General features: G+C 38.9%; 3 protein-coding genes across 8 annotated transcripts; 2 read left to right on the forward strand and 1 right to left on the reverse strand.

The window, feature by feature from the left end:
• Positions 1-18248: 18248 nt before the first annotated feature.
• LOC111264117 (uncharacterized) lies at positions 18249-23772 on the reverse strand. The gene is made up of 4 exons (XM_022839724.2): positions 22174-23772; positions 21694-21821; positions 21086-21248; positions 18249-18959 (listed from the first exon to the last, which is right to left on the reverse strand). The coding sequence occupies exons 1-4, from the start codon at positions 23606-23608 to the stop codon at positions 18697-18699; spliced, it is 1989 nt and encodes a 662-aa protein (XP_022695459.1). The 5' UTR covers positions 23609-23772; the 3' UTR covers positions 18249-18696.
• Positions 21233-40089, forward strand: LOC111264118 (uncharacterized). Of its 6 annotated transcripts, none has more exons than XM_086969953.1 (3): positions 21233-21313; positions 33872-34016; positions 39706-40089. In XM_086969953.1, the coding sequence occupies exons 1-3, from the start codon at positions 21273-21275 to the stop codon at positions 39937-39939; spliced, it is 420 nt and encodes a 139-aa protein (XP_086826079.1). In that variant the 5' UTR covers positions 21233-21272; the 3' UTR covers positions 39940-40089. The 6 variants fall into 6 exon arrangements, with proteins under 6 accessions (XP_086826079.1, XP_086826083.1, XP_086826082.1 ...); XM_086969957.1 differs by lacking the exon at positions 21233-21313 and adding an exon at positions 27665-27806 and having other exon boundaries at positions 33861-34016; XM_086969956.1 differs by lacking the exon at positions 21233-21313 and adding an exon at positions 27666-27887 and having other exon boundaries at positions 33861-34016.
• Positions 40090-46097: 6008 nt separating this feature from the next.
• On the forward strand, positions 46098-52379 carry LOC111264119 (uncharacterized). Its single transcript, XM_022839727.2, has 2 exons — positions 46098-48214; positions 51388-52379. The coding sequence occupies exons 1-2, from the start codon at positions 46455-46457 to the stop codon at positions 51566-51568; spliced, it is 1941 nt and encodes a 646-aa protein (XP_022695462.1). The 5' UTR covers positions 46098-46454; the 3' UTR covers positions 51569-52379.
• The last annotated feature ends 19710 nt before the right edge of the window (positions 52380-72089 follow it).

Below are 72089 nucleotides of genomic sequence, written 5' to 3' on the forward strand. Positions count from 1 at the left end.
ATCTATGAAAGTTCGGCTAAGCATGTAATTTTAAAATTACCAGAAAACAAGTTTTTCCTTATATTCATTTACCAATCGCTCATGCATTGCTAGACTGTTAGTCGTGAATAGTGTGGGTCACTTGCGTCAGGGTGAGGGTCTTCACTGTAACGTTTCCTCTTTAGGTTTCACCGGAGTTAAAAGAAAAAGTTGGATATTGATTGGAAAAAGGTAGCACGATTCACCGACATTCACGGAGTCAATGATGATAACACAATACTTAATAGGTTTCATTGGCCTTCCTATAAACAAATTATCACTTGGTAAACTTCTTGGTAAGTTCTCGCTTGGTAAATGAAAAGCGCATCTATGAATTTGTGTAGCAAACCTACAAAGTACTAAATATTGACTAAAAATATTTGGTTATGTTCCGTCGCAAAAATCATAGAACAAGACAACATAAATCCTCTTTGCAACGAGAACTGATTTTTCTCTTATCTTATCCTACAATGCATGCAACAGGTTTTTTCAGTTTCCAGACATATCATGGTATGGTGCCCTTTTCATAGGAAGCAGGACCGTACTTTCTGCGGCAAACTAAAAATGGTCAAAATAAATAACCAATATTACTCAATACTAGGCCTGTTTCTTGTATAAGTAGGTCCTATTTTAAAGGCTGAAAAGAAGCTTCAGATGCATTATCTAATTTATTCTTGAATAGCAAAATAGTAATTTTATTCATAGAGGAGACTTTATCGACTGGTTACACAATGATCGCTATGATGGTGGTATAAAAATATAATATACAGCAGCCGCCTATAAGGATCTAATAATAGTAATAATAATAAGCCAAATAATAAGTGATTTTTTCTGATCACATCATCCTTAGTTGTTGATGATCGCTTGCCGCACCTACAACAATGTTAATAAGCAAACCTATAGGAACCAATGTGGAACAAACAAAGGGGGAAAGAAGCACGATCCCGCCAAACTAAAGCGAAGTCCATGTATTGAAATTAAACAGGGCGTTTATAAGATGAGATTCTTAGATCTTCATTGCCCTACGAAGTGTATCGAAGTTCCTCCCAAAATTGCTCAAAACTATTAGTAGTTTTTAGTTCATCGCAAATTAGAATGCAAGTATCACATTATTAGCAATAACAATATTATAGCTAAACTATAATACTTGACAATGATGTGTTGCTTTTCACGGCTGTCGAGTCCGATGCAACTTCAAGCTTTTGTATTGATTGATGTTTTTTAACGCGTTTGGATCTTATGGTTGCTTGCTTGCAACAACATACGCTAGGCATGTCACTATGCAAGCTCGCGAATGGTCGTCTCTCTACAAGAACCTTTATATTCGCAAAAAAGGCTTTCTAATCACGAGCCTGTACCGAGTAGGAAACCGGCCAGTACAAAAACCTGACAGACAGCAATGCATGTATCCCTCACGGCCAAGGATCTTGAGAGCGCATCAAGCTGACAGTGTTAAAAAAACAACTGAGAAACTGACATATTGCCATAAAAAGGCTGCTTTCGAATGATGCTCTTTAAAGGTTACATCGTGGGCGTAAAAACTATTCTGCATTTAACTAGAGTGTTTTCTAGTTGATTACTCGACTGCTCTTAACACGCCCCTGTATCGAGTAGACCAATCGCAGTTACGTATAGTCCTAAGTACGATCGTAACATATTTATGTATTCTCATACCTAGCTACCATTTTAACGTGAAACAGTTACTGTAGCAACGGTGTTTTCGTAGTTGCTTCCGGTTCAACAATTAGCAGTATCTTTTTAGCCAACGGGTGCAACAATTAGGCGGTAACGACGTACGACAGAATATGAAACGATGTCGATGCTTTTGCCCATAACTTTTAAACGAAATTAGAGCACCCTAATATGCGACGTAGATAATACGATTGACACTGCCTTACAACTTTCCGCTACAAAGAGCCCTCTTTTATAAATTCCTGCACAAGGAGATGTGTAGCTTATTCCATTGGAATTTCCAACTAGTACTCGTTAAGACGACAAATTCATATCTGTAAAATATTTCTGGAGTATTTTTAGGGGCGCACCTGGCTTTTTCTGGAAAAATGCACGGCAGAGCCAACAATAGATTTTAGATAAGACGGAAAAGACCGCGGGTTTATTTTCGATTCGCTTGTTCGTGCGGCTTACTCTAAATTTTTCCATACATTTTTTGTATTCCTATGGACTGGAGGAATATACTACAATATTTACGTTTTTTGTGCATACATATTCTCTGAATCGAAAAGCTGATTCAACTATATACACAATATTGAAAGAGAACTTTGGAAACGGGTCACGCTATTTATTTAAAACATTTTTGCATATATTCCCATATTTAACAAGCATTGGCTTTTTAACTTAATCCGAATCTATCGATTAAAGTGGATCCGATACGAGGCCTCATTGTGATGCCCACTACCCGCTTTAAAACACGACGTGTGGGACTGTTCATTCCATATAATTCCTGACGTATGTATTAAATTTTTCATGTTGGTAAAATTAATAGTTTTCTCTGTCTTGCGGAAGGGTTATATATGATTAGTATATTGTGTTTTGCTTTCTACCATCCTTAGACGGAACATTTTACTTAAGGTGCAAACCTGTGGACAGAGTATTGGTTTGTTTGAAAACAGATTAAGCCTCTTAATATATATTTTTTTCAGATATATATACAAACCTTTCAAAATATTGTTTCAAATTTAATCTGTATCATATGAAGTGAGTAGCAGCGAAAAAGAGCTAGGATAAAATAAAGGAGCCAATCTTTATTATTATTACCGTTTCAGCAATCACAGAGAATTTATTCCTAAAGCGTATAAAGCGCGTTATATATATATATATATATATATATATATAAACTATAAAAACTGCTACGTTTTGCGATCTCAGATGTGATTAGTAAGAATGTGAAGTCTCGAATTCAAAACCATTTTAAGCCGCTTGAGAAAATGAAAAAAATAATTGAAAAATAAGAGACTGTAGAGATTTTTTTATTCTATTTAGTTTGAATAATGTTTTTATTTGATTCATACTCTTGTACATGCTGAATCTTTTATCTTCAATTAGATAATTTCGTAAATCTTTTGTATAGCTTTGACAAAAACTTAAATTTTAACTACCGTAAGCTAAATAGTCGTTTGTACGCATTGGCGCGTCCTTCGTTGGACTCAAACATGCCGCTTTCAGATATACCTGAGTAGAATATCCAAGTAGGTTTCACTGTACTTAGATGATATAGGATAGATTTTGGTGTACGTATAACATACGCGACAATGGTTATCACATTTTATGTAAGCGCCATATTCTACTAGCATCATAAATGAAAATAAAATACGTATCAAGGAACACACAAAGATGAACGGGTAATAGTTTTTTTAGACACATAACAAAATAAATTTAATGTAGTTAGGATATTTCTAGTAAATTCATATTAATCTAACGGTATAGCTTTGCTTAGACTGTGTGCCCCAACTACAGTGTCATGCTTCACACAGTTATTGTATCTAAACTGAAAAGTGGGTACATTAATTTTTTACCGAAATCTACGATACGTAAAAACAAAGAAAACACTAAAATAATATAGAATTAGAGCGCTATAGTGTATGCTAGTACCATAAGTAGTTCCGAAATCTTTCAGTGATATCAGTATTGTATGTATTGTAATTGCGCGAATACTTTAAATTGACAAATTGGATTGTTCTTTATAGTCGTTTAGTTGACCGGTTGCAGGCGGCGGCGGCGGCCGCCGCGTGACTAAAAAACATTGTTTCTGAACGTAATGTCGCAAAGCTATTTACTTGAATACTTCACTTAGTAAACTTGAACAAATCAACCTGCCAATGATCCGTCTATCTCATACAGTAGCTACTCATGCAGATAACTGGAATCAGTGCCTGCAACTTGCCATAGAATTGAATATAGCATTGTGAATCAAAATAGACTTTTCCATATATCCGGGTCTGCAGAAATTTGGGCTTACAAAACAAATAGTGAATCGGAAAAGGCTGCACATAAGCTGAGAGAAGGACTGAAGAGGCTAATTTAAATTTTAAATTTAAATAAAAAATAAATGACGATATCTTTGCCTGGCAATTGATGAACATCGTTTATAGGAAACTCTAATGGAAGAGCTCTGCAAGCTGTTATAGTGCTTCAAAATGAACGTATTCGTGCATTAGCAGACATTTCGACTGTCAGTCATTTTTTTGTTGGACCAACACAAGGAACAATAGAAAATGTGTGCCAACGGACACGAGCCCCGAATGTGGCAAAGAGCCATAAAATGAGTTGGCGAGGTGTTAGCAAGGCCTGTAGCTAAGGTGGCGGTTTCACTTCACGCTACTCGTATTAGCCAGTCCCCCTTAGCAAAGTTTGTGACGCACTGGACACGGTCCATTAAGGCGAACTTCGTTACTCCGATCCAATGGAACGACCCAAATTGGTGAGACAATTTCCGGGTCGAGTACTGGGCGATCATCCCTCCCTAAAATGGAAAATTTTATGCCGTAAAGTTAAGGCGTGTGGGTATCGAGGGGAATATCCGGTTCGTATTACGGACTAATGTAGGGTGGAAGTAATGGCAGGGGCAAGGTAACCGCAGAGAATCCTAGACAATGGTTGGCGGGTGCGCGAGATGTCAATTCTGTTTTGAATGCATGTGGAAGATTTGGTGACTATCGACAGCACCTCTAACTTCGACAACAACTTACGTGAACCACGCTTTGGTGGAATATCTGATCTAGCGTATGAGCCGAACCAACTCTGCCTACAATCAACGACCCGAAGTTTTTTCAGAAGTTTGCTAATTTTAGATGTGTCTATCGGCACTTCAAATTACGCTGGAAAGTTCGATGCTATACATGGAAATATGATCTTCGTCAGAATTGCAGACTTTCAGGATGCATTTCTACGTTCTTTCCCGTAAATTATTTTTAAACGATAGCATTGTCAGATCATCTGACTATCTAAAACTGACTCAACTCAGGGACATGCTCAAACGTTTCCCTTCGCAGCAATGAGAACCTGATCAGATTCAATTGCAGCTTGCCAGCCCAGCAGAATGAAATGCTTGAATGCGATAATGCCATTTGCCAATAAAGCAACACATCGCAGTTTTGTCGGCAGTCACTAAACAGTCTTTTTTCAATACTGAAGTTCCACAAAAGAATATTTCGTGTAAGATTTAAATTAGAGCCCCATCGCAAACTCAATTCATGCGTGTTGCTGCTACGGCGTCGGTAGAAGACAATAGAAATCAGCCTGTTTCTCTTGCTAGCATTTGTCTTCCCAAGGACATTTGAAGGCTATATATATACATAACTATATTTGCATATTAAGCATCTGTTATTTGTATAATATACCTTCTGAAAGGTATGTTTCTATTCAACTTTTGACCGGCTTATTCACATTAGCTTCCTATAAGCGTTTATTTTTCATTGCGCAGTGGAATTGTTTTGCAATAAATCGCTACCATTTTATACAACAAACTCGGCTGAGAGTATGAGTTTTGAAATGAAGTACCGCATTCGGAAAAGGTTTGCATGGTTCTTCATCCGCTCATGTGTTATTTTTTCCATAGCTTCGTCGTCGCGGCACGGTGTGCCACTTCAAAACGCGTCGACGTAACGCTAGAAATCCCCTTTCAACATTATCCTTGTCAACTTTGGAGATTCACAGGATAGAAAATGACAGTTATCAGGGGATGCTTCGATGACATGAAATGAACAAATGCAAAATCGTGGAGAAAATTACTCGACTCATTAGGGTACTTAAAAATGTTCTTATCTTGGCCTGACTATAGGAAACGCGCGACTGAACAAATCATTAGAACAGAAAAATATAAGCCAGCTAGGTTATTCTGCTGTAAACCAAGGGCCGAAAGCGGGCCGGTGGCCGAAAGGGCGTTTTGTGCGGAAAATGCGTGCGAATGTAGGAACAGGAATAGTTGGGCTACAAGCGCAGTTTACTCTAATACCTAATATAAAAGAGCCTTCTATGGACACTGACAGTAGGTGATGCGTCAGTCGTGGGACTGGCATAGATATTGGCGCGCATTCATTAAACGCAGAGTAAACTTAGAAAAATTAGTGAAAACGATATGCGGCCAGTGCTTTCCTGACTATGTAAATACAGCAGTTTTTGGTAATGAGGAAATCTATGAAAATAGAACGTTCATTGATATCAATCTAGAGTAACAGATCCATCTATATTCTTGTCATATACGTGCTTTAACAGGGGCATCTCGCAATCATGTTGAGGCGTCCATATTAAAGTAAGTAACGCTATCTCTCTGCCTCGTTCTTATTAACTTTTCATTCTTTGTCAAGTATGAAATTTCAGGTGTGCAGAGAATGTACTGCGTCATGTAAATTTTTTTCACAGGTCAGTTCAAATAAATTCGACGAGAGTTGTCTTAATGAAAATTAATACCTACAGACAGAGAGAGCAGTGACATACTCGGGACGATCGAAGATCCATAAAAATATTCATAGACTAGTTATCAGCTGGCATCCCAAGACTGTTCGTTTGTTATAAAAAAAGTTTTGTACATAATTGAGCGCAGCAGTGGATGATCACGTCCGTTAGACTGGAAGTAACTGTGGCACCTACATAATCAGTTCGACTGAACAGTGCAATGGGTCAGCCTATCAGCAAAGCCATAATCGTCTCTAACTCTTTGTGCATTGTTCGTGTCCCATATAAGATACGAGGACGTAGTTCCGTGTCGTTATCATGGGATCGATGGGCAGCTCAATCGAGACGCCGCTCATTGTAGATTACTAGATAAAAGTGTTATAAAGAAACTAGATATATGCAGAAATAACTTACTTTCACATCCATAATAATAATTATGGGTAATTAGTAATAATTGGGTTTTTTTACGCCAGCCGAATGGCGGGCAGAGGGATGCAGCTTGATACGACAACGCCTGATAGGGCAAGAAGATGTTCTAAGCGCTCAAAACTCAGTGGTCTTTTCGAGTCGTATTCGATTTGGCTTACTTTGCAGCTACTGCTATTGTTGTTAAACAAAATAGACTACTATAACCCGAAGGGTTGCTATTTAGAGTTAAAAATCAATTCCATGTATACAGGGAGCGTCCGGTCACGCATTGGTACCATTAGAGTTGAATCGTCTATGGAACTTCGTTTTTTTGATAACATTTTCAAAACTCATTTTCCTCTGGTGAGCACCGTTTAAGTATTACTACGTTAATTTTGGCGTATACTATACATACATTCATACGTATCGGGCATAACGCAAATCAATCAACTGCATCATTGTTATAATGGCTGTTTTTATAAACGGCCACTACTATCGTAAGAACCGCTTTGCCGCAAAACTATATTCTATGTAAATTAGATAAAATGTAATTTATTTTCAGCACGTAATTTCGTTTTGTTCTTATAGTTCGGATTATTCCATAGAAAAAGACGTCAGAAGCCTATATTACGTCAAAATTTGGTTTTCCACAATATACTTCCTAATGTGACAAACACATGAACTTTTAAGGCTTCAAAGACAGAAAGGCAGGGCGTAAAAATGACGTTTAGACTCTTAAACGTCGATTCAAGCAGACAAGAGCCAAAGGTATATTTTTACCAAAAAAAAAAGAATGGCATGAATAGCACATAACACTTATAAAATCACAATTGTTGTGCAGTTTTTTTTTTTTTTTATTAAATACGTTTAGGGTACATCAAGCTGTGTCTTTAAAAGGATTGATTAATGCAAATTATTTTCATCAGCTCTCCCATCTTCAAGAAAGGAAAATAATTCTAGAACGTCAAACAGTTATAAACCTATTTTCTCCTATGATATTGAAAAATATTTCATGCAAATATTCATTAAATGCCGTTTGTTAATGGCGCGTAATTTAAAATGAAATTTTCGATGGTTTGAATGGCCCCGGACAAGCTAATAATTAAGTTGCAAGCAAAAATGTATAATAACGAAAATTTATAATTTAGGTTGACTACAGCAGGTAGTAATAGACCAGTATTTGTAATATACATATATATATAGCGTGTTTAATTTTTACGAGAAAAAGACCCCAGTGAAAATATCAGATCAAATCAGTCGGAAACCATCAGTGGCATAGAATTGTGATAACCGGGCAGTTAGAATGTTTGCGGTGCGTCTAGATGTGTGGAAACTATGAAATAGTTAATTTTAAGTAAGAATTCAACAAATCGAGGTGCGCCACTAGGATAATCTGGTATGGGTAGAGTGAAATTATTTAGAAATTTCAGTTTAAGGTATAAAAATTGTGAAGTTAAGCTGTGCAGCGAGATAACAATAAAGAAAACTAGTTGGAGAAAAAAAAAAACGTCTTCGGAGCTTTACGAAGAGAAGAAAGCGGAACGATGATTGTAAGATTGGATTACAGGGATTCAACTCTACGGCATTAGGGCCATTTCTAGTGGGCTATAAAGGGATGTTGAAAACAGAATTGCTCATGCTTAACATTAACAAGAGTAACGACATATAGTACTATTGGTTCAATAAGCAAAATTAAACAACTGGGCATGTGGTGCCAAAATGGTAAGTAGTAGATGTTTGGACAAGGTATTTGGATAGTATGTATGATAAAAGTAATAAGATTCGGGCACAAGAAAAATGTAGAGATATATATAACAGTAAGAAATAAACGGCAATTTGGAAGGGGCATACATACGATACGAAACAACTGAGTACAAATGGCTAAAAAATAATGATAACAGTAACAACGACGTAAATAACGATCCCCGCTATGTCTGCGTGAATCACACAATAAGCTGAGCGCGCCCCTGATGCAAAAAGGAATTTGAACATTTAGTGGTACGCAAAATGTATACACTAACTCCCAAAGTGGGAAGTTGGGCAAAAGCAACAAACTTAAACAGCAAGAATAAACATGAAAATTGTAAAGTGCAGCAGAAGGAACGAATGCAAGGAACTACTGCAGAAGGTAGAAAGCGACACATGGGGCTTCCATGCTACATTATCAAGCTAAGAAAATGCTCAAGCAGATTGGCATCTGACATTTTAAAGAAGGCGGTCTGCTCTGTGTTTCCGACGCAAGTGGGCAGAGACGTGAACTGCCTATGAGATAATAACGAAGATATTATGGCAACGATCGAAAGCGCAGAAAAAGCAAAACGAAAACTAGAATTGGGGAAGGCACCAGGACCCGACGAAGTCCCCCCGGGCGCTATCAAACTTTTAATCACTTCTTGGTGGCCGGATGTTTTTAGAAAACTAGTAAACAGGCCTATAAGGGAAACAAGCTTTCCGAGAATCTGGACAGAGGCAAAACTGGTTCTGACCCTTGAACTGAGTTTTATTTTACAGCCCAATATGCCTTTTAATATGACAGATAAAGTAATAGACAGCCCTCTGGTTTAAAAAAAAATATAGAAAAAGCTTAACAGAAGGAGGCGCTGTCAAGTCTTCAATATGGCTTTTAAAAATGGATATATACGGCACATTGCCAAACATTCAAAGCTCGGAAGACGAGGGACTTTTTTCTGCGCTCTTTTTAACCTCCTTAAAGCAATTAACTTGGAAGTAATTACAAAGACGCTGAAGCGTAAAGACGTTTTACTCTATTTACGCCGGATGCTATCGTGATATTCAAAAGACAAGTCGCTATAAACGAGGGCGACACTTTTGGATTACTGCTGGTGCGCTGGTGGAGGGCTCAGTTCTCGGACCGACAGCGGGGAATCTGGGCTATGATGAAGTGCTTTAGCTGTCCGGTCTGCCGTAGAATAGCAAAACGCCTTTTAGAACAGGTATAATAGGGAACAAGCGACGGTATCTGGATGTTATATTAAATACAGCACCCACTGGCTCGGCGCATATCGAACACGCGGCAGCAAAGGCCTACCGGGCCGGCGCCAAAATCGCTAAAATTCAATCGAAAGCAGAAAGGGTTAAGGAAAGGAGATTGCTGGTTACACTAGCAGAATTTGCGTCTGTTCCGTATTGATGAATAAAACTCTGATGAAAAAGAAGGACAGACACAGCCTGCTGCCGGCGTAAAGAGCACTCGCCTTCTGAATGATTAGAGCTTAAATGATTTCGATGGAAACGGTAGTAGTAATTGTAAAACTGGTATCATGCAGGATACCCTAGCAGGCACACGGGAAGAAGGAGCATTGGATGAAGATGAGATCTAATCTCAGCAAGAAAATCATTACTACACCTACGGGCTGAGTAGACTAAAACAACGATCGTAGAGCAATATGATATACAGCTTTAGGTGACTTCTGCTGAGGATGGGGTAATGACGTCTGAACAAATGAGACCTTATTGAAGGAACAGACTGAAATGATACTGACGCGGCCTTTAATGGGCTTGCTTTTAGAAAAACTTGAAAGTTAGGACTGCGAAATTTAGTGAGTACTTACGTAGTGAGATGGAGCTTCTGCGCCACGCGCATTAATGTATTCTAACGCATCCTTTAAAAAAAATTCAACACCGAGCCAAAACCGAAAATTATCAGAAGATGGCCAAAATAATTTAGAGCTTTTATTAACAAACACCTTTAGTATAAACGATTCTCAGAAAAGAGGGACAACGCAAAGGTAGGCCTGATTCCGAAGCTGAAGAAGCCGGCACAATGATGCGTAGACTGATCTGTCTCCTGTATACATCTGCCACAATCATGGACTACATTATCATACGTAGGCTTAAGTATGAAACAGAGGCAAACCAAGCTTCGCTAGACTTTTAATACGACTTTCGTAGGGGTAAATCAATCCTCATGCGATTAAGAGAGAACTAGACAAGAAGTATGTGGAGAACGCCAACATGCGTAAGATTTAAAACGACGTTCTTTTGATATAGCTGGATGTAGAAAGGCATTAAACACAACAAACTTAAAAGTAATCAACATTCTACTATAAGATTTTTTTTTTAAAACATTCTATACCAAGAGAATAATATTTTCATATCTAAAGAATAAAAGTTTTTAGGCTAGGGAGCCTAAAAACAGGTCACAGCGAGAGTTTTGTAAGGATCATTATGAAATTTTGTCAGACATACGGAGAGCATTGCCTACGCCGATGATCTAACGTTAGTTATAGCCCTTTCTGAAGAAAAGTTAGACTTCTTGCGTGTGGTCTTTGTCGCTGTGGTGGACTGGATAAAGAAGGTGGCACCGGAGAAATGCAAGGCAATCTAACAGAAAGGAAAGAAGTTGCGAAGGTTTCATTAGAAGTGGAGGAAAATTGCATACGGATCAAGCGACAGCTAAAGTATCTAGAGGTCGTCTTGAATACTGGTCTGAGAGGAATAGCACATACCCAATACGCTGCAGGGTAAGCACTTCGCAGCACGCTTAAATTAGAGCGACTTATACCTTGAATGAGGGGCCTCTCGAAAGGCACGAGGCGTCTTCGTGCATCGGTGACGACATCCGTCGCGTTGTATATATAGGTATGTATTGTTCTAGATAAGCAAAGAAACTGGAAAACCCAACTTATGGCACAAGGAGTAACAGCAACTAAAGTAGCCAAAGCATGTGGGACTGTCTCCACCCAGGTTCTCGTGTTTCCTAAATTAGTACCTGGGATTTTCTGCTAGGGAATAAACGAAACGACAATTGGAGGATGATATGAATCTATCGACAACCCGAACAGTAACGATGCGGAAGTGGCAAGAAATCTAGTCACCAGCGAGAACGGCAGATGGACCACGAAATTGGAAGGAACCTCTTATCCCGGACCTGAGGGTCTGGTATGATAATAACAATAACAACCTCACCTACACATGTACTCATTGGACACGGTCAACACCATATTTACGTGATAAAAATAAAGCAGCATAGCGTATGCGTATTTTGCGAACTAGGTCAAACTAAGGCACCACACTGTTCCTGAATGTGGCGCTTTCTGAGAAAAAACGCAGAGGAGCGCTACGTTGTACACTTTGGACCGTGGTAAAGGACGTTGTTGATTATATGCTTGTATTTACAGTAGGATGGAGCGTTTTTTAGAACCATTACGCGCAAGCAAGAAGAACTTGAAAGAGCAAGAAGGCATCTTGAATAAAAACGTCAAGAAGTACAAGATGCAGGCAAACAGTAAAGAGAAAAAGGAACTTTCCCCACCCATCCCTTCGAGGAATCAGAAGTAGCTTTTCAAAATAGTTCGAGCCCTGAAAAGGAGCATTAAAGGGGCAGAGCACGGTTTCAGCGTCCCACACCGCATAGAGTGCGTCCTAGAGTCGGGCCCCATTCAGTCGATTATAAAGAGGAATAACTCTGGATTTCCCTATCGAAAGTAGGTGCATTAGCCCGTACCTTCCCTAAAGAAAACTTGAAACCAAATGTAAACAGACGTATTTTGTTTCGTGTTCACTTAGGCCAATCGTCTGACGCAATATTTAACTAAAGCAGTAGCACTAAGTGTAAAATTCAGTGGAACAGCCGATTACTTTGTATATGTAGATGTATTTGTTCAACGATTCTACGCTTGTATCATATTGAATAAGGCCACTGGATCACACTGAGTCAATGTTTTTGGCACGCGTTATTGAACATTTTTTAATTCTATCATCGATATTAAATAAACATTCCTACTTACAGAATCTTTCCGTGTAATGATTTCTTATTTGAAGAAAATGTCCTCGTATTAAGGCGATCTTTTATCATTCAAATAGGATATATATATATATCCTATTATGCGTTTGATATATTTGATACTTTAAGTCTATACCTTTTTTTTTCTATACCTTACTAAATAGTATTAAAAGCGTTCATAATCCTCAACTATATAAATAACAACAGAGACATTATGACTCGGCACAGCGAGTAAAATATTTTCTAGAAAAATGGTTTGCAGTGTTCAGAAGAACATCATCAAGTTTACAACCAGTGCCTGGATACCTCTAAGGCTCTTTTGAATAAGTAGTGAAATCCACCCGTGTCATTCGAGCTGGAGATTACCTAAAAGAAACCCTCGATAATGAGCATTGTCAAGCTGCATATGGCTGCATGTTTTACATCAATGGCCTGCGTTATGTGCTACTGCTGAAAGGAAGAGATGTGTCGCTGGTTTAAATTGTACTCGTTTGGCTTCCTCGTGGGTTCGTAATGTTCTTCGTAATGTCGGGGTTCACAATTTTTAGTATAGATATATGGCACTATAAATAAATAGAAGAGTTAAAGATAGCTCATGTAAAAAGTCGTTCCGTGTATAGAAACAGAGTAATCCCAATCAGGAAATAATAAAAAAATATTGAACTAAGCTCGCAAATACAGAAATGCTTCTAGTGAGTCCCTGATACGTGCGTTTGTTGACGGATTGTGTGTAATTACTAACAATTGGCATAAACGACGGGTTAGGAAATTGTAAATGAAATTTGTTAAAGCTCAAAGGTGTTGACAACGGTACATTCGCTGACAACTTCAGGTAAGTAATGCAGTGAATTCGTTTTGTAATTGATTTTTTATATTTGTATATTTATTACATTATTTGAATAGGTGGTGTACATTTGTTTAATTTAACACTTGATTTGTATACTCATAAAATCTCCCAATGCATAGCTGTAAAAAGTCTAACTTTGTACTTATTTTCATGTGGCAAGGAACACAATTATGAGAATGGCTATCTAGTTTCGTAATTAAAAAAAAACTGTTATTAGAAAATCTGTTGATGTCCTATCAAGGGTTCTATGCAGTCTATATATGTTATTCAAGTTTCGTAGACCTTATAACCCTTGAAAGCATTTGAAAGTGTTTTGCTTCAGCTGAATTCTGAGCTGTGGCGCTCGACCGTCTAGCAAGTTAAGACTTTAATTATTATCCGGCATTCGAAGGAAGATATCCATTTTGACAAGAAAAATCGGGTAAACCTTTTAGTAAGGTTCAAAAACTGTGATTAATATTGTGACGTTTGCGTTATGCAACACCGACCGACCTCGCGGTACCGGAACACATAAAAATTGTATTGACATACCTTTTCTTGGCTCATATTGACTTGCAAAACAAAGGCGCACCTAAATTATAGCAAACCTACTTTGTTAGTCTTGTCAAACAGAATAGAAAATATCTGAAGATCCAAGGTTATGGGCATCCAGTAATTTAAAATAAACACAACTTCGTATGGAAAAATATCAGTGAAGGTATAGGAATGCAAGTCATCTCACTGGGCTCAGATAGCAAACTGGAATACCATCTGTTCCTATGCCTTGATGTATACATAGCTAAATTAAGTTTAGATTTATGGCATGATAGAACGTAAAAAGGAAAGTATATTTGCGCTATATTATATCTACAAATTAATCTACACAAGCTGTACATTATCTAGATGATGATGTAAAGATAAAATTCAAAATTCGATATTATGGGCTGCCCTAGCCCTGGTGTCCTGAACGACTGACTCGCTGTCCAATTCAATTTCTGCAAGAAAAAAGAAACGAATAGGCAGGGAGGTAGTAGCAGCTTAGGTCCTAGATTTACATGTATTTTTGGGATCAACAATTTTAATTGAACTCAGGACAATGTACTCATAGGGAGGCAAAGGTACAGCAGGTTCATATTCGCACATTCAGTAACTATGTATTTGCAAGGACTGAGTACAGATAGCGGAAGTGCATAGTTGGTCCTACAGTCGGTTTCATTATAGCTTGCTCTAGTAAAGCTTGCCTTTATCGAATTCAAAACAGATATAGCATTATTTTTCCATTTTAGAAGCTGAAAGTAATCGATAAGCCAAAAAAAAACGTTTTTCTTTTCAAACAACCGGTGAAGAAGTGCATAAATGTTGCTAGCACCTCAAACGAACGGAACGAATTAGCTAGCTGTCTCTATCTTGTTGGAAAATGTTTGCTCGCTAAAGTGGCGGTAATCATATGTGACAGTGACCCCTATAATATTCTGAGGGTGTAACGAATGGAATATGATTTATTTAAGTAATATATATTATTATACAATGAACATGTTCTGGAGAATCAATTAGTTTAATCACGTATACGGTCAACAGAACAAAATCAACTCTATTTCGCAGATTCCGCAATTAGTTGTCGTCAACATCAGGCACTGCCAAACTTGATTGTTTTCCAAGCCTGAACTCCGAAGCCCTTAGTGATGACGAATCTGTTCCAGCCTCATAGCTTATTACAAACAACTAGCCTGAAAAATAAAGTCGTTGTCAGGATGTCTGAAGCTCGTTCAGATAAGTAAAACGAGCAAAAGAAACTTTGAAACTTCAAAAAATATAGGCTATATTTCACAAAACAAATTTGACATTTGGCATTCGTTCAATCCATAACTATGCAAAGTGGTTGTATGGTTCACTTTTAACTGCAAGGCCTGATAGTAGGGAACGGCCACTACCATTACGACTACAAACTAGTTAAGGAATCAAACAGTAAATAAGCGTGACTGTTCTATATGGGCATTGTGTTGAAACATGTAGGAGCTGTTTATATATGTATGTAATGAATTTAACGAAAACATTGTACAAACCCGTTCAATTATTCTCTTTGTTCTTTACTTGTTGCTTTTTGCCAGTGAGGCGATCAGTATCTTTTTTCCGAAGAGTTAATTCATACTTTTAAGTTATAATCGCACCTACTGCAGCAGAGTGCATTTGTAACGTTAATGATACTTTATTTTGTGTTTTACCTAGATGTCGTCTTTAAATGAAAATTATTAAGCACTAATTTAGCCACCTTCGTTCAAAAAGCTCTCATATATATATATATATATATATATATATATATATGAAAGAAAGTAAACACGACAAAGTTATTTGTTGGCGATCTCCATGATGTTGCATTGTTAACGGGTTTGCCTCGTTAACTTAAACACAAGTGAAATGATCTCAGCTCCAAACCATGTGTAGATAGACTTCGCTTTGTGTTGAAGACAAGTCATTTGGAGCAACACTTGACGGCAGCACCGGATGTAGAAAGGCTCAACATTTACGACTGTTTGTAACTTGAGAAACGATCTCCGTTGCTACGCATGGGACAAGGTGTACAGATATATCGTAGCTTATACGACGACGACATGATCATTATACGTAGACAAGTTAGAGACTGGTCGGCGTCCTAAGAGAGAAGAGGTGCATACAAAACGAAAATTGCCATAGCGGTAGAACAAAAGGATAGTACTATTTATTTTGTGTAAGTAATAAGCCATTTGGGTCATTCATTTTCGCTGCTGCTCACATTACTCAGTCGTGACTCCGGTGAGTTTGACGGTCGGGTGAAGCGCTTATGTAGTCTGCGATACTCAGCGCATACAGGGCCACAGAGTTCGCCCCACTCACTCGTAAATTGTAAAGCGGATACAACGATCGTCTCTCCTCTATGTCGTTCAAGGCCTACAAGCCTACCGAAGAAACGGAAAACAGAAACTGCGCACAATTATAATCACCCGTGACATTTGTAGTGATAAGTAAGTGGATTTACCCAGTGTCTTGTAAATCCGAAAGGAAGTACTATATGCGTCTATGTAATTATATTTAAATAGCACATAAAGTTTTGTGCTGGAAAATCGGACGCTTACAATTGGCATCGTTTGCCCCAGTCATGATGTAGACATTGTTGTCTCGCGCTGATTTTTTTGGTGCCGTCTAAGAAACGTGATAAATTTGCCTATGTTCGTATAAACGCATCCGGGGTCAGCGCAAGCCCATTTTCTTCTTCTCCGTTTGCCTCTGCTCTCTGTTTACATAGTCTATGATAGATGCAATAGATGATTTCGCCGTCGATTTGACTAATCCTCTATTTCGAATAAAAAAGCGTCGTTTTCTTGTTGCAAAGACCTTTCCCTAGAAGCACATGTGGACGCTCCGGGCACAACCATTAAGTCAACACACGTATGGCTGTGGCTGAATGACGTCTGGACCAAATACAGCCAGCGTCCAATCGCCCCTTCCTCATTTACTGCCTTTTCTTCCCTTCAAAGCGAACTCAATCGAATGTTGGTCAAGGGGATGGAGCTGAACGTTTCACTTAGCGCCACACTTTGCTACAGGCAATAACAACGCATCTTTGGCGATCGGCGTCTTGTATGACATTTATAGCTAGCAATGCAACGCATATAATTTTATTGTACGTATGTAAGTTCGTGTAGAAGCGTTTGTATTCAAAGCCAACGACATTAAAAAACTGTTAGACAGGGAAGAGAAAGGCAGAGGCGATAGTCGTAACGCTAGGTCGCGAAAATGACGTCCCGAAGCGGGGCCAAATCATCAACAACGAAAACACGTGAGGCAAAACCAAGTGGAGCTTATGCTGTTACTTGCAATGTAGTCCTTGTCGCTGCATAACGCATCTAAGCTATACCGAATGCACAGTACGTCGCTGTGAAAGGTGTCGCGCGTTTCTTCATTCTCGTGCATTAACTACCTCCCTGCTGAAGGCTTTCTTTATTCAATAATATCAACGCATGTAGTATACGGAGTGTATAGATAGGAATAATGGAAGGTAGACGAGAAACGAGAAAAAATTTAGAATTGTCATTGAACGATATTTCCCCCATCTCATGGAATTATGAAGCTTGGCCAGCTGACAAGCAATGCCCGAAGTCGCAGTGGTCTTGTGGTTAGCCTAGTGATCGTAAATAATCTAGAAGTGGTAAATGACCAAAGTGTTTGGATGAGGATTGTCTATGTATGCCCTATTAAATATATATTAATTGTTTCCTTATGCAGGTCTCTACAGCTGTCACGCAAATGTTACACTTGTGAAGGTATTGAAATGATGGGGATCATTACAGAGCTTTTTTTTTGATCTCGATAATAACCATCGAGGGAGCATTCATAAAACGAAATATAATGGTAATCAGTGTAATTTATAAGGTAACTTGATTGAATAGAAAGAGTTATACATAATATGTAACCCCTCTACACGTTCCATAAGAGTATTATTGGCAAACATTTTTATCTATGGGACTTGATTACATATTTACTAAACTGGTCCCGATAGTTTAAGGCAGTAGACATTATTATAAAAGTCTAACCAGTTATGCTTATCCCAACTACCTCTATTTCTTCGACGGATGCTTATGTCTTTAACTTTAACTCTTTCAAGCGAGTACGCAGCTCCCCACTCCACATCAACATACGAGATAGGTTTTACATTGATCGTAACTAGAAAATTCACTTGCTATCGCTTATCCAACTACAATACTATTGCTAGAATGTGGGTTTTTTTTTACCTATAGTGTTGTTGAATAGAGTTTCACCATCTTCTACCAAATAGCTTATCTAAGGAATAAAAGCATACCCAAGTCTTTTTTTACCTTTTGCTAAACTCCAGCATTTTATTTGCCTCTACATATAATAATACCCTGTAACGCAGACTGTAGACATATTTCATGCGTATCTATAGATCTTCGTTGTATACGAATGAGTGACATCACGTCACTTGTGGTACGCATGCTCATGAACGTAGCAAAACGACGGCGTTGTACGCTACGAATAGTTGTAGATCATTACGAATAATCCTATAGGTTTGCAGATCTACCCCTGCTTTAAAAACGAGAAAATTCAACAACAAACAGGATAACATTTTTTTTTTTGTACCTTTTTTAAAAGTTACGCATAGAAACAGTGTTGTTGACGCACTTTTACCTTACAAACGGTATCATTAGGTAAGCATTTGATACCCAGCTTGAGCTTTATTCTATGTATTGCATTTCTCCTATGTGGGTTTCTTTCTGAGATTTTGGTGGCCTTTTTAAAGCCTTTCGTTTTCTGACAATTGCATAATCGAGATGGCGTCATGTTGTGGAGTGAATCTTGCTAATACATCAAAGCTATTGCCGAACTGATGTCGCAGGCCGACCACCCACAGCAGGTACATCTGGCTAACACATATCGTTAGGAGAAGAACTAGTCCGAAACCTGTAATTAGTGCAAATCGGCCACTCGGCCTATCCGAATTCTCCCCGATGCGGTATGTCTCTGGCGAGTCGCCCATTTCAGGCATCACCATAACATCTGGAACGAAACATTCCACGTAGAAAAATGAAACAGTTAAGCATCGTTAAATTGAACTTTCCCAACCTATAGCTTTACAACGAGCACATATTTGCTACGCGTATGTTTCAGAAGTCTGCCCTAATTCAAACGCCCACATAATATAACAATCAAGCATACACCTTCCTTGAGGCCCAGGTAATGGTAAGGATCCAGCTAGATAATGCTGACCTCCTGAGTTATGCTGCTATTTGTAATTTTCTGACGGACACTTAGATTGTTTTTGTCTTCAATATTCAATCGAAACGAATATAGGCGTCCCTTGCAGTTGATAACGATCATACTAAGATGATGATAATAATCGACTTTGATAGATCCTTGTAGACACGTGGCAAAGGAAACAGCCTCTAGCCATACCAAGGAAAATAAATGACAATGCTATTCAGTAACATCAATAAGCTATTTAACTGGTCAGTCTTGCCATTCATGGAAACTAAAAGTGGGTGCAGACATGTATTCCAGCCAGAAGAAAGTTAACAGCGTGTTGGAAAACAACGTTATGATCTTTTTAGCTGATTTTTAAGCAGTATTTTGCTGACTAAGTTTATAGTATTTGCCCGATACGCATATTTACCAAACCGAGAAGATCAACTAGCTAACCACTATACAATCGAATGACGCTTTCCGCTTCTGTGTGTCGTTCGAATAGCAGAAACCGTTAGGACAACAGTCACAAGTTATCTCATGGGACATGTTTTTAAACGCAACTTGTAATAAGCAGGATTTCGGCCTATGGAAATCCATCTTAATTCCAATAGATTGATATAGTAGCTTCTAATGGGGGAGCAGTAGTCGTGTACGAAACTGCAATACAGAATTTGACCTAAAAATCGTCTGCAAGTGTCAGCTGTGGATACAATTACCGTGTAAACAAACGTAGGCTACAAATGACCCGTTCGCCATATCGAACATAGGAAAAATTGGGAAGCGATGTCTACGCTGGGTCTGGCTATATATTTACGTTTTTGTGTCGATATGGCTATACTCTCATATATACATTTGGAAACTGGAACTGTATATGCTTATTTTCTAAACATTTGGTTAATATTTCTAAATTAATAAATACTTTATGCAGGCTATCATGAGAGTAACTTAGGGCGGTAAAATTTAACTTTGCTAAGTAAGAATGGACTTGAAAATTTGGTTGCAATCCATATTGTTGACTGTACACGCTGATATTTTTCTTAAGTGCTATTCACAAGTGATTCTATTGCGGCAGCACTGATGAATTTCTTTTTTACTGAGTAAGCTATAAGCCACAGAAAACCAGAAAGTTTCCGTAACCAAGTCGCTTCCGAAACACCTGGTTCGTTAGATTCATATCTTTTTAATAATAATAATAAATTTAAGTGTAAAAAATAAGTCTTACGCAACATAAAAAGCTTTTATATATATATATATATACTACTAGAATATGATCAGTCTCAGAAAAGTCTATGAAAGCGCCTTGAAATCTATGCATTAAAGCTAGAAAATTCAAAAATATTTTTATTAACAATAAAATGGGCAAATTTAAGTGTCTCTCGTATCTCATAAACAAAAAAAAAAAAAAAAGTATAAATGTTCATCGCCCATTTTAACCGTGCAATAAGTACGAACCTGTCGAAATGGAATGATTATAATAACCCTTCAGAAGTAACGTATACTATATATAGGGCTGACACGCTTAGGAACGAATTATGACTGGTGGTGTTAACGACGATACACGCAAATTACATTGAATTAACTAATAACGTCTTGTTCAAGCAAACGCCCTCACCGAAAAAAAAGTCTTAGAAACTTTTCTGTAGATTAGGTAATATATAATAGTACAAAGCTTTTATGAAAAAAGAATGAAAACTATGGCAAAGAATCATACTAATGGCTAATGTCATTGTTCTTAATATCAATGTTCTCTTAAATACTAAAAAAGCTACAACTTTATATATATATATATATATATTAAGTATTCTGATGCGAAAAGAAAGAGTTTAATGAAAATATTTTTCAACAACATTGTTTTTGTTGCATCCAGCAATATCAAGCCAATCGTACGATTGTCTCGTGATTTACATAGGTTTACCAATAGAGATTGTTCCCTGACTAACCTCTGTATTCTTGGCTTGAATTTGGGGATGGTGTGACGCATTCTGTTTCCTCGCGCAAAATGATCTCATTGCATGAACGACGGTTTTGTGCCAGCCGGTAACCTTTCCGACAGGCACAGACAGATTCCAGATTACTTAAACGGAAACAGAGCTGCTCGCATTCCTGTAGAATTAGATACAATCATACATGCATGAACACATCGATCTGCGTCATGGCGTTCTAACAAGGTGAGCAATTCTAGTAACGTCTCACAGAAACAGACAATGTCTTCGACGCTCTCAGGGTCGAGTTGAATAGATTGGACATACGCGACAGTGAATGTAGAATACGTCAGCTTAGTCTCATTTACTGATTCGGGTGCGTCGTGCAGTGCACCCGAAGGAACATTGAGATTTTTGTTTGAATCTTAAAATCCATAAGGTTTTTTTTGTTGCTTTACCAGCGCGAGCCTAAGCAAAGGTTTAGTTTTGCTGTGTTTCTTATTGGTTAAAAAACAAAAAAAAAAACAGCACCAGAGCTTTTCTCTCTGGCTTACTATTCATTGCATAGCATAATTTTTGACAAATAAGTTCGGTAACTTGAATCATGAAAGATTTTTATAGCGTACCGCTGTGCATGACCAAATATAGTTGTCGTTTTGACGCAACGGATGATTTATATAGATAGCCCTCGCGCTTTGGCCCCTGAACAGAGTAGTAACGATCACAGGGTCGATTTTTCGTCGTGCGTGGATGCCTATTAGTAGATTGGATCATAACAGCATTGAAGTCGTCTTTAGTCAATGAATTGAAGAGGCGAAAACAATCTTCGTATTATCGATGCATAACCGTATCGTGCACTTCTGCACGGTTCTGAATGAACGTATGTAACATGTAAGTGAGGGAAAACAATTGCAAGCTTTATTCATTGGCTCAACGATGAAAATTGCAACTAATTGGTAGCTGTCAGTATCCAGCGAAAAGTTGTATCCAGAAGATGACGTATAGTTGATGATGTGTTTTTCGCGCCAAATTTCCAATTCGAATGCTATAGAAGCTCTCAAGAGAAAAAGCGAGAAAATCAAAAGTAAAATTTCTCCCGCACTTACCGCCTTGACCTTTTATAACCATATAAACCCAGTCTTCGAAAACATCCATCGAAAGCACGGGTCCCGGCAAGTCGGAAGTATGGAACGTTATGTGGGTGCCGGATGAGTCGAAGCTGAACAAATGAGTGTTGGCGGCATAGAAAATAAATGGGTCGTATATCTCAGTGTTATCAATTGCTAAACACTCACTGTCAGCATTTTCTGTTTGCAAGTGCTTATAGATGCTAAATACTTTAACCGGCTGCTTTCCTTGCAAGGTCGTTTTCATCACGTAGCCTCTACCGGCCCAGAATAGCCAGCTGTTAAAAGGTTCTATGACAATGTCGCGTATAGTTCCGTCATGTGCAAATAGTTCAGCTTCAAAAAGGGGTGTCGTATAAGAGACATTCCAATACGTCAGTGTCTGATAATCGAGGACATATAAAGCAAGCGCGCGCCAGTCGTAAGCTGTCGACCTGCCAGTGTGGTTGAGCTTGGTTGTCGTGAGCTGAATGCCTTTTGCATCAAAATACATTGCAGTGAGGTTATCGCCAACGAAATAGGCCACATGTTTTGTCGTATCATAGGCAAGCCCATTAGCAGACATTCCGACCAGACCCAAGTCATCGATTGAATCGTTCTTATGGATGAGAACACCGTACACTTTGTTTGTTCTATCGTCTACAAAAATTAGCTGAGGATCGACCCCTAACACCATGCATGCGTTCTCGACGACGTCGAGATGATAGCCTGTTGGACAAACGCGCTCTTGTAGGACGCATTGAGTACTGTTTACGAGCTTATAGCCCCTCTGGCAATCGCATTTAGCTCCCTTCTCCGTCTGAATACACATGTGTGAACAATTCAGTTTAACGCATCCATCTTGCGGAATACACCGCTCGTCAACCTCTTGAAAACCTTCTTTGCAGCGGCAGGAGTAGGTTCCGGGGTGGTTCTCACAGATTTGGTCGCAGGTATCTTTATGTACGGCACATTCATCAATGTCTACGCACTCGTTCTTTTCAGCTTGGTAGCCGGTTTGACAACAAAACAAGTTGTCACTTATTTCGTAGCACACACCGGCTTTGATACATGACTGATTAACACCTGTCACGTATTGCTCACAGGTTGTGCATACGGAATAAGGCTTATCTGGGTCGCTAATACAGGTGGGCTTAGTTTCCTTACAAACGAAATCGCGGCACCGCTCTGGTATCTGTTTTACTTGCACAGGCTTGTGGTCACTGAAGCATTGGCAAGTTTTCAGTATATATACGTGGTAAGACCGGCACTTGCCTTTATATCCGAGCAAAGATTCGCAGCTTTCTTCCCTGACATCTGTCGCGGTACGGAATCGCATAGGGCTTCTAGCTTCACTAGAAATAATCAGCGTTCCCATCGTCAGTGCTACAAATACGCAGACAGAAGCCGTGAAAGGAAAATACTGGCTTACCATATTGGACAACACAATGTTTTTGGCTTATTCGATGAGAGGCTGTTTCTACTCCAGTTAGGAACGGACGATCGGCTTAAGCCAAAAACGAATCGAAGAACATGGACGAGAAAAAATTGGTAACCCTGTACAACCGTCTTGATCTGCTAGCTGCGGCGCAATGAGTCGTCGACACTTGTAGAATGGCACAAAATTAACCGGTTGCAGCGTTCAGCAGTAGTAGAATTCTATTGAGAATCAAGGGGAAGTAAACGATTGGAGATGCTGATAACAGCTTAGAGGTAAAGATCATTTGATGTGGACTAGTCAGCGCGGAGTTTTAAGGATAATTATAACGATACAAAGCGTAGGCCTTCGACGAGCTGCTAAAAAGCGATACGATGAACGGGCCTATGAAGTAATTCCAACTAAATCGAGGGCATAAACTGGCATGGACAACTTGAAATAAATAAAACGTCACACGAATAAATAGTCCTCACAATTTTTTAAGCCCGTCAACGCACAATATAATAATATGAGAAATTTTAGTAGATCTTTTTCTTAATGAAGCGCTCATCAAATGCTGTTTTATCAGCTTGGTTTATTCTTCCCCTATATCAACTCTACTGGCTAAGGACAAGGAAGTTAGTCTATTCTAATTCAAACAATAATGAAATCTAGGTTCATTGTGATTGCCACGCTAAACATTCTTCAATCTGCTATTGTTATTGAGCAAAAGCTTTGCGTCAACTGAAAACTGTTACGTTTGTGGACATGATGAGGCCTTACGGTATGGACTTGTCAGTCCTAGTCATTCGGAAAGCGCTTATTGAGGGGTGTCCTTTTGTTACAAGACAATTCCCCACTAACCAAATCAAGCGATATATAATAACAAGACAATATATTTACGCTGTCTAGAGCTAAAAAAAAATTATTTTAAAATAATAGAAATTAAAAAAGTTGGCTGTTTATACATAACGAAAATGAACTTCCAAGTTGAGGCGAAAGGTACACGTTTGAGGCTTTCACAATTCAGTGACTCTTATAGGCAAATAATCGACCAGCAAATGATCCTGCACCCCGCAGCTGGCAGCGTTTCTCAACGAGGACGTCAGTCAAAAAATCAATTTTTAAGCTGGCAGTTTTGCTTATTTGAATGACACCTTTACACATACTTCCTGATATGACCCCTTAATAATATCATAAACTTTTCGCACATCTTCCGCTATTTCTGTGTAGAAGCTTTAGGAAATTAATTATATGTGTTATTGTAAACCTGTGGTTTCATTGATAAACAGTATACTGACTATAGTTGAAGACACTGCTTCCACGTCAACTGTTTAATGTCAAAATTACCTTAAAGCGATGGCAAACCGAAGACTTCGTAACTAGAATCTGCGATTATCTATACGACAGCTTTATATGTCTCCCATGGATCGAATGGTACGAAAACTTCATTTATGTGGCCGTGGTTAAGGTATGTCTTGTCGAAGAATCGTCAGAGATATATATGGAGGTCTGTAGTACATGTAAAGCAATTGTTCCATAAATGCCAGACAAAGCTGTTAACGCAGTTGTCTTGTAGGATAACTTACTAATATTAGAGAAAAAATTATCTATATTATAGAAATAACGCTTGCCTTAGGAGATCGCTGCGAGTTAGTTTAAGGTGGCTCAACTTAGGGTATTCTCGCACTTCATCAGCAATAGAAAATTTTATTTCAACTAAGAAGGCCGCGCTACACGGGCCATGATATGCTCAGCAGTAGCAGGACGATTCGAAAGAAATCTTCAGTTCGACAAAGAGTATCGGAAATCCGTTCAGGCCAGGCCCTTTTGCGTAGCCCGGCCTTTTAAATGAACTTTTCTCTATTTAGACGATTTAGATGTTTCTACATGGTCGACAGGAGAAGTGTGAAAGGGGCAAAAAGGCCCTCGGGGCGGGTATAGTTGAACACATGGAGAGGGACGATGTATACGTGTAGAGAAGCAACCGAGTTTCGTTTCCTTCAGTAACTTGCTAATGGAAACGCTTTCGACAACTATATCAAACGATGAAACTGAAGTACACTAGCAAATTACAATATTTACTTTCAAATACTGGATTTTTGCGTTATTATGATTAATAATTATAATATAATATTATAATGATCTATTATGAGTAATTGTGTGCAGCTGTGATTACTCGGCACAAGGTGTCTACAATGGCTTCGCCTGGAGCAAGCTCATTTGTTTTCTGTTGATTTTTCTCGTTTAATACAAACGCGTATATTAGATTGTACTTACAGGATGCGGACGAATCATTTGTTCCGAGTTTCTGCTGAGTTTATTGCGAATCCTAAACCTGTTTCATAAATTTCCTGCTTTCAAAGAAACTGTCGTTTCCTCAAATAATTTTAGACGTTATTTTGAACCACATCTAACTATCGCTGTTTCGAAACATACTCACCACCGCTGTACTCGATAACTATTCCTATATATATCTATAGTAATGCGTATCGAAATGTCTATCAGTGTAATTTTTTTACGACGAAAACAATCGTTCTTACAAATTTATTCTTTTTCATCATAATGATGAAATCATACAATGAAATATAATGGTTTATGTGAGTTTACTAAAAACGTTTGACGGAATTATTTCGAATGCTTTTTAAAACTCCGAAATTTCAACAATACTACTTATTTATGAGAACTTGTTGAGAATTTAGTGTCGCGGTACTTTCGTATTTTTTTATAGCATGGAAATGGACGAGCATGGTCAAAAACGCTAAAGAAAAAAACTTAAATAATCGGAGAGACGCAAATTTTAAAAAAAAACAAAACTAAAATCCTTTTGTCCATTTTTTAATTCAGTTTATTAAAGTTCTCTAAATATAAAAAAGGTCATTACAAAAATAAGGACTTGATATCTTTTTATGTCTTTTAGATACTTAGCCATTTATTTTTGAGCCATAAACATTTTAATTAAAATAAAATATGTTTAGCATTTTTTAATGAAAACGTATTTCTTTCATTACTCGATTAGAATGTAATTTTTTTGCTTCTACCTAATGTCGTAGTGTACCTGATGGACTTTTTATTATAGAAATTAGACAATCTTCCTTTAAAGCTATTAAATGACGTTCTATTCTGAAGATGCGTCGGAAATTTCCTGGCAATTCACGCTCCTTCGCTTTTTCGCTGAGATCTATCTGGAGCTATTTTAAAAAAGCCGACTAAATAATACTCATATAAAATCGATTTGTTAATCTTGCGAACTTGTTAACATATACTCTTATTATATATAATAGGAGTGGCCCTTTCGTGACATTGTATATATAGTACGTAGACAATCGCCTAGTTACATATAAAATAGATATATACACGCTAGGTTAATACGCCCATTTACAAAATATATAAAATTGGTCTAATATTGGATAATTTACTATCTACACGAACATGGAAGCTTTATAGCGAATGCGCACTAAACGATACGCGAATTGTACGTAGGTTTCATTGATACCTATAGCTGAGTCCTGGCAGCTTTCGGTTCTGTCATTTCAAATTTCATTCAGAACGAAAATACTGAGAAGCAAATACGATACTTAAAAGTAATCTATTCTTAAAGGCAAATATCGCTTCTGAACTTCCCGGTTGTCTTATGTTACTTCCGCTAATTTACCTACGCAGCTAAATTCGTGCCACTTAAGGAAATGCCATGGGAAGGCCTTTTGTCGTTCTACCAGATATGAGTCGTCCTTGCCGCCGTCCTCATTTTCTGTTTAGGCCTTAAAAAACTGCATTCCCAGTGATTGTAATATTTTCGGATTCTATTTTTTCTTACGAACGATAAATCGCGCATGCATATCACTGGCCGCACCTCTACATCGTTTTCCAATATATAGACGCATCGGTGTCCTCGGTTGGATACGAGACTTATGTAAGCTAGATCGACATTTGCATTATACCGCATACGATCTTACAAGGCGCACCAAACTCTATTCAGCTATGGGCTTCTCATTTGCATGGCATGTGCTCGTCCAGGCAGGATGCGTAGCACGCACGCACGCAGTAATGACCAATCGAGTGCCCACTTGGGCCAGTAGTTCTCTATTGTTACTGTTTTTTGGAAGCTATTAAGCTGTCCTCATTGAGTGTAGATTATCAGGGACACTCAACAGTGGCGTACCTCACCCGACCTGCGTGGACGTAATGTGAACATCTGTCGTTGCGTCTTAAATAGGTACCTCCATAAAGCTCAAACAACACCGCACTCCGCTTGTAAATATTCGATACGTTTCTTTTGTCGGGCCACAACAACGAGGCAAGTCTGATTAAATTATCTTTGTTTTGACTAAATAAATATTTAATGTGCAAGTATTTACATGCTTTGATAATATTCAGTTGTGACCATGCTGTTGTAGAGGGTCTTCGACAAGCATCTATACAGGTTACAAACGTATTTCGGTTAGGTTTTTGTGTTCGCACATCAGCAGCCTATGCTAATACAGAACGCTTGTATTTACCAATATAATGCTTGATTTCTGTATATCAGTTACAGTCAGATTCCATATGATAGGCCGTCGTAGCACGTGCCGCTCGTTTTGTCCCGATGCTCATGATCATGTCGATCAGATCGTACGAACGATTTAGACTGTGTGCTGATGTACAATATTCTTGAAAACCGTTCACCCAAAGCACCCATAAGTATCTAACATGCATGGTGCTATCTCTCATCATCATGGAATATCTCCATCCTCTCTATTCGTATGTACCTAGCACCGCTCATTGAAGCGCCTGCGCAATACGTGCTCTATTAGTGATAAGATTTTATATTTGAAGGATGAACGGTTGATTCGTCGAGGAACTTAATATTTCTTGCAAGCACTTAATGGCCTAAAGGCTTAACAGACTATAATGAAATAATTTACCACATTACAAGTCATGCAGCGTAAAGGACTGCAAGTCATTAGATTTATGGGCAGGCAGGCTATATGAAGCGGTCCTTAACGGAGAAATTTAGTATGCATCAATACACAGCGCTCAGGATTGAAAAATAATCAAGCCCATAAATGGCTCCGAATATTGCGCAACAGGTTTTTCTAATTAAACTGTTTGATGGTCAAAATTAGAACTAAATTACACTGCGACTTCTGTGAGACTGGGCAAGCTCCGAGACCCCGTTTAAATAGTTCGAGCGCATGCTGTGCAGATGTCCTACTGTAATTTTCGATATTTTTTTCCGTTATTTTCAATGAGAATGACACCGATGCTGCGCTTCTTCACTATTGGCCATCAAAGCTGATAGGCGTTATGATCAAATGTGAAACAAATAGCCAGGGCCAATGCTATCTTATGGCAAACAGCAGATAGACCAGTAGTCAGTTTTGAATATAAATACAGCAGTTTTTGTGTCCTGCATCGAAAATGTCGCCGCTTCAATAGCAAAATCAATAATAATTGCTTTAAAGCCAAAATTCTGAGGTCTTGAAGAACGAAGCTGACCACGGGAAGAGGCTTCACGTGTATTGCGTTATTTTTTGTCGTTATGGCTATGTCTTCTCGGAATCGATTCCATTACGATTAGCACCGGATAAACTCTTAGATCTGTCAGAAAGTAACTTTGGTAATCTTTAACTTTTCCATTTGCCCAATGTAATTGACCATTTAATTTAAAATTAACTGCCCTCTTTTTTAGCGACAATTGTATAGAAGGTTAAAAGCTAATCAATAGTCGTTCGGACAGGGTTCTCTTAAATTTGTTTGAACGTCTCGAAACCGTAAATTATCACCTGAAGTACAAACCATGGTCCAATGATAATGTGGATAAGTTGCGAACTCCATTACTGGAAAATTCGGCTCGGTCATCTGAAGAACTTCTTGCGCAGATGAAAGTCACTCACATCAAGGTCGATAGCCGCGTGCATGCATTAAAGACTGTGAAGCTGGCCCCACATGAACTAAGTGAAAGTGCTTTAGCTAACCGCTAGACCATCATGCATACCATTGCTCGCACGGTAAGCAAGGAACTCATTTATTAGCGAAGTTGGCTTCGGAAATCCTAAAAAGATCTTTTACAACCAGCCCTATGACCCAGAAGGAGAGCTAAGTTTCGGATGAACCTCAACATGAACAGCTCAAAGGATTGGGCGACGCAAAAGTTTTTCTGTCTCTACCGAATTAGTCGGATCTCTGCCTGGAGCCCCTGACAACTTCCGACTCTTTAAGCATTATTCCGGAAGTCGTGAGCTGCACGCACTCGACTTCGTAGTCACGCAACCTTCTTTTGTGCGTCTCTTTATTAGCATTGCCGGCATACTGGTAATATTTTGTTCCTCGGAGAAGATATTGTCTCTCTCTTCCGTTCGTGATCAGTTGTTTCAGGCCATGACCGTCATCTTCAATTTAAATTCACGTTTTGTGTACGAAATCATCACTGTAAAGAATTTTTCGTTTAGAGAAGTCTTCTGTAAAATCTTCTTACGGGCATATATAGATTTGGATATATAATACATATAAAATGGAGTTTCTACCATGTAATAGAGGTTCTAGCCATCACCGGGATTGGGTAGGGCCTAACAGGAACGCTCTATAATGACAAATGCAAAGAACGCCTAGACTGAACTCGTCAAACTGAATCAACAAATTGACAATACGAAAACTCTACTAACTTAAAAAACGCCTGACGTGATCTCTTTTTTTATGACAACACTTGATGACTCCATAAAGCTTTGGCAACCAACAAGGAACGGAAACTTTCATTGGATTCATATTTTATTAACATGGCTTGGAAAATAGACGGTTCAAGCCAAGAAGCAAAAATCCAAAAATGAATTTATCGATGGCTTGCTTCCATAGATGCTTTCTTCTTTAACCGACGAACCTAAACGGTAGAAGACAGCCACGAAAAATCGCGTTAATTTCTTTACTAGGCGGGGTTACTCTGTTCGAAAACCTTCTTTGCTTAAAGTAAGCTGAAAAATGAAATTACCCTCTCACCAGTTCAATGCAGACACAGTTATATAAAATTCATTTGTGAGTGTGTTCCTTTAAAAGTATTTTTTTTTTTTTTCGTATGCTAGTGCAATTGGTGCTAATCATATTTCTAAAACACTGCGTACTTTACGCTTCTACACAAATATTCGAGTGGATCTCTTATGTAGATCCTGTCCGAACGTTAATACTACTGAGAATGGCGTATTATCGTTAGGGTATAGCGGGAATAAAGCTCTTTGGGCGGCACACGCTACCCTATGCTTTATGTCGTTCTATCTTCGTCAAAATGAGTACGTTCCATTAAACGCAACGTCAACTAGATCGTTAGTTCAGCCTAGGCCATACATTACTATACAGCCGGATCAGGTTGAGGTGACCAACAGCGAACGTGTGATATTGAACTACCAACAGGCCACGAGTGAGCAAAGATTCACGTTCTACAATAGGCAAGTATCTGCCTATAAACTAAATAAAGCGAAACCTATCAGTAGTTCTAAGACTGAAATAGAGTTTCGGGCGTTTGTACGGCCCTAATAAACGCCCAACTAATTCCACCCATCTTCACAGTTATTAGAGAACATTAATTATGGTATATTGGTGTTACTCGAGTTCGTTAAGGTCACTCTAAATATACGTGTGCTTAATTTCCGTAATAGCTTATCGATTGCTGATACCAGCAACTACTGAAAGCTTGGAATTTCAAAGCAAAAAAGCCCGCGCTTGCCGTGGTGTCGTATGGTGTACCTATAAAGTATAGCCCTAAAATCGTAATAGGATAATAGTTTTTCGTAAAACTGCAGCGCCATATCAAAGACATTTGCTTTCGAAGTGATACCGTCCAAGTTGTCGACCAAAAAATTGAGCTAGTGACTTATTGCCAAAAACCTAATTGGTAAATTCTTCGTAAGGACTCCAACGGAAGGTATAGAAGGTTCAACATCGACTGGAGTTATCACGACAGCATTTCCTTGGTTAATTGTAAATATTAAAAATTCCCAAGTGCAAAAGACGCAGGTGCAGCTTCTAGAAACAGAACGTCCACATCAACACTAGTTATTACTCTGACATGACCAGATTCCGCTTCGATTGTGCCATAGGACGTTGTATGTACGGCTTGTTGCAAGCCAACTTTGAAATCGAATGATTTCTAAAGTACGCATCGCGAATCGACGAAGTTTGGCTGGTAAAAGCTCCAGTCTTTTAGAAATGGCGTACACGTCGGTTGAATTCACCCCGGGAGAAATGAGTTGAGAAGGAAAAACACCTTTTAGACTTAAAGCTCGACACTCAGTGATAATATTTTGTTCCTTGAGGATGAAGGCAGCTCATCAGAGACTGCTAAAGACATTAGGCGAGGCAGACTTTAGGAACAGCACAGTACCTAAGTGGGGGCCCAAACACTTAAAAAACGGAGATTGAATTGTTGGGGACCAGCGAACAAGTGGCCAGATGTCGGGACTCGAAGAACAATAACGCATTGCCACAATCGAAGAAGCTTTTCACGAAGCCCAGCCTCGGTGTGTAAAAGCTTTAGTAGCCCAAACTGACATTTCACTAGCAGCATGTTACATAATTGTTACCCAAATTCTGAAAATGTAGGCATTGAGTAAATATCGGGTCCCCAGTAAATTAACTGCAAGACAGTTGGAAATGCGTGTAACGCATCCCGCGTGTAATTTGCGGAACTTGGAGCATACAGTCGCCATACACAGGGCATGGTTCTAACACCTATCGCCAGTCGGAAAAAGACCAAGTGAAAGAATGGAGTCACCCTAAAGAGAAATCAGGCTCAATGACAATGTCGAGTGGCCTCGGACGTAAAGTGATGCAAAGGGCATCAATGATATATTCTATTACGACAAACTCTCTAAAAATGAAACAATTGATGCAGAATTTTTCAAGGGACTCATAGACCCTTTGTTGTTTATTTGATGACAACGCCAAACCTCATCGTCGTGTCTTTGTTATTTTCTAGATTGAGCAAAACAATATTTAACGTTGATCTTAACCCCTTGATTTTCCTGATATAAGTCTATAATTACAAAAGAGAAACTGGTGGGCAGGTACATTTCGTCACCAGTCTGCGTTGAGGAACAATAGGTAGCAAAGTTACATAGAGGAGCGCGAATGATAGCTATGTGGCTCTCCAGGAATTGCGAGAGCCCTAAGACAAGCGTAGGAGAAATAAAGGTGTGTACTTCTAAAACGTAGTAGCTCAAGTTTCAAAGTAGGCCGACTTCGCTTGTGACGATCAAATAAATGTCAATGTCTTCAGCCTAGGACGGCCTGATTGAGGAGTCAGGACATTTTGAAGCTTTATTCACATGGTGCTGCCATCTCTACACTATGGATTATATTCTGAGCTGATTATAACTGGTCGTAATTATCTAATGTTACGCATCGTATCTGTTAGCAAAGACATTGGCCCCATAGTTCCTAACGGGCCGCTTGTCGAATTGTGCCATTTCGCTTGTAGCGATCGTTTGCCTCCTGTACAGCTCGAGCATTTTAATCTAATCGTAGGATTCCTGTATACCGCGAGAATAGAAATCTCGCTCTCGTTCGCTCGTAAAATGCTTTCTAAAGTATGGGATGCTGCGCTCGGACAGGAAGTACGAGACGACGACGACGACGCAATTTACATTTACGTTATGTTTTTACGTTACATACGCAACTACGTTGCCATTGATAGACGTAGCTCAACATATATCCGTTCCGATTGATTTCCTTCGGAATCATCTTTATCGATCAATGAATGACCAAAGCCTATGAAGAACACCTAGAGTGCACAATGTCAATGTGACTAGTCATAGTAACGAATGAACGTTATCGAAGTCACATGTCGAAGGTCGACGAACAAAATTCACGAACGAAAACGAGATCAATTGCGAAGTAACCTCGCGAAATTGAAAAGAAATAATATCATTATGATTTATAATATAGTTATGATTATTTATGACGCTTATTTAACTGTTTATAAATTCTAATTTAATATCAAATTTAATTTAATTTTAAAAGTTCAACTTAAACATGAAAACTTGAAGCGAATATTCGGACAACGTAATATCTGCAAATATTAGCATTTCGACTGCAGCCATGATTCGAAATTATTCTGGCCAGACGATATGATTTTTATTTACAAGGGATGTTTTGAAAAACTTTCTTCTAGTAGTTTCTAAAGAAACAATAAGTATAAGTGCATTTTAAAGGATCAGTTTCTGCATCGCTTAGACAAAGGGAGCTAAACACAAAGTCTTTTCAATAACATTATGCACGACTTGTACGTTATTGTATCTACAAGAAAATTTCCAGGACAATGAGGAATTTCCCAATCGATCACTCGTCCGTTGAAGACGAGGTTGCAGATCGTCCCTTGTGTCGCTGTATTCCTTGCGGAGTGATTATGGTTTCGTCGAACGCAAGCTATGCGCACTTCAACAGTTCAAGCCACATTGAGGTACTATTGAGTAGCGCCTTTACTGCCTCCATCTGTTATTTCAAGCTGTGTTTATACCGATGTACGGAAAAAAATCATCGATTTACTTCACATATTTGTCGTGTAGTATGTATGAAAACGTACGTATAAGCTATAAAAAAAAAAAAAAAAAAAAACGTAAACATCTAGACATCCTAAGATACAGTTGAACAATAGTAATATAATATATTGGTATGAGCATAATATTGCGCCATATTTATCACGAAAAACAAAGAATATCGATCTCGGAAGGAAATCACCTGCGTGTGTAGATTTTACTTAATTGAAAGAGTCTACTAAGATTTCGAATTTTACGTCTTGCATTACCGTTAAGTATTACTTCAGACCAGTTTATACAGTTTGGTGCTCTAATAACGTCGGCGTATGCCATCTAAATAAATTCGCATAAACAAGCAAAAAAATGGCGAGATATAAATTTTTAGCTGACTGATATGCAGTTCGCTTGCCTTCTCATAAAAAAAAAAGGCAGAAAAAACAACAATTAACATACATGGCCAAGTATGTTAGAAGTGCAGTACGCGCAAAATCAATAAAAATAGTAATATTCATACTTTGTTTACTGATTGCGGTACTTCAGCGATGAATTTCGAGGAATCGAAATACGCCATAGACGCACATCAAATCTCTGTGCCAATGAACGCCCAGATGAGAGAACTCCGTTTCGATCGAATGATATCTTTTAAAAATGAAAAATTATGACTTTTGTACTGTAGACACTTTTTCTATAGTCGAAAAGAAAATATGTTTCCACAGGCGAATTTCTATATATATATAACTGGCTTTGCTAGAAAGCTAGGAAATGAAAAAGCTTCTGCGGCGCTTTTTTTTTTGGCCACATTTATCGTATCAAATGAGGAGATGAATAAATCATTTGTGCGATCAGCATAACCTTAACAGCAGGTAATTTCAATATACTGTAAAACTTATCGGCCAAAAGTAGCCATTGCGAGAAATCCTGAATACTATGACTCGAGATGCTGGCAATAAATATTGATTTGTCCTTAAAGATGGGTTGTCGAGTCTGGCAATTGGGTCAGAATCTCCTCATAAAATGAACTCTTTTAATCAGCAAATGGAACAGCCTCGCAAGCACTGAAATCGACATATGAAACAGCTAGACCGGCATACTTGGCTTGAAATCAATGTTACCTTGAAGGACTTATTGAAATCCAGCCTAAAATTACTTAGAAGTTTCGAGAAAAGCCGGCATTTTCGATAGATTATAAAAACAAGTTACGAAGTGTTCCATATACAATATGTTACAATATCATCATCGTACAACATACTACTATACTCATGTGATGTAGACGTTCGCCTTGGGTGCGCAATCTGTAATTTTATTTACTTCTCGGTTATTTTAGTAGGTGTAATCAGTGAATGAAGTTAGTTGAACTCGATCTTAGTAGACTGTCGTTACTCCTAGCAGTCTGGTAAATATAACTTTACATATAAATAGCTGTAAGTTTCTTTGAGAACGTAGAGAAAAGTACATTGGGTTATCGAAGTCAAAAGCTAAAATCACTCAGCTTTACGGAGAGTAATTGGTTTCATGGTCGCAGCCATGATCGTTGACCTAGATGTGACGTTTTTTTCGTTAACAACACGCTTCACGCTGTTGCTTTCCGCTAATGCTGAGAGCGAAGATAAAAGGTATTGAAGCAATGTTGCAAACCAGAATACTTGTCCCAAATGCGACTGAACAAGTGAAAATTAAACTATATTCTTTAATGGCTCACCCGGTTGGCTGACCTTTACGATCCGTCGCATGTTGAAAACTAGGTAACAGATGTTTCTGGCTAATGTAAAAAGCTCGAGTGGAGGAACTGCCGCGATGCTGGCGAAGAATGCAGTCTATGGCACATATCGCAGAGCTGAAGAACGCAACTGCCAGACCCGTTTCACGAAACTCTATTGGTTCCAAGCAAGAAATTACTTTGCATGAATATAGTATATATGAAATACTCTTATGAGCTTTTTCGACTGGATTTTGACAAATGAATCATGCGTATGATGACCAGAACAAAATGACGTGTTCCTTTATGCCCTTACCGTTTATGTGAGTAAATCGTCCTAACATGTCTTATTTATATGGCAAAAATTGTACACGCATAACGATTAAGGTACGTCGTACGCTAATTTATCAGAGAAGTTCTATGCAAATCGTAGATCTTGAGTCCTCTCAACGGTCCGTTTTCTTACGGTACTTGATTTCAACTGTATTAAAAAGCTAAAGACTAGTGTACAACCGGATTACTGCTGCCTAAGTAGCCGCAGTATTTGTCATGAGTAGATATGTATTTCTACACAGTTTTGCCACTAATATTAACCCTTCTAGAGTTATTGCAAATAAGAAGGGCACACTTGAGAGCGGCATTATGTATTAACTATATTTAACTGATAGTTGATGTGCGTAGGTAGAAATATGTATACGACAAAACCATGTTTTATGCACGTGTTAAAAAAAAGACGATCGTACTGCAAGACAGATACCACCGCAAGATCAACTGTAGGTTATAGGAAGTATTAAGCGGGAAAGCGAACGACATGTTGCCCCAAATAGGAGGTCCAATGCCTCGACAACATTTTTACCTGCGGGCAACAATATTAAGTAATATCTCTTATCCCGTGCCAAGCCTTCAGTGTGGATGCTCATACAATGAGCATCCACACCGAACGTATATCGACCCAGAACAAAACGAATATTTGAACTTTTTCTCAAAATTATTACCTAACATTGACATTTTACTCTCATGGCCAAACAAATATGGTATCGTTCCTTCGTGTTAGAACAATGATTGATTTCTTAATGCCCCGTAACTCACAACTTACAAGAAAACAAACATTATAATACTCCTGCTTTCGATTAGGTAAAGATAAATTAGCAAGGAACTACTCTGTCAAGTAGTTGTACCTTTTTCTCATGCCATTTCCCGGCCTTGTCAACCCGTCTTTCGTTCCACTCTAAACGTTGAGGTGATAAGTTAGAAAATTGGTTATATCTAGGTGACTAAATTCCTAGCAGTTATGGGACCGTCCCTGGATCCCGGCCTATGCCTCACTGTATGTCGCTACCGATCGTAGCGCCACCGAAGTCGAGCTGGAAATAACTCAATTGTTTATAAAAGTAACACGGTTTCCGTTCCTCTTGACATTCGCTTCTTGCTGTTCACAAGGAAATTAAGTTAAGGACAGATGGGAACAAAAAGCCGCTTTCAGTTGAGCCTGTCTTCGATCATCTATAGCTACCGGGATCGTTAGCATTTAGATGGCTGGTTGCGATAGGGCCCGTCTAACGTATTGGCTTACTCACCAGCCTGTTTGATACCGGCGTCCAGGGTGACTGGCTAGAAGTTCCCTATGGCCGCTGTAGATTTGTCGTTCTCTATCCCGTACGGCTCCACCCTTTCTTTACATCTACTGGATGACATACATGACATTTTTCTCTTACTACCCGTTTTCCGTCCTGATTTTTTCTCCCTTCTCCCGGTAATGGGTGAACGTTACGCGCAAACAATCGAGACCCCGTCTGTATGCCACTGATTAGTGAGAATTGGCGATTTTTTCGCTGAACACGAACGCTCAACTGAAACAAAGCACGTTTGGTTAAATCCGGCTTGCTTGACCGTCGCGTATCGCAAGAAACACAAATTCAGCTACTCAGGCGGCAGCAGCAGTAGCAAGATGCCGACTGGACGTGAACTCAAAGGTCATAGGTGTCAACAGTTACACAACGGATAAATGAAAAATGCACAGTGAATATGTACACCGGTCTAGGGAAATAATTCTTTTGCTATGGAGATCAGTAGTTCAGTAAAGTATACCTTAACTGACGATGAAATGAGCATCTGCTGTATGTGATGTGCTGCCAGACTGAATATTAGAATGTGGACCAGCAGGCTTGGCTAAAACTGTGACAACTGCTCTGCATAGTCAATGCAGCATCAACGATAGACGGACGCATCTTTCAGTAATTCTAAGCGTCCGTATAGCTTAGCGTATATTTCATCATTCAAACCTAACACAAATACAGTGTAAGGTAAAAATATCGATTCATTAACATTCAGCTCGCCTCCCGGGCTAGTTCAAACTTGTCCTTTTGAAGATATTAGAGGCTAACACGTAATAGTGAATAAATCACTGAATCATTAGTGATGCCCATGTTCTATTTCACAAAGCCTATATTACGTAGAGGAATGACGCCGAGTAAAACGTGGCAGTGTGAGTGTTAGGGTGTCTGATCAAATAAAGATATAAATAATAGTATATAGAGCTAAGACGAGAGCCAGTCAGAAATAATGTAGAATTTTTAAGAAATTTTAAGGGGCAACCCTGCATCTATCGAACCGTCGTACCCTTTCAACTATACTGTTTCGATTTACCATAATGTTCCTGGTAATTTCGGACTAAATTAGAAGCGCAGGTTTCAAACTAACTTGAATAGAGACATTATGCGCTTTTTGTAGTTTGAGCTCACGTGAGATTCAGCTTGGATTGTCCTAGGCGCTGCAGGCATAGTGGCGTACCCGTACATGTGACAGAAGTAAATTAGTTTACTTCAAAATGTTTAATCAACTACATCTCATTTTAGTTGACGATAGGAAATACATCTAACTACGTGTCGTCGTCAGTCGCTGCAGCCAAAGGAAGTAGCAGTGATAACCGATGGCGGTAGGTACACCAGCGTACATGTTTGCCCAGCCTTCAAACTAAACAGTTTCGGTAACTGATTCACGCACACGCCAGCGAACGCTCAGACCTCGTAATGTGTTCCTTTAACGACATCCGTGGTACGCTGTCATATTATTTGCTCCATTTGAGCTGAGCTTAAAATAGGTCTACTTTTCTATAAAGTAGGCTGCTTTTGTTCCTGAAACGAAACTACCAATTTGTAGTATTTATTTTTTGGGGAATTATCATAAGTATATTAAGATTAGCACTTACTAAACATTTTCTAGCGGCTTACATGACCAATGACGTGACTCTGGCTATCCAGTTTAGGCTCAGGCGTATCACTGGGCCGCTGTACACCGTTTTGGCAAACGGTTGTCTGAATTCATAGTCTGAATCGTCTCTTTCCTGCTCAGTTTTCTGGTGTGTTAATATCAGCTTGCTTGTAATTAATATTATTTCCCTACGCATAATTGCTAACAAAATAACGTATTTGGTCTTTAACAACTACTTGTTAAAATGGACATCTTACCTTGTATTATGGACTGTGGTTTAAATGAATATTATACTACGTATGCCTTTAAAGTTATAGGCTGTAATATAGTTGCGGTAACTACACCGTAGGACATTATAATTAGCTCTTACGCAGACGAGTCTATGCGTTGTAAGTTCTATTCCTAATCAACGTAGACCAGCCGTGCTGTGTCGAAAAGCATGTCTTCAATTAGTTTTTAGCAGGCGAGCACAAGTGGCCTGTTGTTTAGGCTCATGACTGAATCGTGAAAAGTTGTCCAATGCTTCTCTAGCGTAGTCTCTACTACGAGCAGTCCCCATTATTAAAATATTTTTAACTTTGTACACGCATTTTTTGTCAGACTTAGTATTTTACTCTACACCTTATATTTACTGCGTTACATACTCTCGATCAAATGAAACTCGATAGGTCATTAGAACCAGATATTCTTTTCTTGTCTTTTTGCAGAAAGTCTCTTCACTGAACTCGCACGTTGCGGAGTGCATCTCTCGATGGCCAACTAGAAGGTCTCGCTTTGCATACTCTGTAGGCCCTCGTACTCCAGAGGAGGCCATCCTTGCCGATAAAATAATGCGACCAATGCTCGTTTGTGGTGAGCAAGAAAAGTTTCGAGACTTTGCTAAAATAAATGGTCTCCTGCCGGCCGACCCTAGACAACCACTTTATACTGCAATACAGTAAACAAACAGCAGTAAATAACGTGAGAAAATCGTTCAGCCGCTAGATGAATAACAAGATCGTACACCCATTGGTGCTCACAGTGGCTTCAACAAGGGGCGCGAGAGGATTTTTTCCAATAAATATATTTATTGCTTAATTACAATGATTTCAGATGTGTGTTTTGTTTAACTTGTAAATATAAGACCAAGTCAAATGCCTCTGTCTCATGTAGAACTTTATCGTTCTTAACTATCCGAGATTCGCTTCGGCATCTCATAGATTATCAGCGAACAATTGTTCCATGTTTAAGCAGCCCGTCAATTAAAAGCTTCAGCAATTACCATCAAAACCCAGAATTTTTATTCCACCTCTGATTTATCCAGCCAGCTTGCACTATAGGCATGCCCATGGAGGCTCTTGAAAATTAATATATGTATCTGCGAGGACAACGGGTGTGCCTAAGGGGCCTGTTTCGGAAAAAAAAACATTGAGATATTTCCACACCCAAATCCGAGTCTAAACTATCAACCATATTTCACTGATGCGTTTCGAAAAACATGACGCAAGGCGCGCGATTATTTAGTTACGAATATGATAAATAGGAGTAGTTTGGCGATGATGATAACGCTAGCTGCGTGCTTTTTACAGAACCACATCCGATATGGTAACCAGCTATTTAGACATTTCGCTGGTAGTCGACACGTCATACGCGCACAAACGAATACGGCATAATCTATAAAACAAATTGCAAGTGCCTTGAGTAAATAATTTGAATTTATACGATCCATCCATCCATCTAAAATGACTATTATCATAATCAAACAACAATAGCACTCTAAAATTACCATATGATATGTAGTAGCAAAGGATGCCAGGTACCATCATGTGGAATTATTATATGCGAGCACGTACGCCTAGCTTCGGCATTGACAGAAGGGTAATCTAGGAGGCTTCTAAGGAATACGTGAAAGCATGATATCGAATAAAAAAAAAATAACACAGTCGCGTTGAAAGCCTCTCTTTATTGATTTTCTTTTCATTTCTATACCACATGTTGTTTTGCTGTGATCAGTTTTATACAATAACTCTACCTTGGAACTAGTACGTGTACCCTAAAAGCTAGCATCAATACATACCGAATGGGGGAATCCCGCAAGGAATCACTAAGAAGCAACCGCTAATGTTATAGTAACATATCTTTAAAAAAACGTACCACAACCCATAATTCACCAGTCTTTGCTACAGATTTCTAAATTGCTATTCCATACAGTTGCGAATGTTGGAATGACTTGCGATCAACGGCCAAAAGCAGGCTGAAAGACACGTATGGAAATTACTGCTAATTTATATCGATCCCTCGGAATTTCGAGCCAATTCTCTTGAACTACTGACCTTAGAGGTGATTCCACGTTGGAGACATATGATACACTCAAATCTCTGCGACTGGATGAATATATGGGGCCTACTAAATAGCTAACCCTGGTATGCGATTTGGTTTGTCTACCTGAAAAACTAGAGTTACTCACGTTGGGATATAACCTATACTTATCCAGCAATATAGGTGTATTTCGTTATTATTAAATTATGCTCGTTGATTTTATTGTATATTTTTTACTATATCTATATTTCACTCCCTCTAGTATCCCTTATTTTACTATATCTATCTACCATATTGCTTTATATATATATTTATATAATATATATATATTTATACCATATAAATCCTGAAATTTATAATAACTAAACCAAATCAATCACAATTAAGAACATAAAAATAAGAAAAATCACATAGATCAATATTTTCAAACATACAAAGATGCATAAACGGCCAATAAGCTCGAATTAAGCATCTTGTATGTAATAAGTTCTTGTTGTATCTACTATATTAAACTTTCAGTGCCAGTGAGAGAGAAATATCAAAAAGATCTCTCAATGTTGGTTAAAGATCTACAATACACATCAGCTATTTTGAGAACACGAAATTCCTTGTAAAAATTAAAAATGCTTATTGCAGATACGGTAATTTGCGTCTGTAGGTCTTAAAGGCCTTGTCTAGGACGGATAACTGCACATTAATCGTAGATATGAAGCTTTTTATACAGGTAGACCTCATGACATAGATTGTGTGCGGACAGTTTGGAGATTTGCGTCAACACGGAAGGTAGCTATAAGTATAATCTCTTGCAAATTTCTATATTATTAAGATTAAGACGTCACACTTATTTTCAGCAAGTGTGACGTCTTAATCTTAAAAGAGACAAACATGGATTTGCATTAAATATAGAAATTATTTCTGTGGTCATCAGTGATTTCGACGATGTAATGATTTGCAAAGTTATTTTTGACGCAGACACAATCACAATGATCCAGTGTGTAGGCTCAATTAGTAGCACCTAATGTCAACCGAAAGAAACTGAGACTGTGTAAACGAATCAACAATGGCGATAAGGTAATCACAAAAGTATTTGAGGTGTGAGAAAGTTATTCGTAGTCCAGACAAACAGTACCATATTTGACAAATTTCGTCGCGGTCCTTATCTGACAAATACAGTACATTTTCTTAGAGTAATTGGTTTTTAACGACTTCGATGAAACAAAAAAAAAAATTCCATTATTAAAAAAAGTCGCACAACAGTACAGACAGTAAAATTATAGGTTAAGGAAATGGAACATCGTTGGTTCTTCGTAAACTCTTGTATATAGGCGTCGATTTATGCGTAGAGCATATAACTACATCCAGAACATTGAACGGTTCCAGATTGTACCGTCTTAATCTATCTAATCGCGAAGGCCTTTGCGGTAGAGCAGTATTATATAATAAGATGGCGAAGCTGTCTTCGATTTTACAAATTTAGAGTATCCGAACGCGTTTGGGTTGGGCCAATATCAACATGATGGTGGTGATAAAATGACTACCACCCTGTGGGTTCCCTCTATTACACACGTTTGTATTTCGACCTGTTTCTGTTTCGGGTTACTCCACCTGTTCTGCGCTAGCCGGTCTTCACAAGCAGAAGCTGCTCCTCGGACATCATTTCTGCACTACTTAGGAACGATTTAGTTCAGTTGGTTCTAGCGAATAAACAACCTATAACTAACTATTCACCTTCATCCTAATATATTCGTTTGTCCTGTAATAGTCTTTCAAGGACAGTCGTCTGGAAAGATTGCAACTACTTCCCATTATATAAGCCGCAGATTGCGTTAGCTAAGCATACTGATTTCATTTTCAATAGTGCCCGCTATTTGTGGACAAACAAAAAAGACTTTTGCCAGCCACTAGAAGCCTTTTGTGTATAATCGCGGTCATACTATATCGCGTATGCTTTTACGTACAGATACATACCACGTGTGTATATATGTCTATCATATATGTACATACACTATACTGCATGTATGAGCACATGAATAAACATCATATGAATGAACCCGAGAGGTCTCACGAGGCCGAGAGTAAATGCTCGAGTTGCACGTAGCGCCAAAAAGCAAACAACTACATATATCTAGGAGCCAGCGAAATTCGAAAATATTCGAATCCCAATAATTTGAAATTATTCCTATTCCAAATAAGAAAGCATTAATTAAGATGAGTGCACGAACCGCAACGGCATGCCAATACTGATCCAAGATGTGATACATATAAGCATATTGATAGGTTACTAAAGAAACCAGGTGGCACTTAGAGAAGCGCTGGCAACATAAATATTTCATATCATATGCTGAGGAATTTCAGGTTCCGTTCGACCTATACCCGTTACCACGGGCCATGCCCATACGACCATTTGTTACCTAGAGGTCACGCTGTAGGCATTTGTCGATGAACATTACGTTGATGCGTGTTTGCCAAACTTCAGTCTAATGCTTTGATGCTAGAAAAGCAGTTTTGTTTTAGGCGTATTACGCACACGATGAATTACGCTTTAAACATGAAAATTCGTACTGCTTGTGGCTGGAACCACACATGCAGCTTATGGCACAGTTCTGTCATAGTTACAATGGTCTAACGAAATATTGATTCTGCTATAGTGTTCGGCGTATGCTCTATATCCAGCATAAAGCTGAATTCGATAATGACATAGCCTGATTAGCTACGCGTACATAATTACCCCTTATTTACATTAATTTATTGTTCTATTCTTATACACATTATGCAGCCATAAAAACCTATTGATTAATTGTTTCACTACGATGTCCTTTCAGCCTGAGTTACAGAAACATGCCTATGTGATTCCTGTGCAGTTACCTGCAAAAAGGGGATAAGTATACGCCTCAATAATTACAACTGTCTATTTTCTGTTACACCGGAACGCTGTGGTGGATCTGACGAAGATATTATTCGTTTACTTCTGTTTCGTATAAATTGTGAACATGCCACAGTAAGTAGACGAAAAATATGGTAATTTCGTTTTATTTTACTGTTATATATATTATTAATTTTATATATTATTTTTTTATACATTGTATATATTATATATAAAAAAATATAATTAATTTTATTTATTATAGGATAAAAAGGACCACTTCATAAATATCTAAATAGCCTGCGTTCACAGAATCGGTATATGCCAACAACCTTAAGGAAAATTGCTAAATCTATTTCACATATTTTTACCACATTCTTATAGATCTTTCCTGTAGCAATATTCAGCAAAATGCATTTCTGAAAAACCATCATAGAGAAATACAATTTTTAATGGCATAAAACTTCAAGAACCTTTGCTAGATTCCTTCGGCACGAATTACTGTGAATGTTTTTAGGGAGAAACAACCTGTTCGATCAAAGCAGCTCAAAGATGTATCTCAGAAGGTCGAGGTATCAGCAACTGACAAATTTCTATTTAAAAATTGCTAGCGAATTTCGAACAGTCATTTTACTTTTTTATAACTAGAAAAAAGTGCATGTGAGGCGAGACTGTATGAAATTTGCTGAACAGGTCTGATAGGCAGCTGGAATTGGATTCCTCAGGACTGAGAGCAAACCCGAGTTATCCACATTGCGGTTATACTTAATTGGGCTCTCAAAATGATTTTACTTCTGGATAGTAATCACTGTAGTGCTCGATACGGTCTTGTCCCGTTAGCAACATGAAGGTGACGCTCGCAGCTCTGTGGTTCTAAGTAAAGCATTGGACGACTGATTATTAGCACTGGCGCCATTCCGTGAAGTGGCACAGTAGAAGCGTGGTGCTCCCCTAACCCAAAAATCCATGGGTAAAAGCCATACTGTGCTAAAACGTTTTTCTGCTTGACAATTTTATAATGTGTAATGTAAATATTAGAACTTCCAATGAATCGATTTAATCAAGTAATGATGCTCGCTTTGTATCGTCGAACATTCTCTGATACAATGCGTGACATCTCTCATTAAGCAAGGACGTTAAGCGATTTATGTAGATATTATAACAGTATAGTGATATGTACTATCTTTTTACTGTCTTAAATGCGCTGAGATGGGAGAAAATTTTATTTTGAAAAATTCAGATTACTCCACAGCTGTGAGCTAGAAAAGTGGCAGTTGGATACAACAACCCACATATGTATTAAGTATAAGTAAAATTACACTTAAATGTAATCGAATTATGTAGATGCATTAACGGTATTTGCGTATGGATGAAACTTGCCTCTTGATTGGTTGGACTAGATCGAGATAAGAGCCAAACAAAGTAGTTTCAAAAAAACCTGTGCCGGTGAATTTCTCATACCTAATATCCGTAATACAATAAATGATTTAAAATTAGCTCCATAAGTATCTAATTTTCTGTGTAGCCTAAGATATAAAAGAAATCTACGTTCAATTATGTATTACTTCGAACTGTTTGTACCTTTTGTATGTATATTATATCAGATGAGGCAATCTGTATAATTACATAAAAATAAATCGCTTCAATTTTGTAACTATCTTTTAACTGAAAAAAACGTTTATTGACTGTCTAAACAGGCGCCAACTTTCAAAATCCAGTACCTACTAACGTGTCTTAAACGACATGTAAATAACATGTTGTATTATTTGAATCTACTTTCTTCCCGAATAATTATTTGTATATCTGTTGGATATATTGTGCCATTTGCAGGTACCATGACCTTCTCGACTACATATTGTTGTGACCGACTCGATCAAGTGGGTGCCTAATGGCGACGCGTTAAAGGCAGCCCAGTGAGAGCGGCGTCAATAACATGGCGCCCTCCACAGTCGTGTTTTCATTCGATAATTCAAATTTGTTCAGTTGGAGGGAAGTGGCACCGTTATGTTTTAGTTAGTTTTTTTTAGGCTGTATGCATTTAATTATACTCATAATTGGTTTTCTTTACCACTCAGTTACGTTGTGTTCATCACATTGTCTATGAAAGTTTTTCACCATTGGAATAAGTTAACTTATTTGTGTTAGCTTTTCTATGTGTGTGTTTATGCAAGTCCCTGAAATATACTTCACTCCGCACCGCAACAAACAGCAATGTCTTATTAGCAGTCATTTTTTGTTTTTCGTCACTCGCGCTGACGTTCACTTTGTAACTCAGACAACACTAAGCACTACTCAATGGATAAACTAGATAGCGCACTTCGGCAAGATCTATTGAAACACGGTTATGAGGTACGTTCGTCCAGCTGTGCTTCCGTCATTAAAACATTGCTTCAAGATTTAAATAATTTCAAAGAGCAAGCCGCAGATAGAGATCATCTTCTGCGACAAAATGTCGAATATTCGCAGAATGCTATGCATTACAAACTACAGCTGGCCGAAAAGGAAGTCGAGCTGACGAGCATCAAACGAGCAGCCGCTGAGGAAAAGCAGGTTTACGATGAGCGTATAGAGTTCTTTGAGAAACAAATCCAGGGACTTCCCCGAAGCAGTGTCCTGCAACGTGTATGGGATACGGATATATCTAAAGAACATTTGAATTTGTTGCACTACGCTGATCGGCAGCTGCACGAGTTACAAGAAACGAATAGAAAACTTATCGGTGATCTCGACAGGCAATTTCTCCAGACCGGTGTTTTTCTGACGAAAATAAAAACTCGCGATATAGAGATTCAACGGCTGACTGAGCTAATTAAGAGCGGTAAAGTAAGATATGCGGCAGGCGGATCCGACGATGTAAACAATGCCCCCAGTAGCGGCCTTCAGCTGAGGCTTCTAGAAGAAAAAAATACTGAACTTCAGCGCACTATCGAACAACTTCGAGCTATTCAGAAATCTGCCGGTGTTAAGTCAAGCACTGCGTCAATAGTGCCCGAACTCGACCTTCGAAAGCAGCTCGAACTTGCTGAAGCGGCCCGAAAAGAGCTAGCTGTAAATGTGGACCGTTTGAACTCAAAATGCACCTCATTGCAGGGAGTCATCGCTCAATATAAACACGAAATTAACATGATTCGTATGGAAAGGAATGACTATCTCCATCAACTGCAAGAGCTCCAAAAGGAGTCGGTGGCAGCATCCAGTTTGATTGGCAATCCACAACAACCTCACTACCATTCACACGATACCTCGACCCGACCGTTTACATTAGGTCAGAAACGAAATGGATTTCTAGACGAGAACGGTAATGACGAGAATTGCAGGACAAAGGAGATGCCGCACGATAAAGCAGGCCATCAGAAAGACACTGCGGGTCATCGAAGAGAAGGGCACGGCAGTAGAGGTGTGCTGTGTGACGATAACGGCGAAGAGCTCTCTAACGAAATGCTTCTGGAAAAAGTCAGCCAGTACGAAACTAAGTTTAGTAGGCTTTCAGAAAATTTACGCATGTTCCGTGACGCGATTACAAAAAAAGATGTAGAAATAATTAACCTACGCGGTCAAGTCGCACTCATCTCGAGAGCTCAGGAGGACAACGTAAAGCTTCGGAAAGAACTCGCACATCTAGACGGCAAATCTCGCGAATTGAAGGCTGAAATCTACAAACTCCGTCAGCAAATTCGCAGCTATACGACCCAAGCAGCAAAAGCAGCCGAATTGGCAGCGTCGGGTGAACAACACAAGGGAGCGACAGACGCAACTGCTGCATCAACTGTGGCTCGGGGCTCAGGAAGGACCGAAGAGATCCCGTCAGTTCAAGCGCCCCCCCTGGTGTCTGTTGTTAATAAGGCTACAACAACAACGGCATCGACTGGGAAACTTATCGCGGATACACACGTACCTTTTTCAACCGGGTCATCAGGCTATACTCCTGCGATTGGTCAGCGAGAGCATGCGGTTGGTTTCCAGGACGCTACAGCTAGCGGAAGTGGGAGCGAAAACGCGTCGATGAAAGATCAGATCGCGTTACTCACGCACATCGCCGAGGAATCCAAGGCCAGGCAAGTCCCAGCACTGACCCGAACATGGCTATCAACAGCTGATGAATTATTCATAGTGTACATTTTCAATATGTATGCCAATGAAGGCTAGCTAATATATATATATATATATATATAGATATATATCGAACTCACTGCAGTGAGTTCTAAGTAGGCTAACTAGAGCGAATTAGGTATTGGTATCAGACATGGGAAAGTTTGCTGTGTTAAGCCTCAATGGCACGGACTAAATAACAAAGGGATCCATCAATATAGCGGATATTAATAGTTTTATAGATGAAAACATCTGAAGCTAACTAGAGAAGTAATTTCAAATATTTTGTTTTTAAACAAAATCAATATTTTGCGACTTGTATGTAAGGCCAGTTATGGAGGATGACAAGTAGCTATACAAGTGGAGTAGTGTTTTGGGTGGGGTTATTCTCGGAGATGCATTTTAGTTTGTTCAGCGAGCTTGGACGTCCAGGTGCACTCGATTTGTCTTAGTCCAATCTAGTATTATTCCTATACAGATCTGTTTCGTATCTATCGGCTTAGCTAGAATTGCTAAACAATAACGCCTATTAAACTGTACGAATGCCACTTCATTTGAAACCAACCCATAGTTCATCCTTAAAGTGCATAATGTACCATTTACTTTTCAGTTCGAGTAACTCCAAGAGAATTCTTTGTGTCTCTAAAGCTATTTACTCTATGTGAACAAATTCATGAAATGGCTTCCTTTAAAAGAATTGCAACAACTTACTGTGGCTCACGTTCACAGTGTGAGCTTTGTAGTTTAGCATAATGGGATTGACCAAGTACAAATACAGTGAAAAGATAATATGCACTCGTAAACGTTGTCAATGGCAAAATTTGTTGGCGAAGCTATGGTCGATTCTCGCGAGGGGTGCGCCAGCAAACTTCAACTACCTCAGTTTTAATGGTCAATCATCTCCCACCTCTGCCGATAGGTTCGTGCTGTTTAAAAATTATCAGCAGGAGGTAATCGGTATATTGGCTAACCGTTATATTTTTGCCATTGTCACGGATGCATAGTGCATCATATGGCTTATGTAAAAGAGGGCTGTTTATATTTATTAAGTGTATCATATTTGCCTTGTACCAGGTGTTGTTTATGTCATAGAAACTGTATAGGGTAGGGAATGCGATTGCTTGTACGGGTTAGCTATTAAATCACTTCGTTCCACACTACTATTGCACGGTGTGTCCATCGGGAGATAGCTTCGACCAGGACTAATATCGCCGACGGAACGAAACGCAAGTTGTAATGGACACGCAGCCTACACCTGTACTTGTAGCCGGCTTGTGTACAAGCGAAGGCACATCCCTTTCAAGTAAAGCATTGCGTTTTACAAGTCAATCTTCCCCTAGCAGGCTTGATATACCAACTGTGATACGCTTGTGGAGCTTTAGGTATTAGGTAGTACTATATTGGGTGCTCTCTCGAGGGGCATACTTTTGATAGAGTTACGGCGTGTTGTGCATTGCATGCAAGCTAAATCGGCAAAAGGTATCATTGATATGTCCGTCTTTTAGGTACGTGTAACCGATGTAAAGAATTGGTGTGAGTGGCTGCTTTGATGGAGATCGTAGGGGTATCGTAGCTCGAAAACAACTTACGATAGTATTCATATGGCTTAACTTCTAACATTTCACAGAAATTAGGTATATAAACACCGCGTATTGATCGCAAGGGATCTGTGTATGGTGTGGTAAAGCTGTTCGCCAATAATAAGACATTGAAAACATGCGTTATTCGAGTGTATGGTAGCGTGCATTCATAAATGTTTCTTTAAGTGTGCCCAAAATGATAATGTAAATAGTCCCCTATTTATTGAGCGGACGATTTTATCACGGCAATAGACATTGTAGTTTGCGGTTGCCTATTCCATTTGATGAAACGGATTACGTTCATCTATTTAGTGAAGGATTACCAACGTATTGGCTAGCATTTTTAGAACTACCAATAATTCATGCATTTAAGAGGCTATAAATTTGCGTTTATTAATCTCTGATGAAATGATTTCATGAGAATTTTAAAATTCTATTATCGTTTATTTTATACTATTCCAGATCCACGACTGAAAAGACTGACATTTGCTCGGCTAATTCTAGTTAGTGTTGTAGACTGATGTCTTTATGTCAATTATACGCACTGATATTGCTATGGATAGGCGAGAAAGAGTAACACGCTTTGGCGGTTTTCTCCCGAATAACAACTACTTCTTTTGAGGATATATATGTACCGGCATTTTTGGTGAAGACTTGTAGCGTTTTCTATTTAAGCATCGTATTAGAATTGATTTCCTCGACATGAAGTCAACAATAATACGACACGTCGGAATCGACTGTTGCGAATGAGCGTCCTTTTAAATCAAGCGGTAAGGACTAAAAGCTCAAAGTGTTACCAAATGTCGTGTGCGAGTGGCAACCGCTTGATAAGGACGTGCTGACATGCGCTAATAATTAAGTTATACGCGGTTTAACTTGCTTCATACAAAAAGCCGCATGAATAAATGTCTATAGAAGCGCCATTTCGTTTTTTTATTCGACAAAGTAAAAGCTGAGCGTTTTGTTAGATTCCATGGTAAACAATTATTACTGGTTGGTTAACAATAGGATTTTGTTTCCAACGCTTTGTTCATGCCAAATATACTGTATAGACACAATGTAAAGGGCCTACTATACTTCTAAAATCATCGACAAATATGACAGATTGTGAGCCACACATGATTCAATAAGAATAATTACAATCGCTGAAACAGATGAGATTTTGTTTATTTCATACACATTTTCGATTCTAAAGCGGTTTGTTTAATCAGTCTTTCTTAAAGCGTGCATTTTTTGATCTTGTTAATAAACTGACGCATGCGATAACGACAACATTAACAACAAAAACGCATCAGAGAGTTGATTTGAGCTCGATTGGTCATGAATAGTTTGTTTTGAAGGGTTCAGGTGGCACCTTTTGCAAGAAGCATCAGGTGATGGATCGATAAACCTTTGATAAATGTTTTACCATACATCCCACAACACAGCTTTTAGAATTCCAAACATATACGCCAGAAACTAAACTTTCTTACATTCTTGGAGTTTTCAAGGGTGTAAGTTCCCCATATACGAGGTTCTTATTTAATTGTCAGGTTTCTTCCTTTAATGTTTGATTGTAGAGCCAACCTGGAAGCGTTAAAAAGGAAGCAGGCCGAAAGCAAACTACAACTATTTGAGCGAATGCAACAACAACAGCAGGAACAACAACACCAAGAGGAACAGGCTCCGAAGAGATTTAAAGGAACAATTCGCATCGGACAGATAAACGGCGAAATTGAACTTAGCCCCAATGGACTGTAACCTGTATACTACGCACGTATTACAGGACGTGGGAATAACCCTGAAATCGAAGTGACACGTTAAAAGTGTGAGAGCTCAACTCCTCTCCTGTTACCCTAATATAGCCAATGCGTTTTCTATTACACATTCTACTGGTTATATGCATTTTAATAGCAACAGGAACATATGAAATACACTAGGAATTAAATATCGCGGTTCTCTGCGGAGTTAAAGCAGAGAATTCTTGCCTTCGGAGAACAACTGCAGCTAAGTGGTGAGTTTACTATCAGTTGAACCCACTGTGGTGCCATTTATTGCAAAGTCTTTATGGCACTTCGCTCTAGCGGATATCGTTAATGACTGACATTCATTCCAGACGCCGCCTAATGTGCAGGTAATCGTTTCTAAGTTGCTTCATCACGGTATTTCTCAGAATTATCCAGCTGGTGAAGATGATTGATACAGTTTATTCGTATTTGGTAAAAATAATTTTGAGGTTAACAGAAACATTCGTGCTCTGTCTACTCAATTATCTATATGCACAGACATTCTGAAAAATACCATAGATGGGCTCTGATAAGATGCTGAAATACGGATTTCATAATCGGTATCGTCAAATGCGTATTTCGTTCCAGTTTGCATCATTGCCGTGTCAGTATAATGCATTTTATTTGTTAGTCCGGTTTTAGGTTACGGATAGCTGCTGGTTGATCGCAATCCGACGATAAGTTGGCTAAACTTACTTATGATCTCATTAATTAACTCATTAATCTGATAATAAATACGTGACATACGTGGATAAAAACGTTGTCATTTATACGTCCTGCCTCTATTGGGAGTGTACTTTTCTATTTTGTAAAATTACGTGCATCGCGTAAGGCGTTTCAGGGTAGTGTCTAATGTGACAGCATAATAGTTTAAGTTATGATTGTATTATCTACGGGACTATCAAAATTCAGTGTTCCCTTTTACAAAAGGTCATCATAGAGATTCTGCGTACGTATTTGTTAGGCTAATTGTATGAAATATAGTCATTTTTTTCGTTCTCGTCGCAGTTGGATTTTTCTCCCCACACATTGCGTTATCAGGTCGTTTTTCTTTTCGGACACGGTCTATGGCTGAGTGCTAAGTAGTACGTTTCGTTTTTATACCGTTGCACTTGAGTAAAGCGTACTATGATGAAGTCTTCGTTAGCTACGATACGGGCGATGGTGAACACAACTGTATCCGAAGCATTTGTGAGTTTGTATGCAGACATATGGGTGTTCATGTGGCTGTTTCGTAACAAAAGCTTTACGCCCCACTACCATCACTCGGGAAGATGTGTCTCAATGCAGTTTGCCTAATCAAAAACCAACTCTAGCAACTCAACGTTTTTTGAATGAATGCTTTCTACAGGGATCAGTTAATGAAGTTCCTACTGGGACTCATACACAACGTAAGCTTTTCTCTTCTAAGAGCTGGGACTTCGCTAATGTACAGTAACACAGTAAGTACCAATTGGGAGAATATTTCAAGTGGTTAGTTGTAATGATACTCACAGTAATCAAGCGTAATCGTGTGTTGAGGTGAAACACAGATTAACAGCTCTGATGACAATATATTCCGAGAAGGGCTTGTTGTACCGTAATTCTAACAATTGTGTCCTTCAAATTGTATTAATTTTTAGTGTTGGATTAACGCTGTAATACATCCGACTCAGAGTAGCAATGGTAAAAGTTTGCCCAGTACTGAGATTGGCGGAGTCATGTAAGTTGACGTATATCTACTCACTATAATACCAGTGTTTTATAATTGCTGTTCATCCTACTTAGGTGTATTTTTTGGCGGGGTCGTGGCCCGTGCCAGTTGGTCGCAGGAATAGCGTCATGTGTTTGAATCAATTTTTACTAGTTGTAATAGTATAAAGCGCTCTAAAGCTAAGACATTCGAATAGCAATCTTACGTAAGCTGTTCGCTTTGCGTCTGAGCCCTGTCAAGCGAAGGTCGGTCGCCGCAGTCAACCGTTTGCAATAGCACATAATTTTCCAAGAGAACCCTCTATAGTTGAAATTAACGATGGACCGGATTTTTTCCACTTTACTTGGTAACCTTTAACGTAATGCTTTACGTAAATTTATGGGCTGTTTTCCTGCTTCCTGGATCATCGTTTGTTGAAGTAAAGCCCCTACGGGGTGTCATGTCAACGAAAGCACGCTCTCTACTAAACCTAGTCAAAAGGTCGCACCGCGTTAATGATGTACCAGCTGCAAGACGCTTTTTTCTAATCCTTAAATCTGATAGGAGTATACAATAGATTAATTTGGCTTTCTTTTCTAATATGCTTTTACGATAGCACTGACAAGTTTGATTCGGACTTATATTCTTAGCCTGGTACTGTGCGACCAAAAAAAGGCCGAACTAGCGAAACGCGTGAACGTGGAACAACATTTTTGCTATCACTATGGCAGTAGTGCTATATAATGTTACGATCATGACTTATTGGACTAACCAATAAATAAAACATTTCATCCTCAGTGGTATGAACATTGCAGTCTTTAGAAATAAACAAATCTCTTACGATTTGTTGTTTAAAATCTACAGTTTAAAATGTACAGTTTCCCAGGTTACGTACAGTAATTTCAAAACTGATGCGCTCATGTGGATTATTCGCGCTTCCGAGTTATGGATCAAAGCAAGGTGTAAACATGTATAATGAATGGTCATTTCTTGCTGGGCAAGTCAGTACGTTTGCTAATTAAAAAATACTTATAGTAATAGATTGCTTTTTAACTATGTTGCCTTTCAAGCATCGTCACGATACCCCACGCATGGTTTCACTGCAAAGGAAATGTGTAGATCAATTGAAGCTTTTATCTTAATTTAATTAAGTAATCTATGAGTATTCCAAGTTACTGTTGATATAAAGTGATTAGAAGGTAGCTGGTACGTGAGCCTTCATATCGTATATGGCATATTGTTGTCGTTATAGATAATTAGTGTATGCAATTTCAATTTAAAACATCATTAATTATATGCTGTTTAAAAAATGCAGGAGGCGTATTTTGGCATTCGAATTTAGATTTTTCGAGACTGAGCGGAGTTTTCCTATTAATTCACACCATGCTACTCTAGTAAAAGCTTGGTTCGAATTAATCTCACATACGACTATATTAACATATGCGATACTGTGTAAATTACAAGCTGTTTTTAAAGTCTTCTTTTTTGAATGCCGTCTATCCTTTTTTGTATCGGATTATCCTTCCGCCACATCTTCTTTCTGTGGCTATCTGCTTATATCATTTATATCAAATGCCCCAAGAGAAGCTCGCTGTCAGAGTAATTGTGTTAGTTTAAGCGAGATCAGCTTCACTAACCGTTTCGAATTCAAAACATGAAGAACCAAAAAGACATAAACGATATTCAATATGAAAGTTTGAAGGCAGGTCAAGCAGGATCACAAGCGTTAATTTTGTTGATGATCTTGAAATATGACCTTTAAAAAAAACAGGTGACGTAACATGGTGGACATAAGGCAAGTGTATTATCTTGATATAACAAAGTATAACTCACGCTGTCTGGGGTAAAACGCAAAAAAGCGACTTGAATGATGAAAATAATATAACCCTATCCCACGAACACGAATGTGATGCTGGACTATTTATGTTTTAAACGAGTGAAAGTGACTGGATGAATTAATTATTTTGAAGTGTATATGGAGTTTCACAGTAATCATTGTATCTTTTTGTCTGGAAGACATCACCATCTTGCTGACGCTGTTTTCTCGCTTGTGGAGCAATTACTTGAATTCTCAGTGTGTTATCTTCAGGGCTTCATCTTGCATGCGTCTGCTAGATTCATTTTTCATGCAGCACGATATCTGTACAGTCTCTGCACAATTCCGCTAATGTTGTCTTGGTAGACTTCAAATTCCTCTTGAGTTAGGCACTTGAAATAGAAATTATTCCATAGAAATGATGCCCCTTCGTGGCATAATGTTGAGAAATTTGTTAAGGCTAGGTCAATGATCCAGGATACGGACTAATACGCAGTATTATCAGAAAGAGGTAGATAACATGTGCTATAAGTGTTTTCCCATATGCAACATCGGGTCTTTATAAAGGTGTCTGAATTTCATGGTCGCACCACTGCTAAAGAGCGTACAACGAGAATCACTTACCTCAAGTTTTTTTTTCTCAACTATTTTGCAATTACTCAATTTGGTTTGACAGATTATGTATTTAGTCATGATAATGGCGTAGTTTGTATCGAGTATGCGCGTTAACTTGACACACACTTAGTAGTCTGGATTCGAACTTAAGCGTGAACACGGGTCACATCGTGTTGTAAGCCAGCTTTCTGGTGAAATAGCTAATATACCAAAATTACTAAGTTTAATTAAAAAGGTAAAATAATTTAAGCATGTAATAATGTTCTGGCATACAGATTTCTGTTAAATGTATAAGTTGCGTACAAATATTTACTAAATATTGCAGCGACGTTTAGGAAGTGATAGAATCTTGTTATTCGAAGTAATTGTCGAAAACGAATGCTTTTTATATGAAATAAAGCACGTTTCTTTGCAAAAACATTTTGCTAAATTATTGTCACACCTGTTAAGAAGATGCTGTGCCATTATGAGCTGTCACAATTGCGTACTAGTTTATATTGATGGATTCTGAAGTAGCAACTGTACTAGAAACCATAGAGGAATAAAAGCCAATTTACATATATTCGGTGTAGTTCAAGATTCTTCATTCAGACTATTCAAGATTTAGTCTGATTTCGCTTCTAACGTGCGTTATGTGTTGTCTCGTTCACTTTTACTAGCAACAGATAAAACACGAATGAGTTGAGCTTGTTTACCTAATAGTTTTTATCACATTCGCATCATCCCAAATCCACCCCAAACAGTTTCATGAGCTAAGATACTCAGAGCATCGAATCATTAGTTCCGTTGCAGTGGTCTAGAGCCATATAATCTTATGAATGGTTTGTCCATATGACATACACGAGGAGGATTTCATGGAACAAAAAATAGAAGCATGAAGACTGTGTTGCTCTTATTGCTGTCGTTGCTAGTAATCCTAACTTTTTTTGAGGGCTGAAATTATTCAAAATGTATGCCTCCGCTTGAGGCTAGCACTTGCGAGACAGTCGACGCTGAATATATTTTGAATATGTTGCGGGTGAAGGCTCTAATGCTATTCAGGATGGCCAGATGCCACTAGACAGTTAAGCTAAAATATGAATTTAGCTGGGACTCATCCACCGGGCTTCGTGGACGTAAATATGGCGCCATGCGCCTCCCAAGAAGGTAGTTATTATTAGCATCATCATCCTACACGTGACGTCCAGACACACAACGTTTTTATGCTGATCTAGGCCATTTGTTTATCCACGTAATCCGTTGTATTTACGTGGTGCTTACTCTCAATTGAACAAAAGTTATCTTGACCAATCACCCTCTATTGCATCTATTGCTGACGAAAGCCGTTCCAGACGAGCTTAAGGTACAAGTAAACCGTATTAATTTTAATAGGATCTATCTCTCTGCTGTTAAAGGATCAGTAGTTGTTTGTCAAGCTTAAGATTTCGGCCCCGACGTCTATTTAAAACGTTATATTATTCTTCTGAATAATGGATAGGATTAGCTAAATTAACATAGAATTTTATCTGGAAAAGGCCCTTAAGGGGCTTGGCCTTGATAAATAAAAACGATTCCCTAGTGTTTTTCAGGAGTATAGTTTATGATAAAATCAGGAATCCGACACTCATTTAGGAAACAAGTTGTTACCAGGGGCTCCTCGTTTTAGTCGTGGAAAAATCCTAAAAACGAGTATAATACAAAAACGAGGACTAGAAAAAGTATTTTGTAATTTTCATGGTTCTATCAAACTTGACAACGCAAATTATCGTCCGTGATCGATCATCGGCGACAAAAATTTATAAACTATGTGCCAATAAGGAAAGAATAAACAACGGCAAACATTCTGTAATGCATAGCAGCAAGCATAATGTCAAAAACGTATCTGTTTGAGTGATCGTTATTGACGTTTGAAATATCTCGAGCAGTCAGTACAGACGAAACAGACTGCAAAAAAGTTTAACAGGTTTGTTAGGCAATACTAGACCATCTAACTAGATCTACATAGATATAAACCGCACTAAATATACGACAAAATTATTCGTTCTGTAACATGTTGGACATAATATTGAAATATATAGACGTTGATTTGCCGTGCTATTGATTTCCATAACGACTTTTTTCCTTTGATCAAAAGTACCTTTTACCCTTCTACCATTGCTGATGAGCAAACTTTCTCGGTGATACCGGGTTCCGAATACTATTTCTTTTGCCTATCACTCTCATTTGTGTTCCATTGCCAAGCGAATCGTTTGAATCGATCCAAGTTGCGCGAATAATTCGGTTGTTTACGGTGTCGCAACCACTCCAAAAAGCACGCTTTCTAAATTAGAGGCTCGCTCACCTAGAACGCTATGAGCCGCTAAATTAACGAGTATTTAATTAACAGAAGACATCAGCATTTTCAGTACACAGAATCAGTGTTTCCGTCACAATTAAAACACTGACTCTGTGTACAATATTCACTAATAATTGCGATAGCCTTATGGAGTAGTTTGGATTGAAGAACCAGTTTCAAAAAAATTGATTATTCAATTACGGTTAAGTCTGTAGTTTGTAATTTTAAATAATGTTTTGGTAAAGTAAATAATCATAATAGACTAAGCCCGAAAGAAGACTTAAGGTACGATATGCAGAATTGCGATTCAGTTTTAAGAGAAAGACTCGAGCTGTGCGAGGATGGTCTTCTGATCATACGCCTTTATTTATTAGAGAGGCAAAAAATGTGCATGGACATTGCCGGCAATTTTCTGAATTACCGATAAAAATAAATTTTTTAGGCTAAATTACTTTTCTCGAGTAGAAGCAAGGAACTGAAATGATGTAGCCCATAGACGCTAATATACATGTGATTAAGCCACAACACATGATTTGACTATATTTATTTTATTAACATTTTTACTGACACTGTACAGTGATCTTGCTAAAAATGTAATTTTGTGAAATAATGGCAACCAACAATAATTGCAATAAAGATTGCATGTATATTAAACTGACAACATACCATCTCTTCTCACCACCAGAGTTGCCTTTTAGCTCTAGCGATTACCTGGGCCTTTTGTATGATTTATAAGTCACGTTGATATCTACTGAGAGCAGTGTCTCCCATACCTTAGATGCCCTTATCATCTCTTTGTTAACCAAACATTTCGAGTTGGCATTTTTTAGCAGTATCAGAATAGGCAGTATGCTAAAGTAGAATGTGGTGCTTCTGCTATACCTGTTTTAACAAGCATACCGTACATACCACTGGGTCATACGTTCTGAGTTCCGTTTGCATTACTCTGATGAAGAACATTTATGATTTTCACTTCTTCAGTCAGGTTGGTTCGCATTTTTGGAACGTTAGTGCGTATCGTTTTGCGTTACGTTACTGTATGATAGATTAGTTTTAGCTTCGACGAATGTGTGACTGCAAATTAGAAGCCTAATTATATAATACAGTAAGTCATTTTTTCATTCTTTTTTTTAGTATGCTATCGCAAAATTTAGATGGCTAAGTTCCTGGTTGAAAGTGGCCAGGAGTAGCTGCCTCGAGTCCTGCTAACAACGTTGAAAAAGACAAGCAACTTGTATGATGCAAAGTAAGTTATTACAATTTGCTAGAGGATTGGCAAATTAAAATATGCATGACATTTAATGGTTTCTTTAGGACAACTACAGAAAATACGCTGATTCGTACTACTATAAGGTACTTTTAAAATATCACGACAATCGTGAAATTGCGTGGATTAATAAAGAGGAACGCATGAATTGTGCTATGTTTGTTTAATAGATGATTGCAGATCATTATGCGTAAGGCTAGTTTGTGAATCAGTAACACCAATATTTCCTTTTTTGTAAGACATGCTATTATATACACATGGTTTGCATATATCAGCACTATAATATTAATATTCTATAAGTGTATTCTGTCGTAACGTAAGCGCCACATGGGAAGCGTTAAGGTTGACTGTTATCTCTCTGAGTATAATGTTATTGTAAGAACTCTTATTCCGCATGAATGTGCCTCAATGAAGATCTTGCAATCAAATTGCGGCTACCAGCGAAGACCATCAGAAAAAAAAACTCCCTGGTACCATATCCAACATATATTTATGAAGCTACACGAATGAGATTAACGATCTTTTGGTGGAGAGCGGAATACGGTTGGCTTACCGCCACGTACCGCGGTGGTATGAGTGACCACAGATTATTGTAACGGCTTTTCTTGGTACTTTTTATATGAGCATGACACGACGATGCGGGCATCGATGCAGTGCTATTGTTGTTCTTGCTGTTGAAACAGTCACTGACTGCGGTTCATGTCGATGTGCTGCAGTTTTCGCGCTTTTCTTCGTCGTCGTTGTCGATGTTGACGATGACGATGATGTTGATGATAGTCTTCGTTGCAGAAGCAACGTATTCAACGGTAAAGAATATTATTACCACCATTATAATTAGTATAGGAGACCGGGACTGGTTGACTGGCGGAGCCCGCAGTACCAGTGTCATTGGAAGGGTATCTTGAAAGTAGGATAGATTTGCTTTTATCAACAGTGTCATGACATGATTGAGAGTTCTACGGCAGGAGCAACAACGACCGTGGCAACAGCAGGTCCGTGGTGTATATAGACTACGCGTAACCATAGATCGCCACTTCGTGAGCACAAGGATCGTTATGATTATTATTACTGCCTAGGTGTAAGCAAAAATCTGCTCAAAATTTTCCATCTCCGCATTAGTCAGATAAAAAAATATTACCTAGTTGTCAAGACAGTTTACCATAAGACTAATATTTCCCATTATACATTGTCGGTAAATATCAAAACTAACAAATAAAATATATAGTATGAACTTGAATAACTTTTCATTTGATTATACTTTTAGCACAGTATGCGTACATGATTTATGCACTTTGCAGTTAAATAATATTTCTTTCTTTTCACAATGCCTAGCCTGGACTTAGTTAATAGGACGATCAGAGAAGACGTAGATGTATAATTTGGTTACGTTCTTCATATGTACCGTTTTACTTATCTAGGGAATACCAGATATGGTCGTTTATCTTGTTGAATATCCTTTTGTGCCGTCTTTGGCTAACACTTGTATGTCTGTCCACGCCCTGTAGCTATATCGATCAGCTGTTCTCAGAAACTTCTTTACTTAAAGACCACGTGATTTCTCGGTCGATGGGTGTTTGTTACCTCATGATGCGATCTCTGTTTATAGGCTGTCTAACCTGGTAGCCCCTATTGTGTAACACGGCGTACTGTATTTTCGGAAAAGGACACTAAGAATGTTGTCCCATCGAACGTTTCGCGTTAGACCTTACGTATCGTACTACATCCTCGATGGATCTGCAACAGCTCTTCCAGGCGGCGTTCTTGCCACTCTATATAGCGCTTTGTGACCTCGTATCGAAATGATAATCAAGAATCTCGATCATCTTTTTGTTTATATCTGTTTCTTATCCACTTCGGCTCATTGTATATATCCTGAAGATCCAAACGTGAGAATATATGGGTTATCTGAAGCGTATAGTGACAAACCGTATTGCGAGCTATCTAAAAAGTAGAGACGTTCATTTTACGGTCATCATGCAGCTTGAATAGAATAAGTGCAAAGGCTAATAAGAGCTGGTTGTATAGGATGATAAACAGTTTTAGGAATGCCATTTAGTATAACATGCATTTCCGTCAGTGAAAAGGACTGCTGAAGCAGAGCAAATACTACTGCAGCAAAACGCTAGGATAGGCGTACCGATGTAATATAAACAGGCCTTCTTAATAGAAAGGGAAGATGTTTACGCTCTTAACTGAATAGCTTACTGTACGCTTTTAGTTAACGGCACACTCAGTATGAGAAGATATTGATGATTTCATTCGTGCAGGTCACACCTTGTGCGTGAACAATCGAATTGTTTTCAACATCGTTTTACCTAGCCCTAGGAAATTTGCTGAGGCAGTTAGACCTTATAGCCATTCTCGAATGAACGTGAGCCGAATTCCGCCGCGATTGTCAGTCAGAAAATCAGTCTTAATGAAATAAATTAATGAAATTCACATTTACAAAAAAAAACACATCATTAGGAGCGTAATATTTCAAAATGAGCATGTATAGTAGATATGTAAAGTTACTATAAACTAGCAACGTAAAAAACGAAGTATTTATAAAAGGTGCAATTTATGTGCATGTCCAATAAGTGGGTGCTTTGCATTGTCAGTCGTTGACAGAGGCAGCCGAGTGAGCTCGAAGAAGCTATCACAAATTTAGTAGTGGATGAGTGCAAGACGCATTCCTGCGTCGTTTGCAGATCTATCATATGGTTTAGGTTAGTTTAATTATATGACATCCAGTTGGATGGTGTTCTGACTGCTCCAGAAAGGATCGGTATACCTAAGTTAACTTGTTTAAAATGCAAATAATTTATTTCATACAGTTATGATTTGTTTCATGGAAGAATCAGGTGAGCGCAACGTCGAGCAATGGTCGACGTTAGGCTCGACGTTCGAAGTTCTTTACTTCTCACAGGACCAGATGAATCACCCTGATGCGATATACGACACATACTATTGAATCGATAGATAAGGTAATCTGAAAAGAGATCGACTTGTTCGATTGATCTAACTCGATAACAACACTTCAATAGACCTACAAGGATTATTAAAAATGTGCCTGTAACTTGTATTGAGGAATCTCTCAAAATACTATGTTTCACTCATATCTTTTTTCGAGCAAAAATTATTTTCTTATTATTAGGATAGGATGATGCTGTTCTATGAAATGTTGCTTGGCCGTCTTGTAGATCGTTCTTGGTTGACTAATAATACAATTAACGCAATAGCAACCGGTTAACGCAAATAGATAAATGACATAATTTTGACCAGAGAGTACTTTTCTGTTTGTTAAAATCACGTTATTCGTTTCCTTCTCTTTAAGCACAGACCTATAAAAACAGTCCTGTTATTTTTAGTGTCACATCTCGGGGTCTCTGCCATACTTTTCACTATTACGAGGTTAGCGATTTCGCTAAGAATCGCACCTTCCACTTAACTCGATGTTCTTGTACCAATTCTTACGTCAAGTTAATGATAGATGACACTACACTTAGAGATTTTTACCAGACTATTTCATAATGCTGCTTGTGTTGCTTTGACGGAATTTCGTCCGTAGAGGAATCTGCCTGCAATGGCTTCTTTCAATAGAGGAGTTGATCCCGCAAATCTATTCTTCCTCTATTCTCAAGACATTTATCACAAAAATGTCTATGGCAATGAGTGATCCTTTGGAGGAAACGGAAGTCATTATGGAGCTTGAACGAAGGTGCTTTACTTGTACGTAGACGACGGTCGCAAGTTTTGCAAACCTCAAAGGAGCGCATATTCGGCAACAGTGTATGAAGACTATATATATATATATATATATATAATCATGTAGAAATGAACTAGAATTGAGAAACTGACTTTTATTCTTGCCTTTAACCTCGACGAACATTAGTCGTGAGTCTCTTCGATGAACAAGCTTGTAGTAAAAACAGAGAGCGCCTTCTTGGAGTCCAGTAACTGATCCATTTACACATTGCTATTGTACTTTACGAGTGTAAATATTTGGTTAATTTATTTACGTAAATAAATAAAGAGAATTGATTTATACTTTTCGAGTTGAATGCTTCCTCCTGCCTTTTTCGCTTAAGCCAATATAGCCTCCACTACATAAAAGTGCTCAATATTATGCTGCTCTTTATACAAAGACGCTATAGTAAGTATTACTATTAGGATATATGCCCTTTCTAATAGCTAATGAAAAATAGAATCCTCAATATTCAAGCATAGCGTCATTGCGAGTACGTCCTTTAGAAATTATTCGTTTGCGGATTGTGCGTAGACGTATACGTGTAGCCTGTCTACTCAGCAAGTTCTGCTCTCAAGTGTGCAGCAGGTTCAAAACAACCCCCGCGTCAACAACCCTCAGTTTTGCAAAGAAGTCAAGATTACTCTGGCTAATGACGCCAACAGCTTTGAGTTCCGGCTCGTTCATCGGATTGTTTGAGTATGTCTCTCCATAGGTACACTAAATACATGCCAATGATATTAATCGTCGCATAATGTGAATAGGAAATATTTCATGCGCAAGAAAGCTGTAATATTATTGTATTATAAATATTAAGTTAGTGCTGCTTTGAATGCGTAAAGCATATTAACTAACCTTGTGCGCTTCCATTACGATCTATTTTTACGTGGGGTTACAATTTACGTAGCGTTACCACAACCAGAGTATATTGTTTAACTCATGCTAGTTAAGCCTACATAGTGCATTTGGATAGTTTGCGCCATTGCCCGCTAATTACCGATTCCTTCCTTACAGTTCACTCTAAATCAGCCCAAATCTTTATATAACATTACTACAGGCTGAGAGGAACCAACGGCTAGCGCTACCAAATCATCAGGCCGGGATCGCCCTAGTCAAGCAGTTTTCTCTACGGGAACTTGTCACAAAACATTGTTTGTCCCGTTCTCAGCCTTGCTTAAACGTCACCTCATGAGCCATTCCTTGTCCCTTAAAACCTGTCTGTTGCAAAAGCCTCCCATACAGCGTTCGTGCCCAAATGATGACGAGTCGTATAGTTTCACTACGCACAAGAAGCAGCTATCCAAAAGAATCTAATCAATAAAAATACCTTTGGAGAGCCCCGTGACCTGTGAATGTTAGCATGAAATTGTGGGTAGACTGCCCACTAATGTAAGTTGTGAGTTACTTTTCAGTTCTTGAGATAATGTCTGTTACTATCGCTTCCGAAGCAAATCTTTGTACGGCGGTTGTAGGTTCAAATTGCATATATTCTACTTCTATATAAAAGATGATGGTGATTCCATTAGAAGGTCTTAATCAAGATTATCAGCAATAAGACCAGAATATTTTGAAGTGAATGTCATAAGCGCTATGGCATGTATTTCGAAACGGACAACACGGATCGTATAACGTGAGATTACTTCGAAAAGATAGACAGCCAATTATTAAGACCCTTGCGCTCCCTCTTTGCAAACTGGCGATACCTTTTGCAGGAAAGGCCGCGTCTTCTATTCTCGGTGTTGATTCGCTTCGCAGCACGAGTGTCGATTACTTTGACAGAATATCGTACTGTTAAAGGCGAATTGATGTTTAAATATATTCTTTTAATAGAGTACGTTTTCTAGGTTTGATGTTTTGCAGTCATTTCTGCTATGACTAAAGCTTGTGTGAGTTTTCAGAAAAAAACGCAGGGTTCAACGCCGCAAAAGGCAGGGCAGGGCAGGCCGTCTACGTTACGAGCCAGTGGAATCCGACAGATCGGCTACATTATGGAATAGTGGTTTCCTGTAATTTAATTAATTCTCTGACTTCAATTGGACGTTGATTTTTAATAAGCTCTGACGACGATGTGAAAACGATATCCGGTCTAATGATCTGTATGAACTGGTTCATAAATTACCTCATGATTTGTAGAATGTGCCTTCGAAAAAGCGAAAATTCTGGAATTAACTGTTTGTCACTTATCTGAGATTAACTACTTACTGTATCGTATTCCAGATCCTATTTTAATAGTTAACTATTTTACGCTGCACCCATTTAGATTGGCTGTTAATTTATCTAGGTAAAAAAGTTAGTTTATTAATTAATTTATCGTTCGAATCTGTGACAATTTAACTTGGTTAATGCGTTTTTCGAAGTATTTCGACAACTGATTGTCGTGTGTGTTCAATTCAACAGCGTATATATCTATATACTGCTCTTGTTTAACAAGTCACTGTAAAACTAGTACTGCAACCTTGGCGATCATAACTGCCGCGGTAAAAAAATGCAGTCCAGAATAGGATACGCAGCTAACTGTGTCGCCTGAAATCGTTGTCGTGCGTCCAAATGACTCAAGATTCAACCTAGGCTACGTACACAATTTGCCTTCATACACCTTCAGCCATCCAAACGGTCTGCCGTCAAAGCTAAAACTATTCCGATAGAAAGGAAATCACAGTAGGGCGCATTTGCAGCGGTAATGGGTGGAACGACCTAACTAGAGCGTGGTTCGTTCGATACTATTATGCCTTTGTCCTCGCCTGGTAAACATACAAGCATGAGGCTTTGGCTATCGAGAGCAAGTTTTGATCCCTCGGCCCGGTTTGTTGCCCTCAGGACGGAACGTTCCCGCGCTCCCTGGTGCTAAATTCGTGAATAAAAAAAAAACACTCGCACTCCAGATCCTCATCGGCAACGTTCGAGTGTTCTTCCAACTTGATTCTATTCCAGTTCTGCCTGATCTGCAGTCGACCTGGTTATAGTATGCTCGTCGACCCGCAGTTCATTGATATTCATAACGGCTCGAAATAAAGATACTCTCCGCAACCTACCCGGTTGATATTTTCTGTCGAACTCCTAAGCAGAGTAACGCTTCACAAGCCAGCTGTGGTACATTTCTCATAAAGGATATTTTTTTACATCGGTTTTAGACGGCGATAATATACATCGTCAGCAAGATATACCTTGTCAGAAAACAGCGTAGCGTTTCAACATCCAATATTACAACAAAGTCGCATTTCAAGCGTTAGGAAAAACAGCCGAGCAGGAAAAATGGGCGTATACCAGTGCCGTAGCAGTATCAGTATTTATGAAAATATTTATCGAAAAGAATCGTAGTAGATACCTAAAATTGTAGTGTATAGGGAAGCGTATCTGATTTTTAAGTCGTAATATATAGCTGGCGGGTATAAATTGTCGGGAAACACTTAACCTTTATAATAATAGCGATTATCGCTTAACAGTTCTCGGCGTTAAAATTGGCTAAATACTAGTCATAGTGTTAGCGATACAACAATGTGGTCTTTTGCAAGAAGCATGTATTTCGTACCGCTAGTAGAGCTCAAGTCGGACACGCTTAGCCTGCGCTTGCACCCACCATCAGTCATAGGCCATAATATCTTCCCGGTTGACGAGGACGCAGACTTAAACAGGCACGGCCCAACTATCAATAGGTAATCACCTAACATGCAATGAAAATACTTTAGGCAAATGCCTAAAGTATTTTCATTGCATGTTGTTAACTATAATGTCGCTTTGATACGAACAGCCGGATAAATAGATGGATAAACTAACAGCCATATAAGTGAAACTAGTTTTTGAGTTTTCCACGGATTGCACACTTTTCACACGTATGAATCATATATCTATTAATCCTGCTTAGGAGATACGGAACGCTTATTACAGTGAAATATGCGAAGATCATAAAAGTACCTATAACGGTAAGCAAACATTTGCCATCTCTCGTTTTGATTAAAAAAAAAAGTAAATGCGTTCCATCTTGCCTAGACCTCTGACTGTACACCCAATGGTGGACTAGCTATTTTGAAATCGGTAAAGGTAAATACAAAGTCAACCGGCCCAGAACCATTATATTCATAAATAAATTCGAACACTCAGTGCGTGTCCAACACTCGATCCATTTTTCATCACCAGCATACAACACGAATGTCGTAGCTTCTGCTTATTTACTAGCTGGCCACTGCAGACGCCGCCCATACAGAAAACAAACAGATAGCTTACTTCACATCTCACCCAGGTTCGCACTTGTAGACGAACTTTCCATTCACATCGCCGGTCTGCCCTTCGACAAGGCTCCAATTGTTTGAACTAAGTAATTTCATACAGCTTTTCGTAGCTTACGCCTTTTCCTAGCTTTTTTGTATCATACCCCTCCTGCAGGCTATCGGTCTCATGTGGCCACGCATGTCTTGCGAGTTGCCTCTTCACTCCGTTATTTCAGTTATGCGACGTTTGTTGATTACTAGGCATAGATCTGTGCGACGTTTTAAAACTTTGCTCCTATGTTGACGCGCCATTTAATGAACGCAAGTGCGGCTTATACAGCTGCGCTTTCTAGAAATATGAATTAGACGGCTATTTTACAGTTACAAAGACCGCGTAAATACATATTTCAAGTTTGAGCTCTAATATGCTTTGCCAAGGCTAACGACATGAAGGAGAGAAGAATTGTTGACAATTTCCCGAACGCCAAACGAGAGCTCGTAACTTCGGCAGAAAGACGAGCGGCATGCAGAAAAACTAAGCCGAACAACAATACAATAGTGCGCTACTATTGAATATATTTTCTGCGACACTTGAAATGGGACGGCAGCGTTTAGGATGACGCCATGGGTTGGACGACGAGCTTGCCCAGAGCAAAACTTTTACTGCGTCAACTGTTTTCAAATCAGTGTAAATTTTACTGTAAAAATCTTCAGCTGCTTGACGCTTGTTGGCATTCTTTCTTCTGAGGTACAGCACCTCAACACAACTCTCTCTCTCTCTCTTGTCCCGTCTCCGCTACCCACGCATTTTTGAATGCAAAGCCGAAGTACACCTTAGTGAGGTCATCGTTCTTCAGGATTTCCAACGCAAACATTCGGGCCATGCATGGCCACAGCTGACGCTTCCCATTTACAGCGGCGGCCTCGTAAAAGGCTGATGAGCTTACCTATGGCCTATTACACTGATACGATAACTAAACTCGTTTAGTGTCCAAGATTGTTAAATAAATACCTGCAAGCTGTTCTCAAACCCAATGACGTCGAAACTGTCGTCAATGCAGGGCAAGCCAAGCTTTTACAAGGCTTACATTAAGAAAACTACTTGCCTTCACGCAGCGTTTCACCTATGAAACGGTAAGTGGTCGTACGTCATACCATTACAGCAGCTGGGGCTGATATTCGCTAATAGCTCATTTTATACTGCTACAGCCTTGCATGTTGCGAAACCGCGTTTGACTCCGTTTTCTAACGAGGACGTTCTCAAAGCCACAACGTAGGATAAGTATAAGGGTCCTATTCTTATACTCGCTACTTAACACAAGTATCTGTTATCGATGACTATACATTTACGCGTTGCAACGACGAGGACCAATATCTAAGGCACTTCGCTATAAATAATGTAATTTTTTACTTGCTTCAATTTGTGCATTTTTCTGCCCGATCTGAGCCCCGGACCTGTTTTGGAAAGCTGGGACTCGACCACGCCGCACGATATTAACACTCTGCTTGAAAGGTGGGTTACTATGCTTAAAACATTACTGCTCAATGTACCTTAATGTTGTCGCACGTTCCAGGATGTAACTGGAAGGTAAGTGATGCCGGCAGGAACACTGAGTTGCGGAAACTGAGTACACACCGTGAAGAATTCCTTAAAATCTATAATACATTGTGGCGTGAGGTATCGCGGCGGAAAACGAAAGTAAATTCTTTAAGATGTTCGCAAGCATGATTAAATAATGATTAACGGGAAGTGCGCTGCATATTAAGCTAAGAGGCTGTCATATTTAACCGAGTAGGAAGATGAAATATCTTTGAAGGGTAATAAACTGTGTGTGTGAAAAGGGCACATGTCGACAAAGTGATGTCTTAAAGTTACTACAGCTACCGATATTCTGGAAAGACTGACGTCGGGTGTAAGCAGTCTTAAGCATGAAAAATCCTAGCCTGTGTAAGAGACTTGATTTCGTTCTATGACCGCCTCTACCTTTAAGTAAGCCCTCGCGAGGAGAACGAACCTTAACAAGCTTAAAAGGACGTAAAGACAAATAGCCATCAGGAAGAGTAGTGATACTTTTGAGTCAGTTCCTACGAAGCGGTAACAACAACAAAGAGGCAAGTGGCTTGAGATCATCAAACTAAGGATAGTTCAAAAACCTCTTGCCAATTCGCTAACGAAATGGTTTTTCAGAAGTCCCTTGACAGAATAAAGAGGAAATTGAGCCTCACAAAGATATCGTTAGCGAATTGGCAAAAGAAGCTTCAATCGCCGCAGATGGGCACAGTAGAAGTCACAAAGGAACTCATCAAAGATCGGTAAGTAATACACGAGAGAACACGGCAAGTTACATTTCATTTAGCATAGATGTAGCTGCCAGGGTAGAACAAAATGATGTTTGTGCTTACCGCCACTCAGCAACGTGGACAATACGGAGCAGACGTATCTTGAACGTGTGGTGACCTCAGGACTGAGTAGAGAGGGCTCGCAATGGAATTGGGGTCAAAAGAAAACTGGAACAAAATAACTAAATTATCAAATGTATCCATAAAAAAAAACAAGTATAGACTTTTGATTGAGACTGTAACTGTGTGACCTTCCTCCGTTTCCCTCCTTTTATTTCCAGTAGGCTGTCTTCGGTTTTGATACTTGACCAGCGCTCCCTGTAATTGTTCCTTTCCTATCACAAAACTGCCGGGAAAACAGACTAAAAAGTTGAGTCTTACATTAACCGGTTGCGATGCATAATTTTCTTTTGCGGAAAATATCGTTAGCTGTTTAAAGGGAAGCGCAGTATTGGTCATATTCTCGATGCCATTTTCAACAGCCGAATGCCGAAAATACACAGAATAACATATTGATGTTGAAAGAAGGCATTGTATGCTGTGCCATCATGTTGAAGGCGCGCAGAACACTGTAAAGTGGAATAGCGCACTGATAATCTCGCCCTTAAGAGCGGTGTCACTCTTTTTTGAATCAGGTAGCTCGTGTTGTCGTTTTGTGTAGAATTCTACTCTAGTTACAGCAATAGTGCGCATTGTCTGATGTTTTGCGATTAGCTATTTCCGGTTAAGTAGAGATTCCGAGATAACATTGCTGGCACGTACTTTATTGAAACTAAATTACATCAGATTTAGAGCCAAAACCATACTTCAATAGAGTCTTAGAGTAACAGCCGATGCATTGGTTGATGTACATGTCAGCCTGTCAACTTCCGCCCTAGGATTTTTGTCGTGTGTCTGTCTGCAAAGAGCTCCTCCAATACCATCCATGCAAATATCGCGTTGCACGAGCACCGGAGCCATTGTGCGATACCATTCGGACGATCGGTGCAGAAAACCAAGATGTCATTTACCAGCACGCGTAAAGGCCTCTACTGGCAGCCATCTTTCAGTTTCAATAGCTTTTCACCAACATTCTGACCCGTGTACGTGCTCATGTTCCTGTCGTTCTTCTTTAATTGATCACAATCTACAGCGCCATGCTGTGCAACCTTCATTCCTTGGAAATGGACATGCCCAGCCGGATTCCAGTTATTCGGGATCCCGGATGCTGACGGACTGGCATAACTATACAGCATACACTGAGCGGTGACGTACGTCACTCTGCCACATACACCATTGATACCTTCGTTCCCAACGACGGGCGATGCATTTGCACATTCCTTAGTTCCGAATGCGGTTCTGTTGAAACTGCGAACCCTACCAGTTTTAGCTATGGATATCGGTTATGGTTAGCTATGGATGCCTCAACGCATCACTGGCTGTTAAAAACTGTTGTAGCATTAGGCTTATCCCAATCTGTGCCTACGTTTGGCTCTGCAAGTGCTCCAGAACCACACCGGCGCCCACAGGCTTTAGCTTTTTCGTATTTAGCTCCCATCGTACGCTTTACTTTCTAATTTTTCTATTACAATATCTAACAATTGCTTATTGCGGCACCGTTTCAGCATGCTCACACGACGTTCCTGCACATCGTAGACGTTGAGACTCACCACACACGATAAATTATTTTTATCAGCCAGCGACTTCAGACGCGATTGATCGCGATGAAATCCAACGAATCCATCGTGCAGGTGTTCCATGCTATCTTCTCGCCTGATACAAAATTGAAAAGTTTACAGAGCTTTTTTCCGGACAGAGGTCAATTTTCCTCTGACTCCGAGCGAGTTCCGTTACTTATTGCGAGTATTCCGCAGAATTCGTTGTATAAACAGCTTGCTACCTGCTGCCCTTGTCGTCGTTTACTGGCCCTACTTGTGTTTTCCTACATGATCTCATTACATAGCCAGATAACAATATAAATCATCTTCTTCGGCTCAAGATCACGAGCCTGTCACTAAGCTGCGTATCATCACTATTGTTTTTTCTGGTTTGTTCTTTGTTTCGGCCAAAGGACGTCGTTTCATTAAAAGACGATTGTCAACGTACTGTCTTTATGCCAATCTAATATTCACACACATGCTAAAGTCAGCTTCACGAAGCAACTATCCTATCATGATTTCGCACTTGTCTCGTCAAACCCGTCACATCGTATCGTTCTCAATATGCCACGTTTAGGTGGGCACCCTTAGCACGCGGCTATTCGGTGCCGCGAACCAGCGTGTCCATAAAACACACGTATGGTTTCGTCTTTGCCTCCTTTGAAGACGCGGTTATTCAAAGAAAGAAAGCGCAAGAAGAGAAAACAGTTTTGAAAAGTGCATTAAAACCGACAGTTGTGTGTTCCGCAAAAATGCATCTTGTCTGATAGGTATAAATAATCGGGTTTTGAGCATAAAAGAAAACTTGTGCAGAAAAAGCGGGTCAAACACGTTTTCATTTTTTATTCTCATCAAAATACGCTCGTTGCTTGCTCGTTGTCGACCACAAGGTTTCACATAGA

Source organism: Varroa jacobsoni, unplaced genomic scaffold (assembly GCF_002532875.2).
Source record: "Varroa jacobsoni isolate VJ856 unplaced genomic scaffold, vjacob_1.0 scaffold_821, whole genome shotgun sequence".
NCBI classification, from domain to species: domain Eukaryota; kingdom Metazoa; phylum Arthropoda; class Arachnida; order Mesostigmata; family Varroidae; genus Varroa; species Varroa jacobsoni.

Excerpts from the sequence above, each read along its gene's own strand:
- LOC111264117 (XM_022839724.2), bottom strand. The coding sequence starts at position 23,608 with ATGGTAAGCCAGTATTTTCCTTTCACGGCTTCTGTCTGCGTATTTGTA. Across the intron at positions 21,249-21,693 it reads ATATTTGGTCATGCACAGCG|GAATGCGAGCAGCTCTGTTT; the intron begins GTACGCTATAAA and ends CTAATTCTACAG. Across the intron at positions 18,960-21,085 it reads TTCAAGCCAAGAATACAGAG|ATGTTATGGTGATGCCTGAA; the intron begins GTTAGTCAGGGA and ends GTTTCGTTCCAG.
- LOC111264118 (XM_022839725.2), top strand. The coding sequence starts at position 28,280 with ATGCATGGTGCTATCTCTCATCATCATGGAATATCTCCATCCTCTCTA. Across the intron at positions 28,331-33,860 it reads TATCTCCATCCTCTCTATTC|AAAATTTCCAGGACAATGAG; the intron begins GTATGTACCTAG and ends TGTATCTACAAG. Across the intron at positions 34,017-39,705 it reads ACAGTTCAAGCCACATTGAG|AAAGTCTCTTCACTGAACTC; the intron begins GTACTATTGAGT and ends GTCTTTTTGCAG.
- LOC111264119 (XM_022839727.2), top strand. The coding sequence starts at position 46,455 with ATGGATAAACTAGATAGCGCACTTCGGCAAGATCTATTGAAACACGGT. Across the intron at positions 48,215-51,387 it reads GCCGAGGAATCCAAGGCCAG|AGCCAACCTGGAAGCGTTAA; the intron begins GCAAGTCCCAGC and ends GTTTGATTGTAG.